The 72089-nt window shown below is 35.2% G+C and overlaps 5 protein-coding genes, 1 long non-coding RNA gene and 1 other non-coding gene across 8 annotated transcripts; 3 read left to right on the top strand and 4 right to left on the bottom strand.

Annotated features, from left to right (window-relative positions):
• Positions 1-245: 245 nt before the first annotated feature.
• LOC114195860 (ferrochelatase-2, chloroplastic-like) lies at positions 246-6472 on the bottom strand. The gene is made up of 10 exons (XM_028086278.2): positions 6026-6472; positions 5048-5375; positions 4774-4917; positions 4106-4207; positions 3409-3512; positions 3188-3314; positions 2084-2236; positions 1658-1758; positions 1377-1578; positions 246-933 (listed from the first exon to the last, which is right to left on the bottom strand). The coding sequence occupies exons 1-10, from the start codon at positions 6142-6144 to the stop codon at positions 709-711; spliced, it is 1605 nt and encodes a 534-aa protein (XP_027942079.1). The 5' UTR covers positions 6145-6472; the 3' UTR covers positions 246-708.
• Positions 6473-23554: 17082 nt separating this feature from the next.
• On the top strand, positions 23555-25740 carry LOC114164768 (putative glycosyltransferase At5g03795). Its single transcript, XM_028049529.2, has 4 exons — positions 23555-23854; positions 24002-24222; positions 24343-24694; positions 24821-25740. Exons 1-4 carry the CDS (start codon positions 23585-23587, stop codon positions 25484-25486), a joined length of 1509 nt encoding a protein of 502 aa, XP_027905330.2. The 5' UTR covers positions 23555-23584; the 3' UTR covers positions 25487-25740.
• Positions 25741-25846: 106 nt separating this feature from the next.
• LOC114164769 (serine/threonine-protein kinase SRK2A-like) lies at positions 25847-29089 on the bottom strand. Its single transcript, XM_028049531.2, has 9 exons — positions 28653-29089; positions 28336-28410; positions 28110-28211; positions 27966-28019; positions 27771-27863; positions 27599-27691; positions 27329-27433; positions 27145-27243; positions 25847-26325 (listed from the first exon to the last, which is right to left on the bottom strand). Exons 1-9 carry the CDS (start codon positions 28770-28772, stop codon positions 26014-26016), a joined length of 1053 nt encoding a protein of 350 aa, XP_027905332.1. The 5' UTR covers positions 28773-29089; the 3' UTR covers positions 25847-26013.
• A 3763-nt stretch (positions 29090-32852) lies between these two features.
• LOC146883850 (uncharacterized) lies at positions 32853-34856 on the top strand. The gene is made up of 4 exons (XM_085666739.1): positions 32853-33267; positions 34057-34319; positions 34431-34546; positions 34610-34856. Exons 1-4 carry the CDS (start codon positions 32853-32855, stop codon positions 34854-34856), a joined length of 1041 nt encoding a protein of 346 aa, XP_085522865.1.
• A 15583-nt stretch (positions 34857-50439) lies between these two features.
• LOC146883849 (small nucleolar RNA R71) lies at positions 50440-50546 on the bottom strand. Its single transcript, XR_014984745.1, has one exon. It is a non-coding gene; the product is annotated as a small nucleolar RNA R71 (small nucleolar RNA).
• A 1083-nt stretch (positions 50547-51629) lies between these two features.
• On the top strand, positions 51630-52313 carry LOC146883848 (uncharacterized). Its single transcript, XM_085666738.1, has one exon. It carries the CDS (start codon positions 51630-51632, stop codon positions 52311-52313), a length of 684 nt encoding a protein of 227 aa, XP_085522864.1.
• A 12347-nt stretch (positions 52314-64660) lies between these two features.
• Positions 64661-70143, bottom strand: LOC146883847 (uncharacterized). Of its 2 annotated transcripts, XR_014984557.1 has the most exons (3): positions 69673-70143; positions 69312-69401; positions 64661-65783 (listed from the first exon to the last, which is right to left on the bottom strand). It is a non-coding gene; the product is annotated as an uncharacterized LOC146883847 (long non-coding RNA). The 2 variants fall into 2 exon arrangements; XR_014984556.1 differs by having other exon boundaries at positions 64661-69401.
• Positions 70144-72089: the final 1946 nt, after the last annotated feature.

Genomic DNA, 72089 nt, shown 5'->3' with positions numbered 1-72089 from the left:
CATGATTTAGTAACATTTTTTTGGTGTTACTGTAAATTATATATCTAGTAGTAAAACTTGCTCAGATGAGGCGATATCCGTTTTTCCTAAACTTTCTTCGTAAGTTTTGCTACATGTCTAGATCAGTGCTTGTGTCTGGTCCAGGTGCAAAGAAATTGAACAAGAGTTTCATCACCTTTTACAGAATCTCTTCTGTGTAGATCTTGGCTAACATAACAGTAAAACTGCTAGTGTTCTCCGATGAGTTCACACTTCACAACAAGAATTTGTTATTGCCTCAACTGCTCATCATCTACAACAGCTTAGTAGTTTTCCAACTCATGAAAGCCAGTTTTCCAGTTTAAATACATACAAAAATATTCTATAGTATACAAATTTTCTCTCCCGTCTCAATCCTCAAATACAGTGCCTAAACTGCATTTGAGAACTCCTGGGTGCATGCCTTGATCTGAGAAGCACATGATGCTTAAATTATGGAAATACAAGCAAAACTGAATGGATATAAACTGATCCACTGTCAAGACCTTTTTACATTACTCTAATCATGCCTTAACACATTGTAAAGTGCAGCTTGACTATGATAAAAACTACTCGAAAACTGTGTTAAGAACATGATTTGACTGTAGTATAAAAAAGCCATGTACTGACAGAATCAAAAACTTAACTCAACTAAATCCTGTCTTTAGAGGGCACATGGTGATTCTTCATTCACCTAAGTGAGGGCCATATTCCGAATTGGTGCAGCAAACCCTTGTCTGTAGTGACTTCAAAAAACAAAAGAAGAAGCACAGCCAACATTGCTACTCTTCCATTCCAGGTTTCAGCACTTTTTGTCCAACCCCATTCCCACACTATAACTGGTGGTGGCAACTCCTTGCGTTGTGTATCATATGCTGCCAATAACTCTTCTACACTGCCCAGTGGAACAAGGGACTGACAAAGACCGCAAACTTTCAATCAGATCATAAGATGCAACTATATAGCTACAAAATATATCATCATCATCAAATCTACGGAAAATTCTGTCAGTTTTCAATAATGCTTAAAAGAACACTGAATGAAATATTTCCACCATGAATATAATAATAAATAAAAATAATAACAACAATCATTTCTTATTTTGATTACATGAATCACAAAAAGCCATGAGGTTCAGTTAAAAACTAAATTCTCAGGGGATACTATTCACCACGATGTCACTTTTAATAATATTTTATAATGTTATTCTTAATCTTCCTTTACCTCCTTTTACAGGACTACAACTTATGTGACTCTCTTCACTGGTGCTTCCTGTGACATCTACCTTTTTTCCAAAAGCCATGCAGATTTGATCTAGAATATGAAACATAAATTTATATGGGTGTTCAAAAGAGTACCTGTCGAGCTTCAAGGTCTGAGGCTGCCAGGGCACCGACATATGGGAGACTCTCAATGACAGCATCTGCCAAATCAGAAATGAAAGTAGGTTCACATCCTAGAGCAGGAACACGTCCCCAATTTTGTATACCGGATTCTAGAGCCAATTCTTTGTATTCAACATCAATTTCTTCTAGTGTTTCAATGTGCTCACTGACAAAGCTGTGAATTAAGCAGGGGTTAACAATGTGCATGGGAAGAAACAAGGAAAAGAGGTGGAGAAGATAGAGACAACATTTACCTAATTGGAACAGCCAGCAGACTTTTCACTCCCTTTTTTCCAAGTTCAATTATTGTCTCGTCTGTATAGGGTCTTAACCATTCCACAGGTCCAACTCTACTCTGTAACAATATTATAGTCAACTGTTAGAAGTCCAGAAACAGAAATTCTAAATCTAGGGTATAAAAAGATGGCATGTTTGAAGACATGCGGAAGGACTAATTGTAAAGAACTTCTCCCAAGGAGCTTTCTTTATGGGAGCGTTGGTGAACATGATGATCTATTTTGAATATTATTGCCTAATGAATCACTCAACTAAGAGAATTTCCAATTATTATTTGGGTGAGGGAAATATACTGGCATTTTAGTAGAAAATCTAACAAAGAATAAGTAATAGAAATCAGAACTTATAGAGAATCAACTGCTGAGAAAACAAAAAGGAGTTACCTGATAAGCAAGGGTATAGGGATTAGTTATCTTTCTAGTCTCGAGTTCTTCCATGATCAAGTCCACACATTCCTCCATTTCAACCTTGTATGGATCACCAGCCTCTTCCACATATGCAAGAGGCACCCCATGTGCACTGAAGAATATCATGACCTGCAACAAGCATGAATTACTTGGACTCATGCCAACACAGAAACTAGAGCAACTCTGCTGGAATGAATAAACAAACACTGGATTCTGATTAAAGTATAGAAATGATCTGGTTTTTAAGCTAAATTTGAGTACATTGTCAACAAACACAGGGTTTCCCCCTAGCGAGTTTCCTTCTTCAAAACACTGAAAATGACAATCTGACACCTTAATTCCTCTTTACAAGTCTATTACACAACTTATATACCACTACATTTGCTAAATCATAACCTATGTCTTCCTAATCCGAAATCAATATTAAAATTATTGCCTCATAACATATTAATGCAGAATTGTAACAGCTTAAATCAGATTTTGACTTATCAATGCCTCCCAGTACAGAAGCAGCCTCATCCTTAAGGCTTAAATAAGGAAACTGTCCTTTGCAGTTAAACATTTTAGTTTGGTTCCATAAGTAGGTTTTTAAGCTAGATTTAAGTACAAACATCATCAGATACAAGGTTGCACACTAACAGGAAGTTTCCTCCTCCAAAACATCAATAATAACAATCTGATGACTTAATTTTTATAGTCTTTTTGAGAGTCTATGTCACTATAACTGTCACATCATAACCTATAACTGCCTAATCTGGAATTAATATAAAAACAACTACCTAATAAATTCCTAATACAGAATTATAATTTCCTAAACCATATTTTTCCCTATCAAACTAAATTTCAGGAAATATACTTCTCAGCAATGCCAAACGAAGACATAGAGTAATGACAAAAATTGTCAACACAGCAATCTCAATAAAACAAAATATAATATATCTTAAAAGTCTGATGAAATCAAGCATAGTTAGTTTGTCAATCTGTTACCAAAAGGACAAGATTTGAATTATAAAAAATGTCAAGGAACCATGCCCTTTTTTAAAAGTCGTTTAAATTTTAAACATTAACAAAATGTTGAACCTCGTCAGGGCTGTCAAAACTCTTCAGCTCCTTTTCAATTAAATTTGCCATGGCCTTTATGTATCCTTCACGCTGATACCATGATGGTATTACCGTGTGCTGCATGTTGACTAGATATTCATCCTCTCTGAGAACAAACAATAATTCACAATATAACAGAACGTTAGATAGTTGATATATTTGAAGTATAATGAATGAGATAATATTTTTTCAGTAATCACCGGAATATATTCTCCAGCAGACGTAGGCTTGATCCACTGGTTGAGATTGAGAATTGTGGATAAAGTGGAAGAACAACAAGCTTTGTAATTCCATCCCTTTTAATCTACACAATATATTTTAAGGGATAAATTAATTATAATCAGGTAGGCCAGAAATCACAAAAAAGATAAATGATAAATATCGTTCCAAAAGTTATCACAATTTTAATAAAATTTCATGATTCCTTAATATTTATTTTCAACACTATTATCATTTATTCTTTCTTTGCTAATCAAGCTTAATGTTTTAAATTTGCTTACAATAAACACAGTGATCTTTCTAAGAATCAGAGCTCAACACTTTTGTTCACACAAGCATGTGAATGTGTGCTCACTTGCATACAGTATAAATAGACAAGAAAATATTTCAAGCTAATTACTGACAATCTTAGAAAAAGGTTAGGAGTCAGATTTAATTGGTATTGGCCAAGGCATAACTCCACAAGGATAGAACGCATTGGCTACATGGAAGCTGCCCAATAATGCAATATCAAAGACAATTGCTTCAAGCAACCCTTTGAAATGTTGCAAGCTTCCTTTTAGAATATGAAGCATACAGCTACATCTTTTAACTCAGATTGAAGGACAATAACAGGGAAGAGAATCCACCAATGGCATGATCTTAAACAAATTCTTTTGAAGTTTACATCATGACTACCTGCTCAATAGCTTCTTCAGTGAAAGGATGCCAGTAACGCATTCCAACATATACTTTAGCTGGGACATTCTTTCCCCAAAGAGATTTTCTCAACTCTTCAGCCTGTGAAAGAGCTCATTAGATGAATAAGGACTACTAGGCAACTAATAGAGTCAAACAAAAGTACCTATTTAAGGGAATGATTATGTAATATATCCCATAGCATTATAAGTTGATTGTAAAATCTAAATGGATCACTGAAATTTGAAAACCTTGATTTAGTTGCTTGGAAAAATATTAAGGATGAGGTGACATTGTCCAAGTTAGTAACTTAAAGTACCTACTGGAAAAAAAATTCTACTCTAATAGTAGCCACATATATTAGTTATAATTTATAAATACAATAGCTAAATGAAATTGAAATGCACATGACATTGATTTTTAGAAATCTTTTCGAAATTCTTTTATATACTTTTGTGCTGTTTTTTTCGCTTTACATAATCTGAAGTTGAGAAAAATTGGAAAGAGACAAATTTCATGTATGGTAAATATACACAGCTCAACTCCATTTCAAATATAATCAGTTCAATTTGTAGAAATTGAAATTGGAAGATCCAATGCCTACTTACAAATTTGACTATAAAATATGTCATATCAGAAAAGAAACAAATTGATGGGAAGAGTCATGCCTGTGCATCAGTCATACGTCTGAGAGGAGAGCCACCACCGATGGAAGCATAGCCTTCTTTGCTCTTTGGGGCCCTTACAACCGATACAAATTGGGCCAATGGCTTTTGAAGAAAACTAAATATCCTTGGCAATCGTATTATATCCTGTGTGATTGTACATAATATCAAATCAAACAATAAAGAAATTATAGTTTCAGGTTACTCTCAACCTAAAGGAACTGAAGGATAAAAAATGACAGCTCAAATGCAAAGTGTGTAAAACCAAGTGTATTACCGGGTCGGCAAAAAGGTTAAACAAAAAAGGCTGCACATCTTCTAGAGTCTCCGGACCTCCAAGGTTTAATAGTAACACTCCAATCTTATCATCACCAATACGAGTTGTATCAGAAACATCTTGAGATGTAGAAGTTGCTAAAGATCCTACTGAGAACAACTGTTTGTTGAGTGATTGGTTAGAAACCAAGGATTGTGTTTCAGACCACCATGGAGAACTTCTGAACGATTTGTAATTTTTCAAGGGATTAGTATTAAAAGAAGCCTCTATATGAGCTCCAAAGCAGCGATACTTCTTCTGAGAGGTACAGATTGTCTGTGGCAACAACCTATGAACATAAAAAAAATTACATAATGTTAATCTTGACATTTTTAGTAACAAAATTTTTGACCCAAAGGCTACACACTTATGTAATAGGTGCCAAATATGATCATATTGAAGTTTAGAAAACCAAGAAAAGCTGGACTTTGATGTGCAACTCAATGCCTCAAAGAAATTATACACATAAAAATGTTCGGATAAAAGTCTAGCAGTTTGCAGCTTCAGGGAAAAAAGGGCAACAAAATTTAAATCTGCAAAATTTTTGTGTTCATGGACAATAAACTTGAAAAGGGAACAAAGAGTGCTTGATTCTAAGGATATTTCCTCAGGTAAACCAATCATGTAAGCAAAGTTAAACTCCACCTTACCATCCAAAAAGCAAATAATAATCTTGCATACCTGCATTATTATCCGAGAAATGCCATTTTCATTATTTATAAAAACATTGTCCGATAATCCTTCTTATAAATGCCACTATCAATAACTTAAAAATTTAGAACGGACACTCTTTACTGTGGTTCTGATTAATTAACTCCAATTCAAGTCACGCTAAGAATCCGTTACAGGGATGAAATGGAAAAAGGTGTGGATTCCGAAAACATAGCTCAGAACAGAAAAATACAAAAGCATCATAATCATGAAAAGTGGAACACTTACAGAGGATACTTGAGGTTACGAGAAGCATGAGTGAGGCATGGAGGAGGATGAAGCACATGGGACGAAGAACAAGAAGAAGAAGATGCTGACGATGAAGGGGCATGAATTGGAGAGTTCATAGCTTCAATTACAGTGATAGATCAGCACAGTCCAATGCTATGAGCAAGAACTACCCAGAAATGAATATAGCGAAAAGATGATAACTTTACTCAATTCCAAATAATCTGGAGGAGAGGGTTGAAAGAACTAGCAAGTGGGTAGTTGGGTGAGAATGAGATTGGAGAGAAAGTTTGTTTTTTCCATTTTTCAATGGGTTTAGGGTAGAGGAAGAAAATGTTATTTGTACTGTTGTAGTGTATTGGTATAGTATTGGTACATTAATGCCTCTGAATGTTGAGGCAGAGAAGGGACCCTCTTGAAGTTATGGCTGATGTTGGGAGTTGTGAGGTAGAGGCAGGTGAGGAAACTGAAATCAATTCCGACCACTTCTTTTTGGTTTATCTTAATCTTCACTTCAAATTATTTACTTTTATTTATAATATATATATATATATATATATATATATATATATATATATATATATATTATGTTTATCTATAAATAAAGGGAAGTTCTTAATTTACTTTCTCAGTTCTCAGGCACACACTATGCTTGTCAATTGCAACAGACACGATTTCTCCGAGAGAGAATGTCTTACTTTCAAACTGAGAAAGATATACTGCGCAAGATGATGTTTGTTCTGTATTTGGCTTCTTACTTATGTCGGACATAAAATCGTGATCGAAGATAAAATGGTTAGAAAGAGACTGTTTATGCCAAAATAAATCTTAACTGCACTTTTAATTTTTGTCGGATTTTAGTTATTAAATTGTAATAAAGTGATTTAAAATCTATAACATTTATACTATTCTACACTATTATCTATAACTATATATAAAGGGGATTCCCTCTTTTGTGTCCACATTTCATAATTCCAACTTTACCCTTTATAATTTAATTATTTATTAAATTTTTAAAAATTAACGGTTACTTTTACAAGTTTTTATAAAATTATTTACTTATCTCCTTTTTCTTTTTTTCTCTTACTATTCATCAACAGTTATTTTTCTCTTATTTTCTCCGTACATTTTATTTTATTTTTTATAAATATACTTTTATTTTGTTTATTAAATTAATAACATTACAATATCATCAATTATTAATATAATTCAAAAAATGCGTACACACAGGCGCGATAGCGCCTGTGTTTACACTAGTATAGAAAAAGTAGATTCTTCATTTAATATACATATTTAATTTCTAATTTTATTCTTCACGTAACAGTTTTTTTAATTAAAATAATTTTTTACTAATTTTCTATTTGGCTTAAATACCTTTTTGGTCCTCATTTTTGTAGTGTTTGTTGCGATTGGTCCTTATTTTCACAGAATGTTTAAAATGATCATCATTTTTACCGAATGTTTAAAATGGTCCTCATTTTCGCAATTTGTGTTTTATTTGATCATTTTCTATAACGCCGTTTAAATCATTAACGGAGCATTGTACATGTGGCACGATTTGTATTAGGGTGTATTGGCTTAATTAGATATTTGGGGATAAATAAGTGAGCTAGGGTTTTGGTAGGGAATGTTTGGGCAGTTGGTGAGTTTTGGCAATCTTGTTCCTCCATTCCCAATTGGTATTGCTGCAATCTTCTTCTTTTTCCTGCAATCCCATTATATAGGTATGTTACGGTCCCAATCTTCTTCTACCTCTGATTGTAATCGTTGGAGGCAACCGTGTTGTATCACTTCGTGCACTATTGGTGGTTCAACGAGAAACGAATTCACCCCGATTTGTAGTTGCAGAGAGATGACTGCTTTGAGAATGGCAAGAACTCCAAAGAATATTGGTAGAAAATTTTGGGTACAATCTATTTTTATTTTTGTGTTAATAATAAATTGGTTTTAATTTTTGGTTTATTGATTTACAGAGTGGTGGTTCTAATAATGTGGGCTGCAACTTTTTCAAATGGTGGTGTTGATGAAAATGATGCCATCATCATGACACAAATGAGGCAGATTAATGATTTGGAAAAGGATGACCACTTCAATTTCACCTTCTACTTCAACATCACTATTCAGACCACTGGCATCCCCAATCTCTACTTCAGCAGCCTCTTCATGGGCCTCTACTTCACCACTGTGGTGGACAATAACATTGAACCTATAATCACTCATTGCCCTAGAGTAAATTAAACAGATAAAAAATATGTATTATTAAGCCTACTTTAACGCAATGGGGGACCACTGCTACAATCAATTACAAATAAAATAATGGGAACCTTACACCAACATCGACAACCGACAAACAAACCAACTAAAACTAATACCCCACTGAACCCCACCTACAGACACAAACTACACAAAATCATGGAAGTAATTTAGAAACCATGCAGAACATCACAACAATCGAAAGACAAACAAACCCAAAAATAGAATTACAAAAACCCTAACCCACGAGCAAACACAACCCAGAAAACCCTGAAAGCACTTACCTCGTTGATGATGATTAACTAGAAAATTGAAATGAAGAGTGCAACTGCAATCCAATGATGAAATGGCAAGTATTAGCTGCTTCCTCTGCAAATCTGAACTCAAGAAAGACGAAGATAAAGAAATTTCCCTAATTGCAAAATTTCCCCTAAATTGAAAAATTAACGTTAAATAGCCACCTGTACAGTACACGTAACACACCCTAATACAAACCGTGCCACCTGTACAATGTTCCGTTAATGATTTAAACGGCGTTACAAAAAAAGACCAAATAAAACACGAATTGAAAAAATGAGGACCATTCTAACATTCGGTAAAAATGAGGACCATTTTAAACATTCTGTGAAAATGAGGACCATCCGCAACAAACACTACGAAAATGAGGACCAAAAAGGTATTTAAGCCTTATTTTTCTATTTTAAGTGATATATTTTTAAAATTTAATTAATTTTTATTTTATTTTTAATTTAATTATCTTTAAAATTAAAATAATTATTTATAATAAAATATAGGTTAAAATATCTTTTGGTCCTAACTTTCATCAAGTTTTGTCAAAGGAGTCATAATTTCTTTTTTGTCCTCTAATATGTTCTAATTTTCGCTAATTTTGTTTAATTTGGTTCTTTTTTGCTAACACCGTTTAAATCGTTAACGATCATGAACAATGACTAGTAGTGTCATTTCGTGGTTTTTTTTTAATTTTTTTCTATTTTTTTAGCTAGAGTTATTTTTGGCACTTTTGGGGTTTTAACTCCCACTAATGATTTTACTTAGGTTCCCTCTTTCCTTGGAAGATCCAACGTAGCTAAGAGATTACTACAAGTTTTCAGCAACTCCTTGAACTAGCGTAACTTATCGGGGGTTTTCAAAACTCTTGTTATTGCCGAAGGTTTTCAAAAATCATGTTACTATCGGGTAAACCCCTGTTACTGCTGGAGTTTTCAAAAACCCCCGTTACTGTTAGGAGTTTTCAAAACCTATGTTAATTTCATCATTTGCTTTTTTTGAATGCATATGAATTATTTTTTTTAGGATTAAATATGTTTTTTGTCCCTTAAGTTTCAGTGAAAATTGGATATAATCCTTCAAAATTTTGGCTTAATTTAGTCCTCAAACTTTAGAAATGTATGGATTTAGTCCTTTTAACCAAATTTTGTTAAGTTTATTCGACGTTTCAAAAACGTTTTATGATAATATTTGATTTAACATTAAAGCGAAAATGTGTCAAACGGTGTAAACAATTCAAATACTATCATAAAATTTGCTTAAAACGTTAGATAAACTTAACAAAATTTGATAAAAAAGGACTAAATTTACACATTTCTAAAAATAAATGGCTAAATTGATCAAAAATTTCAAAGAAAAACTAATTCTAAAATGTATTTAAACTTGACGGACAAAAACATATTTAACTTTTTTTCTAATGCACATAAATACATGAAACAATAAAAAATGAAAAAAAGACAAATATTCTAAAAATGTGGTATTATCGTGAATATAAAATTCATTCCAGGAAAAAAGTACAAAGTTTACGATATGAAGGTAAAATAATATAAAATAACACAGTTTCGGTGAAACTAGAAAAATTACATCTTTATTCACAATCATAAAATTAGACAAAATAAAAATCAAATAATGTTCTTCAATCATGGATCTTCAGGTTGATCAAGTAACATTCTTCTATCACGTCAAACTAAGAATACCTATAAGTTGCTGCTCTGTCAGAGGTTCCCATTGATTTGCCAACAGCTGCAACACAACCAAATTTGCAGGACTAAATCCAAGTGCAAGAAAAGAAAAACTAATTTGTCATGGTTATGAGAAACTTGGACGTATAGGTTAGAACACATGTTAATAATTTTTCTTTTGGCACTTGACTACCACTGTCCAAGCAGATTCTCATTCTTATGTTGATATTTATATATATCTTTGAAATTAGTCGAAGATATAGAGCTAATTGATTACAAAGCACAAAAAAAGTACAAGGTGGAGAGTGTTATACTGTAGTTATTAATATAATTATAAAATAGCATATATATGAATAACAGCAAAAGATTATTATGGCTGAAAACTAACTACACAGAATTGTTGAGAACAATAATAATGCAGGAGCATACCAGTTAGGCATGTTCATTGAACTATAGTGAGAAAAGGCAAAGTCAGATTCTAAGGACAAAAAGAAACTATGCTTGGCAGAGCCAAATTCTAAGGACAAAAAGAAACTATGCTTATTGTATTTCCTACAACTTATTGTTATATAAAAGTAAATCAATATCTAGATCCAGTAGAGTTCTTATTGTTGGTTCTGCTAGAAACCAATTAACAATCAAATTATGGGAACAAGCATATAAAACAATTAGTAAAGAATTTGATAGTTCCGCTCTTATAGCAGAGGAAACTAAAAGCTGTAGATGAGAAAGGATGGGTAATCGAATGAAAGAATAGTCTTTTTCATAATACACTTATATGAGATTTTTCAGAATAATATTTTAGGTATTTCTTAAGGAACCAAACAACTTCCATTCATTTTGTTAATGGAAAGAAATAGTCATTATCACTCCATATTCTAAGACTAGGTCTATAGGAATAGGATTACCAAAGTTAGTTGTTTGCAATAACATTGTAAGGCCAATTTTCATACTAAAAATTAAAACTTCCACGTTATTGCATTGACGTTCATGAAACAAAATCTATATAAATATAAATAGAATTTTACCATCATAAAGAGCTGCCACATGGTTGAATCTTGGACAAGGTGTTGCTCCCTTGTAAGTGAGATAACAACATTACTTATCAAAAGCAAATAGATATTTAAATCAAGTCTTTATCAATAGATTGTCACATAAAATTCGAATCTTTAGTTTTTGAACTTGGCAAAAAACAAAAATCAATTATAACAAAGTATAAACACAATTACGTGTAGTGAGGTGGAAGCCATTTCAAGGACTTGAGATCAAACATATGTAGATCATTCAGTTTCCTTCTCCTCCAAACAATATTAAAACAGAATTAGCCATAACTTCATTTTCTCGAGATACTTTTATAAAAGACAAATTACTCTACACAATTTTTTTTTCTGGAAAATTACTCTACATAGAATAAAGATTAGTTATTCTGGAAAATCTAGAGTAAATTAATGGAATATTATTTTTTACAAGTGTTGGTTTCACTTATATCACTTATATGAAGAAATGTGAATGATAAGTATTTAGGGAGAAATGTTCTTATAGGACTAAGTTGTAGTCCACAAATCTCCTATGGTGCTCCAGTATCCAGCTGCTGACTTGACGTTCTCTTACTCCGGTGAAGCTTCGATGACGGCGCAGGTGTGCCTGTAAAAGATACTCCAATGCTTAAGTTAACACTAGTGATGTTAGGGATTCAGAGAATATTTTAATGCACAGTGAATGCATAGAACATTGTGCTATTTATACCTTTTTACTTGTGGATCCTACCTGAAATGGGCCTTTGGATTCCAAAATACCTCTTCAATTGTTCTGGATCCAATAAAAATGGGTGAAATTACCAAAGTAACCCTTGATAGGCTCTTATAGGCGGCCTGTGGATGGATTGGATTAGGTACCACATATTTTGGGGGTTGTTTTGAGTACTTAGTACCTGGTACCCGGTAGGCAGTCATGTGGGGTTTGAAGGTTAGGTTCTTTGTGTTAGGTGATCAGTTGGGTAAAATAGGGTTGGTCATTGTTTATCATGAAGCTTCATAGTGTTCAGTACGTGGCTTTGTGGGATATTGATGGTCGCATATTGATGGTTGCTTACTGTGTACTAAGGGGTTCCTTAGTATAGAGTAAGCGGCTTATTGAGTGCTAATGGTCGCTTATTGTGTACTAAGGGGTTCCTTAGTATAAAGTAAGCGGCTTGTTGAGTATTGATGGTCGCTTCTTGTGTACTAAGGGGTTTCTTAGTATAGAGTAAGTAGCTTATTGAGTGTTGATGGCCGCTTACTATGTACTAAGGGGTTCCTTAGTATAGAGTAAGCAACTTGTAGAGTGTTGGTGGCTGCTTACTATATACTAAAGGGTTCCTTAGTATAGAGTAAGCAGTTTGCTGAGTATTGATGGCTGCTTACTGTGTACTAAGGGGTTCCTTAGTGTAGAGTAAGCGACATGGTGGGCTTTGTATGGTTGTGTATTGTGTATTGAGGGATTTGCACTTAGTTCATGGTGTGGTTGGGACACGGTTGGGACAAGAAAGAGGTGTGAAGGCATACAATAAAGAAAGCGAATAACCTACCGAGTTACCCCGACAAAAAAAGGAAAAGATGGAAAAGAAAAAATGGCAAAGTGGTGAAACTTAAGAACAAAATCTAAGATGGAGCTCCAAAGAGGAGTACCTGAACAAAAGTAGGGATTACACTGTTACGATGGTTGCGGTGGCTGTGGAATCACACTCTAATTCTGGTAACTGTGGCACGATCAGCTTTACTACTTGATGGTGGAAAAATAATTAGTGACTTAGGGCATGAGTAAAAGAAATGAAAAGAAGGAAACAAAATTGATAGCAACATGGAAACGAAAACAAAAACGAAATTGAAATTGAAATGAGACAAAATTGATAGTAGGGAAATGAAATTGAAAGAACAACAAAAATAAAGAGACGAAATTAGAAGCAAGAAGATCTTGGTTACCTTGAACTTGAAACAAAAACAATGGAGGCTCACAAAGGCTACATTTTTTTCCTCTTGGTTAACTCAGTGAGAAAGGGAGAGAATCTAAATAATCTAATTAAAAATTAGGAAAAAAGGGAGAGAAATAAAAAAATAAAGATACAAATTTTCTAGGGGTTCATAAAAAAATCCCCTAGTACTTAGAGAGGGTTTTCAAAACCTCCACCATATGTATTATTTATTGGAGGTTATTATTGTAACATCTTGGTCGAATATTACTATTTTAATCAAATAAAACAAAAGAAATAATAAGGTTGCATTTATTTAACTATCTTTCCCAAAATGCGGGAAGTTAAAACTTTATAAAAATGCGATAGAATAAGAAAATCATAAATTAACTCCGAGGTTCCAACATCATAAAATATCAATAAACTCTGTAAAAGCTTTCCCACACTAGCCTCTCTCCGGTTCTATGCCTCACCAGCACCACCTGCAACATCATCTGTTCCTGTATAACGAATTACACGATCATCGCCAAACATAAGCAGATAAGGTGAGCTAACATATATATATATATATATATATATATATATATATATATATATATATGATCACAAAATCAATGTACACACACACACTCATCAGAGAACACTATCCTCTGATTCCATAAACCATGGTCACCACCATGTTCATCCACGTTCTACATCTTTAGATGATAACCTTAAGATATCATTTGCTGCCACCACATACAAGCCACAACTTGTAGAACATGTGAGGGAAATCATGCTACAGACCACACTCTGCAACACCATGTGGAGTTTCCAATACGAGCCATAGTTCGTACTCTCGACACAAGATTAGCACATCACTGGCCAAAACCTGCAATTGCTCAATCGAGTGGAGACCCTCAGTATGAGCTACAACTCGCACACTCACACCGGTAACACACATCATTCCAAGACACAACTTAAGGAATGTCCAATGTTCATCCTCCATCCCGAGCCATAACTCAAGGGATGTCTTCCAAACCACAACTCAAGGAATGTCACGTGTTTACCCTCTATCTCGAGCTACAACTCAAGGGATAACATTCTGAGCAACAACTCAAGGAATGCTCCAGCAAAGTCCATCCTTAAGGTATCACCCAAAGCCTTGTAGACTACGCACATCCAAAGCATACAAGCCCTGCCCCTGCATTATCGCCTCATTATACAAATGAAACTACTAACACAAGAACTCAACACAATTATTTAACCATGAACCCAGGATATATCATGCTTTCACGAACCTGCCCGCTCGTGGTCCAACCTCTATGAACTTCTCCACTCGTAGTCCAACTCTACGGACCTCCTCGTCCGTAGTCCAACACATGTGATCCATCCAGCTATGAACCTCCTCACTCGCAACAGCCCTCAAGTGTGAGCACGGAACATACGAACCTCCCCGCTCGTATCCTCACACGAGAGCATCATTAATATGAACCTCCCTGCTCATATTAACCACATGTATATCACCAGTCATGAACCTACTTGCTCATGACACTGTCAAGCATCTCTTGGTCCAAGTCCAAACATCACCAACTCAAAAAACACAAGCCAAAAGAGCCCACTGCCCTCTACGTTATCACTTGACACTGCCTAAGCGCCGCTAGGCGACATCCCAACGTAGACCGCTTGGCGGAACTCTCTTGCCGCCAGGCGCTAGACAGATTCCAGAGCCACTATTTTAAGGCTATCGCTTGGCGGTTCGCACCTCACTACCAGGCGCCACTAGCTCTAGGAACATCCCTGGTACTTCTATCGCCTGACGACCTTCCCCACGCTGCTTGACGCTATATCAGTAACGTGCCAGCTACTGGTTTAGCATCCCAACACAATTTTATATCCTCAAACAGTCCATGCATAAGTGTAGTTTACTATTTTACAGGTCTATATTTAGCAACTTAACTCAAGATTACACTTCAACATATTATATAGTTCAATAATATAAATTTGTAGTATGCACAACCATGTACTCCCATGCCAACACTTAAGTGAAACCAAAATCATCATGCTCTCATACTTGCCCAAAACCCATCATGATCATGCAACACTTGATCATTGTGATATCATCAATAGTGGCCTTTTTCATGCACCTATAACATTATGCATTCAAGCTAACATATATAGATTTATATATTCAACATGGCTCAACAAGTACTACCAAAAAACATGATTAGTGATAATGTAATCCTAAAATTATAGTAATTATCATGAAACATGAATTGGTTGAATTGGTTACGCATTGACTTTGTAATTGAGTGGTTGTGTGTTCAAACCTTGCTAAGAACGAATTTAACTTTCTTTTTGCCAAAATTTCTTTTGGCATGGAGATGAGAAGGCAGAGTAACCCTAGCTACCAAGGAAGGCAGCCTAGTGGGCCGAGAGACAACCAAATAATGGTTATTGATTAGCCATTAACATGGAACTTAAGGACATTTTCGGTTTTAGGGTTAATCACAATTAATTAGGGTAGTAATTGAGAGAGAGAAAGGAATTGGAAAGGAGGATTGCATTTCATGTGGGTCATTGCTGTATGTAGAGAAGAATTGAGGTGGAAGCCATTGTGGGAGTGAAAGAAAAGGCTAAGAGAGTTTTTGGTTCAAGGACACATACCAAATTCGAATATTGAGCAAGGAATCCAGATAAGGGGAGCTATCCTTGCATGTTTTATTCGTATTGAATGGATTATGTTACGTTATTGTCAAAATTCTAGGTTTCTACTCAGAAATCGCCTGGCGACACCTTCATGCCCGCCAGGCGATGCATCAAGTGTTGCATGTGTTTTGGGTTCGCGCATGAACCGCTTGGCGGCGATGAACTACCGCTAGGCGGCGCAATGTGGACTACACTATTTTTGTGTGTTTGGTGCAGGAGTCCTCGCGACTTCTGAAAATTTATTGGTAATGTATTATGTGTTGGTGATTATGTTGTAATCTAAACGGAATTGGGTGCTTGATAACGCTTGGATATCATGGGGGCATGAGTGATCATGAGATTATGAGAAGATTTGAAATGAGGGCAATTAGGAAATTGATTCAATAGTCTAGCTTTTAAATTAATTTTTGCATTTTGGTTTCTGCATTTCATTTCTGGGATTGTGAATGATTTTGACCAAGGGTGTGGTGAGACAAGGCGGCGAAGAAGCAAGAGGTATTCGCACAACGAAGAAACTGGGCTATTTCCCCAGGATCTGATACACCGCCTGGAAATCATGTTTTGGGAGGTTGGTCCGTGGTGTAAAGTTGGAGGAATGAAAATGAGGCTCTTGAATTGTTGGTAGTTTAGAATAAGTAAATGAGAGGACATGAGAGTATCCGCCAGGCGGTAATGTGTGCTCCGCTAGGCGATAAACCCAAAACAATGGGTCTGCCTGAAGCTTGGCACCTGGCAATGGGAAGGTCCCGCCAGGCGGTCAACACGTTCATCTCGTCTGGTGACAGTTAGGTTGCGCCAGGCGATAGTGCTGTAGATGTGAGCTTGTGTGTGTTGTTTGAACGCATTAATGCAGACTTGGATTAGGAGATGTTGTGCCATGAGCGGGTAGGTTCATGGATGGTGGTGAACACGTGATGATATGAGCGAGAAGGTTCATATCCAGTTACTCTCGTATGGGGATACGAGCGGGTAGGTTCGTATGTTTCGCTCTCACACTTGAGGGATGCTGCGTGCGGGGAGGTACGTAGCTGGTGGATCACATGTGTTGAACTACGGACGGGTAGATTCGTAGAGTAGGACTACGGGTAGAGAGGTTCGTAGAGGCAAGACCATGAGCGTGCAGGCTCGTGTGAGCATCATAAATCTTGAGTCAATGGCTAACCATTGCTTGTGTAAATTGAAGGTTGAAAAGCATTAGGGTGTTAAGGTCTTGGCCAAGAACTAAATGGAATAAACCAAGTGGGCGAATTGTTAATTTTATTAAATTGATTGATTTTTTATGCTTTTAAGCTCACCCTTTCTATTTGTGTTTGGTGATGATCGTGTGACTTGTCACGCAGAAGCAGATGATATTACAGGTGATGCTGATGATGCATAGAGACAGAGATAGGGCTAGCTTGGGGACTTTGAGCTAGGAAAATTATTGTGTTTTCTACTATTTTGTCGAATTTTGAGAAATTGTATTAACTTTATTGCTCGAAATCTTTAATTCATGGCTCGTTGATGAATGTTTTAAATTTTCATGCGTTTGGGAATAATAAAATTACGACGTTTTGATTTTCAATTCTTATTTATTTATTTAATTAAGTAACTTCTGGCAGGGACGTTACAAGTGATTTTTTTGAAAAATCTAGAAACGTGAAAAACCAAAAAAAAAAAACGTATAAACAAGCACCCATGCTTTTCATACAACTCGCAATTACACAAGTAAGAATTAAAATCACAATATGCAGCTCCCCTAACCTGGTTTCCTTGCTTTCAATTGCCAAAACTTGTAATCCTTGTTGGTAGCAACGTCCCCCTTCTTGACTTCTTCTAATGTTCTTTTCCAGCCCTCTTATAGGGCTAGGGTTTCTACTTCTTTACATTCATGCTAAAAAGTGTTTTGGCAAAAAAATAACTTATTTTGCTTCAACCAAGGTTTAAGCACACAACCACACAATTACCAAGCCAATGCACAACCAATTAACCAATTCATATTTCATTATAATTCCTATACTTCTTGGATTATATTATCACTCATCATGCTCAAGCATATTATCAAAATAATAACTAATTAAAATAACACACAATTGGCATACACAAGACTCAAACCCAAGTTCCCTCATTATAACTACATGCTCTCAACCATTTGAGCTAATGTTGTTCCATGTCATAAAAACCAGCATTAAATGTCATACAGACTCCCACTACCTGCCTTTATTAAATAATTATTTATTTAATTATTTAAATTTCTCGGGTCTTACAATTATAACCCTAAGTAATAAACCTTATCTAAAATTACATATTCTTGTAGTGGTATATCTTTTATTCTTCACATCATTTCTTTTATGAGTCTAGCTAGCATATCTTTAACTAAATCAATGCATAACACCTTATGATCTTAATTTTTTTTTTTGTATTAATAATCGGTTTGGAAAATCATCTTCTTTGGTCAAAGTTATTTCATAGAGTACTTGGGTTAAAGTTAAAATAAATGCTGCAACGAAGGATTGTCCTAGTTTGACTGCTTGTGATGATATCTTTTGAGGTCACATGAAGAAATATATTGACAACTTTTCTGCTTTGTTAGAAGTTAAAAACTCTCTTTGTGCTTAACTTATAGGAGCCAGTTATGTAATGGAGTATGCTTGGAGTGTTGGACTTACAGTGTGATTATGTTTTGGTGTGCAAAGCCTGCTCTGCACAACAAAATGTTTCTTGGATTTTAAAAGGCAGATGAATGAAATGTTTGACGATTTGTAATGATGCAAAATCTAAAATTCCACATATTTTTAGGAAAGGGAATGATTGTGGTGATAAATTGGCCAATTTGGGTTTGGTAAATAGGGAACAATTTAAATGGTATCCTTTTATGTCTCTTAGCATGAGTATTTTTTTTATGATAGGTATCGACTTCCTATGTATAGGATTGTTTAGCATCTTTTGAAGCTTGTCTCGTATTTTTTATTATGAGTTTCGTGTAGTTTCCTCATTATTCATTATTCTTTATTTTTTCATTTCAATAATATTTTTCATATGATGACTACTTATAGATATTCTTTGGGACGTGAGCATAACTGAGATGTCAAAGTACATAGTAAAGTCTAACATAATTTTTTTATTAAAAAAACATCAATATATTATTGTCAACACCCAATTTCGTCCGGGTAAGAAATAAAAAAATTTTCTTTAAAAATAAATAAGAGAAGGGAAAAATAGAAAAAGTGAACATTGATTTGAGTATAGATTAATTCTTACTTTTACTTTCGTCTCATTTCAACTTTAATTTAATTTAATTTTGTTTTATTTAATCTTGTTTATTTTATTTTATTTTATTTAGTTTTCAATTTTGATTTTAATTTTAATTTTAATCTTGTTTTGTTAATTTTTAATTTTATTTCGTTTTATTCTTTTTTTAAAAAAATTAAAAATTAAAAAATAAAAATAAAAAAGAGGGTGAAGATTGAAGTCAACATGTCCGTTAGCATTTCCTCTCTCATGCAAGGAAATTTTGGCAGCATTCATACTTTGCCACTTTTGCGGGTTTTGACATAAAAATGGAATTACCATGAAACCTGCATCAAGGTGCACCACCGCAGTCTGGCATGGCACACACACAATCATAGCATGGCAATTATAGCACGTAGGGTGGCTGGAAGAAAATCAGCCTCATGCTTTTGATCATTGGCAAAGATACAAACAGAATATACATGGAATGGGAAACTGGCATGTAAGAACATGAGCAGAACCGTTTGAAAAGAAAAAAAAACTTTCAAGCACAAGAGACCAACTCACTCGCAGAAGAGCGGGGGAGAGTTTTCAAAAAGCCAGTTCATAATACACAACAGGGGGAATTCTATCACAGGGAGCAACAAAGCAACAAAAAGGAAGAGAAAGAGATAACGAAGAGAACAAGCAGCGGGGAGAAAAGAAAAAAAAACTTGAGACCACCAGCAAGCTAGGGAGTTCTGAGAGGTAAGCACAACACCAGCAAGCTAAAGGGCTCCGAGAGGTAAGCACAATGCCTCTAATACTTGAATGAGCATGATGTACGTGTGTTAAGATTTGTGCTTCATCTTCTGAATGCCATGACACTGTGTTTGTTGCATTGCACTTATATGTTTAACTGTTAGGCACATCATCTAAATACTTCACGTGCCCTGTTGTTGGTCGTGCTTAACGATCTTCACGCCACAATCGCAAACGATTCTCATTCCCAACCGAGTCTTCACTACCTCCACCTTTCTTCCATTACCAAAGATCCACAAGCTCGCAAGAGCACCCAATCTCCTCCACTATTTTAAATCACACAATCATCATCTTCCTACGCTGAACCTGAACCACCCTCATCCTCGTCTTCATTGCTCACCTTCAAGAAACTGCCAAACCAGAACACAGACACACACAACACCATAAACCGTTTTATTTTGCAGAACACATTCTTCGTCATTAGTAGAAATCACCTATTGTTTCTGTTGCAACCCCATCCCCGCAATCTCCATTCACACCGAACTGGAACAGAATCCATAAAAGCATCAAAGACTCTCCTTTTATCTTCCCCAATCACAGACTTTCAATCGAAACAGAGAGGAAAGAAAAATCGCCAGTCAGAGTCTCGAATGGTGGTGGTCTTGGTCGCGATGGCCATAAGATTTAGTGTTTAAATGAGCCACTTCGACGCAAGAAGAGGAAGTGATGAAGGATTTACCCCAACCAAGGATGGATGCACATGCTTAAGAAGATTAATATTGTTTAGAAAGGAAGTTCACTAATTCTTCATCCCTTTCATTTGTGTTTGTTATTTTTGATTCCCTAAGTTGACTTAGTTGAATCAACTTTAGTTGACTTGTTGACCTTTGACTAGGTTTGACTTGTTGACTATAATTGACTTGACTTAAGCCAACATGCTAATCTATGTTTATTTGCTTTGTAGGTTAATTATGAGTAAGAAAGCAATGCTAGGTGGCGCATGGTCATTGGGGAGCATAAATGATGTGGAGGAAAGAGTAAAGCAAGTGTACCTATGTACCTTTGGTCTTCTTTGTTTTTAGCACACTTTGGCCACTTTTTGGAGACATATGAGACACATTCTTTGTCTCCTTTTGTGTTAGAACGAAATTAGCCTTGCACATACACCATAGTTGACTCTTTTGTCTCTCATTTTTGTAACCTTATTTGACCTAGTTTCTAGAAGCTAGGGTTAGGTTTTTGTAGAGACATCCTTAGGTATCTTTTATTTGCTTAGAGGCCCCTAAACTCTTCTATATGAGGGGTGCTCCTAGACATGTAAAAGGGTTGAAGATTTTGAAGTAAAAACACTCTTGTGTCTCAACCATTTGTGAGAGTTTCCTCCCTAGGGAGTGAATACTTTTAAGCCTTATCTTGCATAGCAAGTGGCGGCACACATCCACTCATCTTCAAGGTTGCCATGGCTTCTAGCCTAGCCTTGTAGTGGCGTGCTTCTCACATTTTTATCATTTCTTTCCTTTCCATTTTATGTTTTCTTCTTCCTTTAATTGTTCTTGGTTTTCTATGGTTTATGTGCTTTCTATTTCCTTTTTGTTTTGAATCAATCCATCATCTTCTTCTCTTGAGCTTTGTGAAAGGAACCTTCACATCTAGATAGCTTGCTATCTTAATGTCCAGTGGAGATTTCACTTAGCTTTCTTAATCAACTCACACCATATTCAATCATCTTAAAAAGGAACAACATAATCCTTCATCATTTGGAGTTGTATTAGTAAATATACGTGATATTGTATTAGTAAGTGATGATAATGTAATGTTATTAAGTTAATATATAAAATAAAATTATATTTATTAAAAATAAGGTGAAATATATCAGAACATATGAGAGAATAACTATTGATAAATAGAGAAAAAGAAAAGAGTAGAGATAGACGATTTTATAAAAAAGTTTGTAAAAGTAACGGTCATTTTTAAAAAATTTGATAAATAATTATATTGTAAAGGATAAAATTGGTATTATGAAATGTGGACACAAAAGAGAAAATCCTCTTTATATATTGTTATAGATGTATCTTATTTCACTAATCTTTATACCTCTTCATTAATATAATATATGTATAAAACAAATAACTTCAAACTTTGAAATTTTAAAAAGAGTTTAAAGAAGATGGAGTTTTAGAAAGATGCACTTCAAGAAAATCATTAAATAACAACTAATTTAAAAAAAATAGTCATTACACTTACTAAGTTAGACACTAAATATGTAAAATAATCTTTATTATTAATAAAAAATATAATTAAATCAGAGTATAAATTATAATTAGAGGCTAACTTAGAAGAATACAATCATACTAAGTAGCTAAAATTTAATTTTGATATCTAATGTTACCAATTTAAACTATTTAATTAATAATAAATACTATTTTAAATGTAACCATTTTTTATTTATCAAATAACATATAATTTAATTGATATAATGACTAATTATCTTTTATTTCTAAATTAGTTATTATTTAATGATGTTTTTTGTAGTGATAAGATTTATAATTAAATAGAAAAAATAGGAATGTGTGATTTATTTATAAACTTTTCATTTTTTTAAATGTATAAATCTAATAGAGGTCTTACATTCTTTAAATACCAAAATGTTTCATTTTAAAAATTCACTTATAAGAAAAAATGGAAAACTGGGAATAAGACTATCTCATTGTATCTTCCAACTCCTAGGTTGAAACACCTAATTTCAAATCCCATAAGATTTTCATAGCAGTAATATATGTCTCTACTTGCAACTTTTTGTTATCTCATGGATCTACAACCTTCGTTAATCTAACCTTATAAGATGAATTTTATCCTTAGCGGAAGATGTTTAATTTGTAAGTTTTATAATTAATGTCATATTATAATTTTTTAATCAATTTATGTAATTCAACTAATAATTAATTCTAGTGTTGCTTTAAACAAATACGTAAACAACTATTAAAGATTATCTAAGTTGAACATTTTTCTTATAATTAATTTTAATATCTTAATTTTAAATTTGTGTAGATTTAATTCTTTTAATCTTATAATAAAAATAATTTTCGATGTCTTATTACTAAAAAAATTTATATTTTTTATCAAATTTGTTTGAATTTTTTTTAGAAAATATTTATAAATTTTGTTACGAAAAAAAATTTGTATAAAATTATTGTCAATTTTTTTGCAAAATATTTTGTATAAAACACTTTTCGTAATATATTTTATAAAAAATACTTACAAATTTTATAATTTTATAAAAAATAATTACCTAAAAAAAATTATGTGTAAATTAAAACTCTTAAAAACTATTGCCAAACATTGTTCCCATTTGTCAAATAGTTCGCACTTCTACGTGAAGAGATACATTTCTTTATACAAACAAATTTTATGAACTTTTATAAAAAGAACACTCTTCAAACAAACACATCTTTTTTAAAAGACAATACAAGCTTTTCATAGATGTAAAAACTGCTCACTAATTTTGAATCTCTCGTGTTATCTGGTGTATATATTAGCCACCAACTTATTCAGAGACGTGAAGCATGCATGAAAACTGCAGCATAGTCACTATATTTTACTTTTCCCCTCATATTACGTTACTCTTGGTACGTAAGAATACTTGAATTCTTCAGTAAAGAATCTATTTTCTCCATGCACCAAGAAATGCATCCCCTCTCCACATATTATCATCATTCTTTCACCATCTCCAACTTCTTCAACTGATCGAGCATGTTTCCTGGTCCCAGAAGAATTAAGATGAGAGCTTATGCTACCAAATGCTTCTCTTCATCCACTTTTTTGTCTTTTCTTCACTTTGTGGTTCTTTTCTTTATAACTTCACTAGTTCTTGTTTCTTGTCGGAGTCTTCTTGCTCCTTTCTATACACCTCATGTTTGTCGGAGGGGACAACCAACTTCATCTTTGGATGCAGAAAAGAGAAGAGTTTCGATATTACATGATGAAAGAGAGACTCCATCTCCAACTGCATTTTTCAATGAAGTATTTTTATCTTCTTGAATCAACTTGTTAAAAGGGACCAAGTCCTGTTTCATATAATTTTTTTATTTTCTTTTAAATATAATGTACTTTCTCATGCTTTCTTTTGTGGGGTTCTTTTCTTTCTCTTATTACATCGTTGGTCTTTAGGGTGATGAAAAGCTTGACACCAAGTTTGTGCAAAAAGGTACGGATAAAGAGTACTTTAAAGGACAAAAGTACAGCGAGTTAAGAAGAATTGAAGAAAAATTGGCCAAAGCAAGGTATTCAATCAGAGAAGCTAGCAAAATTCGAAATTTGACATCAACCCTCCAAGATCCAGACTATGTTCCTCAAGGTCCAATTTACAGAAACGCCAATGCCTTTCATAGGTACATATATACATAAAAATAATGCATGATAACCACCTACGTTCTTTGAACATGGTTGAAAATTTAGCAGATAATCTTACTCTACTTTAGTTTGTGTTAATTATAGTAATTTGTTCACAGGAGTTACTTAGAGATGGAAAAGGTGTTCAAGGTTTTTGTGTATGAAGAAGGGGAGCCACCATTGTTCCATAATGGTCTAAGCAAAGACATATATGCCACTGAGGGGAGATTCATAAATGAAATGGAAAAGGGGAGGCACTATCGTACTTATGATCCAGACGAAGCTTTTGTGTATTATTTGCCCTTCAGTGTGGTTATGTTGGTCGAATATGTGTACGATCGAGGCTCCAATTATAATCGAGATCCCCTTGGCCTTGTTGTAAAAGACTACATACAGACTATAGCTTATAAACATCCCTTCTGGAATCGGTCTCTGGGCCATGATCATTTCATGCTCTCTTGCCATGATTGGGTAAGCAATGACCTCTCTCTGCTAAATGAACTGAATTCCTCAATTACATTATTTTTATTACATATTTAATATCAAGAATGTGACAAAATTTGCTGAGTTAATTAATACTATTTGGATACTGTGCAGGGTCCAATTGTATCTAGTTACGTGGATCTCTTGTATAACAATGCCATAAGGGTTCTTTGCAACGCAAATACATCTGAAGGATTCAAGCCTTCAAAGGATGTGTCATTTCCAGAGATTAAACTTATGGACGGGGAAGTCACTGGTCTAGTGGGAGGGTATCCACCATCTCAAAGGACCATCCTTGCTTTCTTTGCAGGTCACCTGCATGGCTATATAAGATACTTGCTCCTACAGACATGGATAAACAAAGACCAAGATGTGCAAGTTTATGAGGAAATTCCTGAAGGAATGTCTTACTACACAAAGCTTAGAAGCAGCAAGTTTTGCCTTTGCCCAAGTGGTTATGAAGTTGCCAGTCCCAGAATAGTGGAAGCAATATTTGCAGAATGTGTGCCAGTATTAATTTCTGATAGCTATGTTCCACCCTTCAGTGATGTGTTGAATTGGAATTCATTTTCAGTTCAAGTGGCTGTGAAAGAAATTCCCAACATCAAAAAGATACTCATGGGCATTTCAGAAAGCCAGTACTTGAGGATGCAAAGGAGGGTGAAACAAGTGCAAAGACATTTTATGCCTAATGAGCCCCCAAAGAGATATGATATGTTCCATATGACTGTCCATTCCATTTGGCTCAGGAGGTTAAATATCCATATTCAAGATCAGTAATGTAATTTCCACCACATAGATAGCATACATCTAGAGGATTTTCATATGTAAATGATGAGTAATGGAATTAGCAGGTTTTGCAGATCTACAAAATTGTTCTCTCGTGTTTGTTAAAAACTCTGGAAACTGGAATATATTGACTAGTAATGTTTACGTGTAATAGATTCATCGTTTATCAACATGATCCATTGCTTGGTACTAATATTGAGGAAGAGATGATGATAGTAACATTTCAATGTGATTCTAATTCTTAATCTTTGAGTGTAGCCATGTTCATTGAATCCACTGAAAGCATTCTTAATGTACTTGAGTAAATTCTCTTGCAGATAAAAACAGACAATTATTGTAGTGTCAAGTCAATTTCTAATGTAATCAAACAACTATTATTATTATGAATAGCGATCATTGATACACGAACTATATTACACGAACAGAACCATAAATATAATACAGATTAATAGCTGACTTAAGGTACACAAAACAAAAAAGGTGACTTCTAAAACAGTGCACAAGAATTTTGAGAGTTTTTAACTAATTTGAAATTCCCCACTTGCATGAACCTCTTTGACCCTCTTATCATACTCATCTTCTTCATCCTCCTCTTCCTCCACTTCTTCATCCAAATCTTCTTCACCTTCCCAACCAAAACCTTTGACCAGCCTAGACACTGGAGGTGGATTTCTTGCCTCTCCAACAATTTTCATTATCTCGTCCACACTTTGAAGGTGAAAGTTTGGACTGTCCCTCTGGTAATACATAGCTTGAGCTGATTCAGTTAGCTCCCTTGGAAGATTCTTCAAAAACCATGGGTGTTTCTTAATTTCCTTAATAGTAATTCTCTGTAAGAAATAAAGAATATTTTGTAGCAGTTAGCATCCCAAAAGTAGTTAGTTATATATTCTCAAGAGCATGTTGTTTGACAGAAATCACATTTAAACTCGTCTTTTGCTTCAAGGATGTGTAAAGCCACAGCAGACTGAACTAAAGACACAAGTAAAGCATTCAAAGAAGGAATGTAAGGATGCCAAAACCATATGAAGACCTTGATTAAAAAGGATAGAATCAAATTCTGGTAAACTAACAAAGGGGACGTTTACTTTTTTTCTTTTCCTTGAAGTTCAAAACATAAAATAAAAATACAAGCAAATGTCCCTTAAGTGTTTGAATCTGAAAGTGTTACAATTTTATAAAACTTCCCTCAAAATTGTACATCAGCCTCAATTTCATGATATCCAGACACTCATGGAAACCGTCAGAAAAAGAGTATTTGGAAAAAAGTAAAAGGAACATAAAAGAGGTCCTAATTAATGTTGTTGGGGATAAGATACACATAAAAGTCAAAAGAGAAATGGAAACACTCCAATCATACCTATCGAAGAAGATAAAATAAAGGCTGGGTATAAACTTCCTCTATAGGTATAGCTTTGAACCAGCAATACGGTGTATTTTATCAGCAAAGTATCTTCTGAATATGTTCTATTCATTAGCAGAATGGTTCGCAAGGTTGAAAAGTAACTTTAATACTTAAAAATATATATACTTTAGACAATAAAAGAGGCATGGAACACATATGATATGACATGATCTGATCAGTTGCAAGTCTAACCGAATTGCAATGAAAGTGTAAGTCGAGTTCCTAAAGCAATATTATAACATACCCTCAATGGATTTGCAACAAATATACGAGAGAGGAGTTGTCTACAATCTTGAGATATGTGAACATAGTCAGGGATTTTGTATTGAACAGCCATTATACGCTGTAGAATAGAACAGGAAATCAGGGTAAAAAATAACATAAGAAACATTATGCAAATCAGTAGTATTGAAAAGGAGTAAGCATACCTGAATTGTTTTCCTAAAATTCCTAGGGTCATCCTGATCCTCAAAGGGGTATGCTCCAACCAGCATGACATAAAGTGTCACTCCACACGACCATACATCAGCCAACTAACACAAATTTTGAAACAGAAAGTACATCATAGAATCATTAGCATCGGTTCAAAAGTGAGCATGTAAAATACTAAAAATATACTTGGTAGCATATCAGAAGAACAAAGCAACAGAACTAGGAAAGATGAAAGGAACTCTAGAGAACCATATGATGCTAAGTACCTTTCCATCGTACTCTCGCCTAGAAAGAACTTCCGGTGCTATATAAGCAGGTGTTCCAACTGTTGATTTAGGTCGTGAATGCAGCAAAGATGACTACATCACAGACATGAAACATTAAAAAATGTTTTAACGGTAACTGAAATTTTAAGCTGGATGATGCTAATTCCAATACCTTGGAGTAACCGAAGTCACAAATTTTTAACCGAGGAGCAGGGCTTCCATCTAAAAGGGTGTTTTCTAGCTTCAAATCTCGGTGGCATATTTGCTGCAAAAGAACAGTAAACGAGCACAAGTGAGAGACATAAAATGATTTTCAGTAAGAACCTGGACCTGCCATGATTTCCCACAAACTTGATCATGAGCATACCATGGTATGACAGAAATGGACACCAGAGATCAGCTGCTGAAAGAAATATCTAGCCTGAACATTACAACCAAAGGAAAGTGAGACATAACATTATTGAAACAAAAAGAAAGGGAGAAAATTACCAGAGCTTGTGAAGTTATTAACCTCATCTTCACTGAACCTGCCAGCACTGCATATCCTCTCAAAGAGCTCTCCTCCTGCTGCATACTCCATCACAATTGCCAAATGTGTGGGAGTCAAAACCACCTGCCAAAGCAACATCTCATTATAGAAGAAAAGAGACAGCAAATAATTCATTAACGTGCAGTGCTAGTGCTCAACACAAAGTGATCCGGCATGTTAAATAAAAGGAGTAAGTTAAATTCCTTGCCTCCTTGTAACGAATTATATTGGGATGCCGAAGGGACCTGTGGTTCATAATCTCCCTTGCCACGTTCTCATCAATCTGAGAATTGAAGTAGAAGAAAAAGAAAAAACAGGTTAAAGTTTAAGCCTTTCATCTATTAAAAAGTAAAGACAAGAAATCATAGCGGAGTTTATTAACAAATAGTCAATACAAACAAGTCTCATCTATTTTCAGTTATGCTTCAATTCAAGTGGTGCCATCTCCTTAACAATAAAAACACAAAAGGGTTGTGGGAAAAAAAAAACCATAAATTGATGGAATTATTGTATTAAAGAAGAAACCTTTGGGCCACGCTCGATGTATTTCATGGCTACGAGCTCCTTGGTGACCCTGTTCCTCATAAGCCTGGCGACCCCAAAATTGCCAGCTCCCAATTCCTTAACAGCCTCGTACTTATCCATGAACTAGAAAACAGAGAATCACACCACCATTCTATGTTGTTCTCACTTTGATCAAAAGGGTATGCAAAAAGTGGTGGCTTGATGGGAACGATGAAGAAGAGAAGAAAGGGTAGGTGAATGAATAATGATGGGTATTGAAGCAAAGCAAGAGTTGGGGGTAAAAGGAATTGTGAGTGGGTGCAGGGTGGACTTGGTTATCGGTTATGTTTGTCAGTTGCTTGTGTCACTTTATCCATTAATAATCGCCGAATGATTCACTCAGAGGTTTAGAATGTGCAGTGAGCGTGTGTTTGTGCTTTGGTTGGAATTGGATGTTCACTTTAAGAAGAGGTTTCTATAAGTGACTTACCTTCCATGTTCCAACATCTTCTTCAGAGTGGGTCCCTTCGAAACTAGTCCTTAATTAATTCCACTATTCATTAATTAATGGATATATCTTTTAAAATACAAATGTTAGGATTTTTTTAACATCTCAACATTACTTTTATCTTTATATCTATATTTGTTTGAATTTTTCTTTTTAGGATTTTAGTTAATTCTTTTAAATGTTTTTCCTAACTTTTTTAGAATATTTAAATTTTACTTTTATCTTGTTTTAATTAAGTATTTCCTTTATGTTATCAAAAATTTTGTTTCAGGGTTCTCAAAAATATTTCATTTTATGCTTTTTTACAAAAATATTGAGAAAGAGTATTTACATGTACTATAAATTTCTTTTCTTATCTATATATTTAAATAAATATATATGTATATATATTTATGCATTTTTTTTTTTCGAATCTAACTTGATTTATGTTTATGGTATGAAATGTAGGCTCATAAACTTCATCATCTTTACAATTTATCCACAATTCTTAATTTTTCTTATATCCTATTATACAGCATTAATTTTAAATTAAATAATAAATGCTTACCATATATTTCAATAATTTTATATAATTATTTTCAAATGTTCAATTATTTATTATATGAAAATGTTTGCTTATTTATTACAGATAATGTATAATATATTTTCTAACATAAATTATTTATTTTATTTAAAATATTTAATATTTGAGATAATTTTGTACAAATATTCAATAATAATTTATTTTAATGCTTTAATATGTGTTAACGTTATTTTTTATTAGGCTTAAATACCTTTATCGTCCTCATTTTCGTAGTGTTTGTTGCGAATGATCCTCATTTTGACAGAATATTTAAAATAGTCCTCATTTTTACCAAATATTTATAATGGTCCTCATTTTTGCAATTCGTGTTTTATTTGGTCCTTTTCTGTGACGCCGTTTAAATCAGTAATGGAGCACTGTACAGGTGGCACTGCTTGTATTAAGGTGTGTTACGTGTACTGTACATGTGTGGTAATTATATATTTGGGGATAAATAGGTGAGTTAGGATTTTGGTAAGGAATGTTTGGGCACAAACAAACCCCAAAATAGAATTACGAAAACCCTAATCCACGAGCAAACACAACCCAGAAAACCCTAAACCCACTTACCTCGTTGATGATGATTAACTAGAAAATTGAAATGAAGAGCGTGACTGCAATCCAATGATGAAATGACAAGTATTAGTTGTTTCCTCTGCAAATCCGAGCTTAAGAAAGACAAGATGAAGAAATCGCCTCCAACGATGAAGAGCGCGACTGCAATCCAACTCAAGCCCTAATTGCAAAATTTCCCCAAAATTGAAAAGTTAACGTTAATTAGCCATCTGTACACTACACGTAACACACTCCAATGCAACGTAATACAAACAATGCCACATGTACAATGTTACTGATTTAAACGGCGTCACAGAAAAAGACCAAATAAAACACGAATTGCGAAAATGAGAACCATTTGAAACATTCAGTAAAAATGATGACCATTTTAAACATTCTATCAAAATGAAGACCATCCGCAACAAACACTACGAAAATGAGGACGAAAAAGGTATTTAAACCTTTTTATTATTATTACTTCATTTGTTATTATTGTATGCATATTTTAATTTAAATATAATTAATCAAAGTTTTAAACATAAAAATTTAAATTTAAAATTAAATATTAATATCCATCACACGGGTATAAAATATAGTTCCACTGTATACCAATATTTATTCTCATTATTGTTTCTTCTAATTTAATTTAATTTCATTTCTTCATATAAAAATGTGTGTAGATTAAATTAATTAAGATGCAAGACTTGTGAAATGCTTCCAAACTAAACAAAATCAATCAATAAATTGTATTCATCGAAACCTGATATTAAAAAAAAATGGAATTATTGAGAAAATACCTCAATTATTTAAAATATTTTGTTTTATATAATATCATTAATCATGGTAAATTATTTAGAATTTATTTGACTTCATCAATAATATTTTTAGTCAAATTAATATTCTTATTAATTATTAATCACAGTGCAGAATGTAAAGCCCACTTTTCATTATGCCCTTTTATTTAAAGGATGCCACAAACTATTGGGCCTAAGGGCTGGCCCAAAGGGAAAACAAACATAAGTTTGCCCTAACACACTCTTCACTCCTCACTTTCAGAAACAGTCGCCTTACTCTCCTCTCCTCACCAAAACAGTGCTCTGCTAGGTTTGATCTCCAGCCTCCGTCGAGTTCGCTCAAGCTCTTTTTGCTCAATGTAAGTTACCCTTCATCTCAGATCATCCCTTCCTTGGCATGATTTTTGTGTTTTCCTAACTAGGGTGCTGTAGTGAGCTCATCTTAAGTTCTGTTCCGCTATTTTTCCAGCTCCTAAGTCTCTTCTCAGAGCTGTTGTGCTCTATGTTTGCTTGCCAAAGTCCCGTATTAACCCCTTTCCAGGTAAGGGAAGCTAGAACCCTCTTGTTTGGTGCGAGTGTTGTTGTCTTGCTTTTGTTTCGTGATTATTGAGCTTGTATGCTGCTGTGGATGTATGAGATGGTTGGCAATATTGTTTGGGTGTGAAAATATGTCTGTGGCAGGGAGAAATAGTGGCGAGGTCTGATACACTCGCCCAAGGTAGCTTGTCTTGCCTAGGCGAGACTTACAGAAATAGATCAGGGCTGCACTCGAACTCTAGCTCAGGCGAATGCTCTAGTTTTGAGTGAGGCACTGTCTTGCTCAGGCGAGAGACACTCGCCTAAGCGATAACGCGTGAGAGCCTTGAAATGTTTCTCCTGTTTTAGCCTAGGCGAGGAACCTCACCTTTTGGCGAGGGGTTGTCTCGCTCAGGCGAGAGGGCTCGCCTAAGCGAGCCTGCGAAGGTTTCCTAGCGCCCTTGTCGCGATCCCGCCTAAGCAAGAGTTTACCGCCTAAGCGAGGGCACTCCTCTCGTCTGAGCGAGGGCTCCTAGCTTGACCGAAATCTGCTGCAGGTTACGTTGTTTTCTGCACTTGGTTAATTGGATTGTTTGATTTATGATATATTCTATATACTGCATGAGGTATGTGAAATGAAATGCATGGTATGATCTTTGGTTATAAATTGGATGGATGTGATTGTGTGATCTTGACATGTGAAACAAATGAGATGGTTGGTAATTAAAGTGGCATGGTATTAGCATGAGATGAAATTCCATATTATGGTTTGAGAATAATGGGTTGGTATGGATTCACTAGGAATAGGAAAGAGGTGGATTCTTGTCTTATCAAGTCTAACCAAGTGATTTCCTGTGTGTTAGTGAATCATAGCACCTCCTCGCAGGAACTCTCCATCCTCCCAAGGCGATGCACCAGATATCGCAAGAGCTATAGAAGCCATGGTAGCTGCTATGACGCAACAGAGCACGACCATGATGAAACAACATGAGGCATCGATGCAGCGACAAGCAGCGTCACTAGAACAACAACAGTTGGTAATGCAGCAGATGGAGGCTACAAGAATAGCTGTTGAGGATGCTCACTGGCAGCATATAGAGGCCCTCTGCTAGTTGGAGGAGAATAGGACGGCTGCACCCGCCTTTGGTCTTGAGTCACGACCAACAGTCAGGGAGTGGAGCCTAGAAGACTTCCTGAAACATCATCCGGTGAAATTTGACGGTAGAGTCAGCCAATATGTTGCAGACTAGTGGCTGAAGGATATAGAGAGGATCTTCAATGTGAAGATGTGCTCGACAGAGAATCAGTTGTCGTTTGCTGTATACATGCTCACCAGTGAGACAGAGCATTGGTGGATTTGCATGAAGTCCTTCATGGAGGAGAGGGACGAGCTGGTTACGTGGGAGGCCTTCCGGGGAAAATTTCTCTCTGAATATTTTCTCGGCAGTGTTAGATATGTCAAGGAGGTGGAGTTCCTCCAGTTGAAGCAAGGAGGGAAGTTAGTGATTGAGTATGCAGAAAAGTTCAAGCATCTCAGCCGCTTCTACACTCTACCACTCGATGATAAATGGAGATGCCGTAAGTTCGAGAATGGTTTCCGCGGTGATATCCGCTTGATGGTGGCTCCCTTGTCCATCAAGGACTTTGCTGCTCTGGTGGAGAAGGCCAAAGTGATAGAAAAGATGAAACGAGAGGTAGAAGGTCTGCGACCGTAGAAGATCGGTAGACCATCTGGGTCCAAGCCGAGGCATGAAGAGCGAAGGAGACCGTATGATAGACCCCACCATCAGTCCCAAGGTTCTAGGAGTTTTCCTCCCCAGCAAGGTCGAGTATAGTGTTATATATGTGGAGGCCCTCATCTGAGGAGCGCTTGCCCGTGCATAGAGGGCTATCGCAGGTGCAACAACTGTGGCAAGGAAGGCCACTTTGGGAAAGACTGTCGCACCCTTGCTAGAGTAGTGACACGACCTCCGATTCAGACTCCTGCGCAGAACCAGTAGAGGAACAGAGGCAACAAGCCTCAAGCGACGGGCAGAGTCGATGTTATGACAAGAGCAGAGGCTACAAGCTCAGGTAATCTTGTTATGGGTCAATGCATGATTGTTGGTGAATCTTTGTGTGTGTTGTATGATTCTGGAGCGACACACTCTTTTGTGTCAGATGCATGTGTGAAAAGATTGAGTCTACTGGTGTGTGAACTTGTGGTATCTACTCTGGCGTTGGGTTTGGTCAGGACGTCATCCTTATGTGCTAGGTGTCCAGTGGAGGTAGAGGGGCACAGGTACAAAGTGAACTTGATATGCCTACCCCTGCAAGAGTTGGAAGTAATCTTAGGGATGGATTGACTCTCTACCAATCACATTCTTATAGATTGCCGAGAGAAGAAATTGTTATTCCCCGACTCAGTGGAACCTGAGTTGTTATCATCTCATGGGGTTATGAATGAGCTATAAGGCGGTGCGCAATGTTTCATGATCTTCACACATCTAGAGGTGGAGAGAGGAGAGGCGACGTCAGTGATACCAGTTGTACAGGAATTTGAATATGTATTCCCGGAGGAAGTGCCAGGATTGCCTCCCAATAGAATGGTGGAGTTCTCTATTGACCTAGTACCTGGAATGGGTCCGGTATTGATGACTCCATATCGCATGGCTCCAACAGAACTGGTAGAGCGAAAGAGTCAGATTGAGGAGCTACTGGGGAAACAATTTATCCGACCCAATACTTCACCTTGGGGAGCACCAGTGTTGTTGGTAAAGAAGAAGGATGGAAGTTCACGTCTGTGTGTAGACTACAGGTAGTTGAACAAGATGACAATCAAGAATAAGTACCCTCTCCTGAGAATTGATGACTTGATGGATCAGCTGCATGGGTCATTAGTGTTCTCGAAGATTGATCTACGGTCGGGATACCATCAGATATTGGTGAAGGTTGATGATGTGCAGAAGACGACCTTCAGGTCCAGATATGGCCACTATGAGTATGTGGTTATGCCTTTTGGTGTGACCAATGCTCTAATGGTGTTTATGGACTACATGAACAGAATTTTTAGGCCCTTCTTAGATAAGTTTGTTGTGGTCTTCATAGACGACATTCTCATCTATTCCAAGACTCAAGAGGAGCATGCCGAGCACCTAAGGTTAGTGCTTGGTGTTTTGAGGGAGAAGGAGTTGTATGCCAAGTTATCCAAGTGTGAATTCTGGATGGACGAGGTACAATTTTTGGGCCATGTGATATCTGCGCAAGACATTGCAATAGATCCGGCGAAGGTCGAGGCAGTGGTTAAGTGAGAAAGTCCCAAGTCAGCAACAGAGATAAGGAGCTTCATGGGTTTGGCTGGCTATTATAGGAGGTTCATAGAGGGATTCTCCAAGATAGTAGCGCCTCTGAAACAATTCAAACGAAAGGACCAACCTTTCACTTGGACAAATAAGTGTGAGGAAAGCTTCCAAGAGCTTAAGCGAAGGTTGACTAGTGCTCCGATACTAGTGATCCTCGATGCCAGGAAACCATTTGAGGTTTACTATGACGCATCTCATCTTGGGCTGGGCTGTGTGTTGATGCAAGAGAAGAAGGCAGTGACGTACGCTTCGAGACAACTTAAGGTGCATGAGCGTAACTATCCCACTTATGAGCTAGAGTTGGCAGCCATAGTGTTCGCTTTGAAGATTTGGAGGCACTATCTTTATGGTGCTCAGTTTCGCGTGTTCATTGACCACAAAAGTCTCAAGTACCTATTTGATCAGAAGGAGCTGAACATGAGGTAGAGGAGGTGGATGGAGTTCCTGAAGGACTATAATTTTGAACTACTATATCATCCGGGGAAGACGAATATAGTGGCTGATGCCCTGAGTAGGAAGACTGTACATACAGCACATCTCATGATAAAGGAGGTGGAACTGCTAGAAAAGTTCAGAGACATGAAGCTATAGGTGGAGTTGGGATCTGAGTTCATTAGGTGTAGTACGTTGACTATATCTAGTGACTTCTTGGGCTCAATCAAGGAGAGGCAGTTATTGGACGCGAGTTTGAACAGAGTGTGAGAACAGCTTGGGTCAAACAAGGTGAGGGAATTTGCTCTGGGTAGTGATGGTGTACTGAGGCTCCAAGACAGAGTATGTGTGCCTGACGATGTGGAGGTGAAAAGGTTGATCCTTGAGGAAGGACACAAGAGTCGTCTTAGTTTGCATCCCGTCATGACTAAGATGTACCAGGATCTCAAGGAGAACTTATGGTGGTAGGGTATGAAGAAAGACGTGGCACAATTTGTATCAGCTTGTTTGACATGTCAGAAGGCGAAGGTTGTGCATCAGCGACCCGGTGGGATTCTACAGCCCTTGGAGATACCAGTGTGGAAATGGGACAACATCTCGATGGACTTTGTGACCCATTTGCCACGAACTTTTAGGGGGCATGACACCATCTGGGTTATAGTGGATCGACTGACCAAGAGTGCTCACTTCCTAGTGATGAACTTGAGGATGTCCATGGCCAAGTTGGCCTAGTTGTACATTAAGGAGATAGTGAGGTTGCATGGAGTATCTTCGAGCATAGTTTTAGACAGAGATCCACGGTTTACATCACGGTTTTGGCAAACCTTACAGGATGCTTTAGGAAGCAAATTGACTATGAGCTCAGCCTACCACCCCCAGAACGATGGTCAGTCTAAGAGGACAATTCAGTCACTCGAGGATTTATTGTGGATGTGCATATTGGATCATCTGGAGGCTTGGGATGAAGTGTTGCCTCTGATAGAGTTCACTTACAACAACAACTTTCATACGAGTATTGGCATGACGCCATATGAGGCTCTATACGGTAGGAAGTGTATAACTCCCCTATGTTGGTATCAGGATGGGGAAGCCGTGCTTGTCGGACCAGAGTTGTTAGAGCAGACTATTGAGAAGGTAAGGATGGTGAGGGACAAAATGCAAGCTTCTCAGATTAGGCAGAAGGCCTATGTGGACTGCAAGAGAAGACCCTTGAAGTTCGTCGTAGGAGATCATGTGTTCTTGAGGGTGACCCGAACCACTGATGTGGGAAGGGCTCTCCGCTCAAGGAAGCTCTCTCCTAAGTTCCTTGGCCCCTATTAGATCACGAGGAGGATTAGGCTGGTGGCTTATGAGATAGCTTTATCCCCTCAGATGGCAAATCTTCATCTGGTGTTCCATGTGTCGCAGCTGAGGAGTATGTGCTTGATCCGGCTCATGTGTTGGAAGCTAAGGATATATAGATCAGAGAGGACCTCACTGTGGAAGTGCCACCCATTGCTCTTGCGGATAACAAAGTTGAGGAACGCAAAGGAAAAATAGTCAACCTTGTCAAAGTCATCTGGGATCGGAGGACTGGTGACTCTACTTAAAAGTTAGACGAGGACATAAGAAAATTACATTCGTATCTGTTTATTTGGTGAGTCTTTATTTTCGAGGTCAAAAATTTTGTTGTTGGGGAGAATGTAAAGCCCATTTTTCATTCTCCCTTTTTATTTAAAGGATGCCCCAAACTATTAGGCCTAAGGGCTGGCCCGAAGGGAAAATAGACCTAAGTCTGCCTTAACATACTCTTCACTCTTCACTTTCAGAAACAACTGCCTTACTCTCCTCTCCTTACCAAAGCAGTGCTCTGCTAGGTTTGATCTCCAGCCTCCGTCGAGTTCGCTCAGCTCTTTTTGCTCAACGTAAGTTACCCTTCATCTCAGATCATCCCTTCCTTGGCATGATTTTTGTGTTTTCCTAACTAAGGTGCTGTAGTGAGCTCATCTTAAGTTCTGTTCCGCTATTTTTCCAGCTCCTAAGTCTCTTCTCGGAGCTACTGTGCTTTATGTTTGCTTGCCAAAGTCCCGTATTAACCCCTTTCCAAGTAAGGAAAGCTAAAACCCTCTTGTTTGGTGTGAGTGTTGTTGTCTTGCTTTTGTTTCGTGATTATTGAGCTTGTATGCTACTGTGGATGTATGGGATGGTTGGCAATATTGTTTGGGTGTGAAAATATGTCTGTGGTAGGGAGAAACAGTGGCAAGGTCTGATACACTCGCCCAAGCGAGCCTGTCTCGCCTAGGCGAGACTTGCAGAAATAGGTCAGGGCTGCACTCAAACTCTGGCTCAGGCAAATGCTCTAGTTTTGAGTGAGGCACTGTCTTGCTCAGGCGAGAGACACTCGCCTAAGCGATAACGTGTGAGAGCCTTGAAATGTTTCTCCTGTTTTAGCCTAGGCGAGGAACCTCACCTTTGGGCGAGGGGTTGTCTCGCTCCAGCAAGGAGGGCTCGCCTAAGCGAGCCTGCGAAGGTTTCCCAGCGCCCTTGTCGCAATCTCGCCTAAGCAAGAGTTTACCGCCTAAGCGAAGGCACTCCTCTCGCCTGAGCGAGGGCTCCTAGCTTGATCGAAATCTGCTGCAGGTTACGCTGTTTTCTGCACGTGGTTAATTGGATTGTTTGATTTATGATATATTCTATATACTGCATGAGGTATGTGAAATGAAATGCATGGTATGATCTGTGGTTATAAATTGGATGGATGTGATTATGTGATCATGGCATGTGAAACAAATAAGATGGTTGGTAATTAAAGTGGCATGGTATTGGCATGAAATGAAATTCCACATTATGGTTTGAGAATAATGGGTTGGTATGGATTCACTGGGAACAGGAAAGAGGTGGATTATGAAGAGCTGGTATGTGATATATATATATATATATATATATATATATATATATATATATATATATATATATATATATATATATGCATGGTAAATCTTTCTTGATTGATTGAGTATGATTGGTCTGTATCAGTGTGAATTCCTTGAAGTCTCTAGGTGAGATTTCAGTGGTCGGGACGTAATTCCATGACCCCTGTTAGTGGGAATTCATGGTGGTGCCCCATCTATATAATTGAGTAAGGATTCAAGGTAAGGTTGCATCCTGACACTCTAAGGAGTCAGTTAGTCTCACTTAGAGCGGACTGACTTTTGTGGTGAGAGTAGTAGGAGGCCTGAAACTCATTAAGGGCTAACCTTGTGTGTGGGGGATTAGAAATATTGTAACACTTGTAACACGTAGCTCGGGGGTGAGCAGAGATATCCCCCACAAGTGCAAGCATCCGCTGAGTCTGACCTAATTATACATATCCGGATGAGTCGAGTCGAGTCTTAGTGTATTGATTTTAAAGTCATAACATGCTGGGATGGTGTGTGTATATTTGACTGTGAAAGTATATATGATTGCATGATAAAATCTTTTTGGCTCTAGCTTACCCTTTTGTTTGTTGTATGTTTTATGGTGTAGATCTCTCCCTTTACGATGATCATCAATTTATTGATGTGAGCAGATGTGAGGAATACTCGTGGTCAAAAGGGCGATGGTGGCTCCGCTGCATAGCCGTCTGGGCTGGTTCCCGCTTTTTGGGCTTTTCTGTTAGGGCTATGGCCCATGTATTGTCTGGCCATTGGGCTTTATTTTAGAATACTATCGCACTTTATTATGTTTTGTTATTGGTACTGTGATGTGCCCAGTTTCCCCCTTGTTTTCTTTTGAACGACTGTAGGGAGTAATGTTTACACTCCTGAACCACGCTATTATATTATTTTTTGTGACGCCTCTTTTAATTATGTTTATTGATTAAATGGGACATTACACAGAAAATGCTTTTGAAATGCCTAATAAGCTTTAATTATAGGAAAAACAAAATCTTTGAAAGCGATGGCATTTTTTAATTTATTTGTACAATTATAGGTTTCAGTTATACGAAAAACTAAAGTCTATTCTTCTGTCTAAGGTTAAATTTTCAATAACTCAAATTGTTCATTGTGTAGATTCTCAATGACGCATTTCCATTAGAGCAAGAAGTCTTAAAGGAAGTTTGTGAGCGGTAAGCTTTGTTTTTTTTTAATGTTTATAGAAGATAATGTTAATTATTTTATGAGTTTTCATAAAAATATTATATGTATATTATTTGATGAGGTTGGAATGTATAGTCATTATTAGATGTATAGTTATTATTTGATGAAATTAGGATGTATATTCATTATTAGATATATAGTCATTTTATGAGGTTAGGCTTTTTATTATATTTGATGTAAATATTAGACATTGAATGAAAATATATGTCAATCGGATGTTTTGGATTGATAAATATAACTTGTCTAGCATATATGGAATATATATATATATATATATATATATATATATATATATATATATATATATATATATATATATATATATATATATATATGCATGTTTTGTATGTGGTATGAGCATAAAAAAAATTGCTATTTAGAAGAAAAAAAACACACCACATTTCTATAGTAGGGGCAAAAAAATATGTAAGTTTGATTTGTTTTGGTTCGGTTATCAGTGACCCGTCAAAAACGGGTTGAACTAGGCTAACCTATCAAACAGAAATAGACCAATAATGGTAATCCACCCCGTATAGGACAGGCTAATTGGTCGGATCTGGCTGGGTTGGCTTGATACCTTATTTTATTTCTTTTTAGTTTTTCAAATTTGTTTTCAAATTTTTTATTTTAAAATTTTTTTACATATACATATAAATTAACATTAAAAGCATATTTAATCATATAAACTATTTTTTAAACTTTTAATTGATTATTTAATGTTTTAAGTAGATAAATTAAAATAATTATTACATTTACATGTTATATTACTCTATTATAACCTATGATGCACCGATACTTCAACTTGGGTCACGTATCCGTATCCGACACGTATCGTGTCTAATACTTTAGGATACTTTAACTATACTTTAACTATACTTATCAATGAAGTATCTAATTTATAAAGTAGTAGTACACTATAATAAAATCTTTGAATAGTGACCAATTTTAGTGACAACAAATAATTAGTCACTATATAGTGACCAAATTTACAACTAAAATAGTTCCAAAAAATTATAATCGGTCTCTAAATTGATAATTAAAATAGTTTCAATGATGAATTGATTTTTAAATTGGTCACTAATATTAGCTACAAGGTTTTGACTACCAAAATAATTGGTCTCTAATTAGAAAATTTGGATTCACACATTAACAATCATATATTTATTATGTTTGTAAGAATTATTGTACATTTTTCATTATTCATATATCACGTATCTATCACGTATCGTATCCTATTATTTTAAAAATAAACGTATCGACATATCAGATACCTGTCGTATTTGATACACGTATCGTAGTTGTGCATCATAGATTATAACTAATAATTGGAACTTAATTGGTAAGTGTTAATAATTTAAATTATAATACTATTATATATTTATACCTTTTAAAAAAATATAATATAAAGAAATTAATGTTTTTAAATTATTTTTATTTTAATTAAATTTAAAAAAAATTGGCTAACAAGTCGAGACAGGTTGGCCCGTAAATTGACGGACTAGATGGGTCAGGTCAAAACGGGCTAACAGGTTGGAATCTTCAATCGACTCGTTCCTTTTATCATGGGCTAACGGACTAACTCGTCGGGCCCAATCCGTTTTACCACCCCTATTCTATAGTGGTTAAGGTCAAAATTGCTACAGATTATGCCACATTCTATACTGTTCTGGCCTTAACTAGTATAGAATGTGGTGTTTTTTTTTTTTTAAATATGCAACACTTTCTATACCCATCGGCACTATAACCAATATAAAAATATACTTTTATATGCATAATTTTACCTTTCCAACTAGACCTTTTATCTTTTTATTTCAGAACTTATATAGAAAATGGTCTTTCTATATCCTCTATTTTTATACCGATTTTTGTTTGTTTGTATACCAATTCCACAACTGGTATAGAAAACTGTTTTAACCTGTATAAAAAAAAGTTTATGCACTAATAACATGACTATAGGATACGATTATACATCTTTTTTTTCTTAAAATATTTGTTGGTTTTGGTTTTTATCTACATAACTAAACCTGGACAGAAGCAGATCCAGAAAACATCCAAATATACGATCATAAACCAAAAATAGAACAAATAACAATTTTATATTAGACAAAAGTATTTACATATTAAAAGTACAAGTAGACTAGCTAGTTAAACTAATATACATTTTTACTATATATTTGACACGAACATTTGAGGATTGTTGATATATTCGACAGAAAACAATAATTTTAATTAGTACATAAAAATATGAAATTTTTAATATGAAATTTTAAATTACATTGAATAAAGTAAATTATTACCTATTCGGTAATTTTGGATAGTTACCTTAGAAAAGTACTTTTAAAAATTTTGAATTTATCTTTTAGAGATATAAATTAAACTTATATAATATTTAATTTTTTTCCATGCAAGCTCTAAATATAATTTGCATGCATTCTACTTAACAATATCTTTCTTTATTGTTGACCATGAATGAACTTGACTTCCAAATTCACGTTTTCGACATAATCATGTGGCACACCTCCTCTCACCACGTGATTATGGGCGTTTGACATAACTGAAAGGGAGTTTTGTTTTGTTTTGGACCAACGTTGAAGACACGGTTTCATGGTGCCCCATTATTCACATTAATTAATTAAAAAAATTATAATAGAAGAGTTTCACTTGGAACATATTTAAAAATTATTGATGCATGGGGTGTTTTTCAGTTCAAAATTAACTTTCTAAAGCAACAAACTACTACTTCGCACATACGGCTAATCTCATTATTTCTTTACTTTGTCATCATTTGTTATATGAATTGAGTGCATATATAATTAATAAGTTTGTGTAGTTAACACTATGTTTGACCATTTGATTAAATGATTAATAGTGTATGTTACACCTTTGAGTACGATACTTGGAGCCAATTAATCATGATACACCTAATAATAGGTTATAATTATACATACATGCATGAAGAGGGAATTTAAAATCTTCACGGATTATTTTTTAATTAATTTTATGAAAGTTTCTTTTATCTTTTGGTATATATATAGTCCAAAATTTAGGGGAAGGCAAGATGTCAAGAGAGAAAATATTTTAACTTAAATATATTGTTTATTAAAGTACTTATATTATACCTTATCCTAAAAAATGAGGGAGAGTTTGAATATGCAATTTTCCATATGCTAGACTCTATTATACTCCATGGAATCATACTTTTATGATTATCTACTTTGAAAACATATTTTCATAATGGAATGGAGCATAATAGAGTGTTGGTTGTTAATTGGTTTTGATTAAACGCTAAAATTTTGATGTGATAGAGGTTTATGGCACTTTGGTTGTGGCCGACATGCATGGTAGCACTGTTGTTCTATTGGGGTTGTCTTATTTGACAGTGTTCCTATTTTTGGTCAAAGATGCATGTTATGTATATAATATGTATATTTATCTGAGTTACACAATTATTTGCATTGAATGTGCATAGAATTATTGGCTATGAAAACTAAAAATGTCAAAGGTATGTGAGTCACGTGCCACTGCTCATGCCCATTTCCCTTTCCTTTCTCATTCATGAATATCTTCAGAAGGCACACGATTTTGCCATATGTGTAGAATATGCAATTATATTTGCTTTGCATATAAGATCAAGAGAAACATTATTGGGAAACAAAACAATAACTGAAAATATCAAAGTATGTCGTGAAATAATTCTTCAAAACTTGCAAGAATACGAGGAGCAACAACAATAGGAAAAAAAATAGTGAATAATAATTACAAAAGAAAACACTATTATTTTTATTATGGAAAAATCTCTTAACGTGCGAAGTAAAAATTCAAGGACGCACCAATTAGTAAATCAAACTCCAAATATATGTACAAGAGAGTCAAGTAAAAAACACAAACAAATGCCTATAACCAACTAATACATGAAAACAATAATGTCGTCAAATATAAAAAAACAAAGAAAGAGAAACATAAAATAGAGCAACAGTGCAATATTGATTTCTTTAACCACATACTTCCAATTGACAATCTCAACAATCGAAATGAAGAACCCTATGTTGCGAACCTTTTGTCAAAGTTTCAACCAGATCTAATGGTTAACAAAGTGAGAATCATAATTTTATTGAGATGACTCAATGAATATGCCAAAAAATTTTCACTCTTCCAAAGGCTGCGTAAATAATCCCCTCTTTGAACATAAAAGACTCCTCTCTATTTAGGTTAAATAGTGAGAAAAAATGAGCTTGATTAGGTTGGACTTTTTAAACATATAGTTGGGAGTCTAACCCAACACATCGCTCCCTCACAACTATGTAGAGGTGACAACCAATCCGATGATCTTAAGACTTAACACATTTTTATGGATGACATTTTTCATCATATATGAGAAAATCTCAATGAAATCAATGCTTTTTATCTGTCTAAAGCCTTTCACCACTAATCTGACCTTGTACCTCGGGATGTAGAATAAGCCTCTTGCTTCACCCTGAAAATCCACATATTCTCTAAAGCATAGGTGTGATTATCATGCAAAGATTTAATCTCATATTTTATTGCATCCAACCACTTTTGTTTTTCTTCATTGTCCAAAGCTTTTTCAGAACACTCAGGTTCTCTCCCATCCGTCAAGGTTACATACTAATCTCGAGGATACTTGAAAGATGGTTTTATCAACTTGTTGGACCTCCTCGTTGGGGCTTGTGGTAATTCAGGTAAATCCCCAAGATCATCATCATGTAGCATATCATGTTCCTCTTGAGCATCATCAGTCAGAACCTCTACTTCATCTCTAACCTATTGATCATCAACATCACATGTTGCTTGTCATCTTAAGCATCAGTTTCAACATTATCCAGATTGTGAACATACAACCACATTGGATTACTACCAATAAGGTTACTATCTTTCATGGGTGTATTTTTCTCCATCTTGTTAGCGTCTTGAATGATTTGGTGCATAGACCCATAACTTCTTCAAACAATCATCAATAAAAGTAACAAAGTAAAGTGCACCACTAAAATACTTCACTTTTAATGGGCCACAAACATCATAATGCACCAATTCAAGCAACTCTGACTTCCCTAAGGGAGGATAATTCTTAAAGGATACTCTGGTTTATTTACCACTCATGTAATGGGAACATTTCTCCAACTTAACACTCTTCAATCCCAAAAGTACTTCATTTTTGGCTAAGCAATTAAGCTCTTTCTCACTTATATGACCAAGCCTTTTGCGCCATAAAGATGTCTCCATATACTTAGCATTCACATTGTATTTAGCAACCAAAGCTTTTGTCCAATAGAATTTAGACTTTTCTCCCCTTTGACCATAACCAAGTTACCTTTAGTGGGCTTCGACTTACCAGAATCAAAGTGATTGTCATAATCACTATCATAAAACAAATGCATTGAGATCAGATTAAAGCAGACATTTGGAGCATGTTTCACTCCTCTAAGTAATAACTACCCTCCCATGTTGCTTTGCAAGCATACATCACTAACAACTTTTAACACACCATCATTACCCATATTCAACACTCCAAAATTACAAGAAATATAAGATGTGAAGAACCCATTCCTTGGAGTAATGTGCAGTTTAGCACCACTATCAATAAACCACATACTCTCATTAGATACAAGATTAACAGACTCATAATCATGAAGAAGAACAAGATCACCACCTATAGTAGTAGTAATGATGTATGTCATTCTACTATTTATTTCTTAGTCTAAGAACATTTTCTAAGCTAATTATTATCTTTATAAATCATCCATTTAGAATCTTTTAATAAAAACATAGCATAATTCAATTTTACTGAATTTGTTGCATTTTGCATAATTTTGGCATTATATATATATATATATATATATATATATATATATATATATATATATATATATATATATATGAGAAAGGTATTATGAGATTATTTAAATGAGCCAAAATGATGGAAATTAAGGTCCAATCTTATGCAACCTATTGGAAATATGGATGACCAATGATTCAAGGAGCCAACCGATGAAGATTGTGAATTAATCAAATTAATTACTATAAGCCAATTTAGCTTAATTAAAGGCCAACATATTTTTTCAAGAATTAAATGCAATATATCCTGTGGATCATTCAAATTAGGAAAAAGCTAAATGACTCCAATCAATTTTATTTTCAAAGATTTGATTTTAAGAATTAAATACAATATATTTCGTGGCTCATTCAAATTAGGAAAAAAATTGAGTTGTTCCAATCACTTTTATTTCATTGTAATTAATTCTAATATTTTTTTAGTAGTAATGCTCTTGGTTAGTCCTCAATAAATACATACTAGGACAAAAAGCACAAGACACCCTGGGTTATAGCAAAAATCCTCCCTTCTTTCTCCCTTATTTTCTTAGAATTTTGAGTTGTATTGTTACTTTGAGTCAAATAATAAGGAGCTTATGCAACTTTTCAATTAGTTCTCTTATTAAAATATTTTACATTTTCTATTTAATCTTCTAGCTTTATATGATCCAAATTGTTTTATTTGTTCATGTTCTCGCTCTAATCTCTTTTAGCTACATGTTTAGTCATTTTATTTAAATCCAGTACTTGACTTTATTTTTATTTTTATTTTTTTTTCTATTTTACCTTTTATTTCACAATTGCATCCATAATTTTATTTATATTCACTCCCAATTTTCCAAATTCACTTAGATACACATCACTCACCACCACACTTAGTTTAATTCATAATAAAATTTGGAATCTAATTTATTTTTAGCCTATTCAATTCCTCCAATCTAATTTGTTTTAATTAAATTGCATCTATATTTTTAGTTTCTTATTATTTTTTAACTCCGCATGCATTAAGTTTTATTTTTTATTTGGTTCCAATCAAATTAAGGTTATATCTATTTCAGCACTTTAATTTAATTGATACTAAATTTATGTTTAATTTTTTCATTATTTTTTTGTTTAAATTCAATTGAACATTTTAAAAATTAGTTTATTCATTCACTTTTGTTATTGTAAGACCCCGTTTTCTATGTTAAAGAGTTGAGTCAACTTTGGTAAAAAGGCCCAAGGGCAACCCATCTTGTTTTCCATGATCCCTTTAGCTACCCACATACTTCCCATTCTGTCTCACCCCCCAAAACAATTCCCTCACCTTCTCCCTTTTCTAAATCAGGAGCTCTGCTAGGGCATTGCGAAGCTCCACTTCGAGCTAGTCGAAAGCTCCCTCCACGTAAGTTGAACACTCAAACTTGGTGTTTTCTTGTCCTTTTCAGTTTGGTTGCCAGTTTGGTTGCGTTGGTTCTGTATAAGGTTCATCCTTATAATCCTATTGTTGTTCTTATATGCATCTTTCAACACATTAGTTTGTTCTTAGAGTTGTTGTGTTGTTCTCGTTATAACTTTCCTTCCGTAGTTTGCTTTCAGTTTTAAGGTAAGGGAAACAAGGGTTTTGCATGTTTTTAAAATATTTTGCTTGTTTTGGTTTTATTTTCGTATTGAAGTGCTTGGGTGATGATTGTAATGGTGTGATTATATGATGTATGTATTTTCTGGATGGGTTTTGATATTACATGCACGAGCATGAGAGAAACTGCTATTCTTGCCCATGCGAGAATCCTCTAGCCTAAGCGAGAATAGCAGACAATTCTCCTTTGCCTTTACGTGAGTTATCGCTCAGAAAAAAAATAGCACATCAATATGTGATACTGATATGCTTGGTATGAAATGAATTATGAATTGGCGGGTTGATTGAGTATTGGCATGAGATTATGATGTTTTGAGATAACATGTGGATTTAGATTGAGAAACATGGATATGGTATGAGTTAGACGTAATTCCATGAGATTCTTGGCGAGATTTCATGGTGGTGTTGTAGTGTATATAATAAGATAAGGATTCAAGCAAGGTTACATCCTGAAACTCTAAAGAATCAGTTAGACTCACATAGAGCAGATTGATTCAAGTGGTGAGAGTAGTAGGAGGTCCTAATCTTTGACAGGATAATGGCCCTATATGATCATGGACTAACCTTGTGCGTAGTAGGGTGAAACCCATTGGCATTAGCTTTGTAGAGTAGTAGAGGCCACCACTAGTGCAAGCATCTAATGAATCCGATCCTATTATATTTATCCGAATAATTGAGTTTCAGTGTCTTGCATTGTTTGACTTTACATGCCTTGTGTTCTTACTGATTTATTTATTTATAACCTGCTTAAGAAATGGCCTACTCCTTTGTATGATACAAATATCTTTTTATCTTTAGCTTACCATTTCTCTCTATGTTTCTATTTTGTTTGATTTTCTTTTTGCAATGATCATTGAACCCTTGGTGTGAGCAGATGAGGAGACTATCAGTGATCGTGATGTTGGTAGTGTTTAGTTAGGCTTCCTGGATCCTTTATTGCTCTGAGCCTTTTTTCCTTGTGAACTGTTATTTTAATTTCATTGCTCTATGAGCAACCTTTTGTTAACTATTTCATGTTTAGTCTATGTTCAAGGCATTGTGTTGTGCCTTTGGGTATTCCTTTCAGTATATTATGGGTAACTGTAATGGTTGATCCTTATATACTTTCTGTTAGTGTTCTATTTTATACTATAAACATGCGACGTTCTATTTATTAGAATTATTATTCTAAACTGGGACATTACAGTTATTTCATTCAATTTCTTGAAATTGTTCCAATTTGATGTCTTCTTATTTTAATTTGTTTAAACCATTCATTTTCTTTCTCTTTATTAAAAAAATCTGGTTGTTTAAAAATTTTCATTGTTTTGTTTCAATTTATTTTTATCACACTTTTATTTTATAAATATTAATCAATTGTCAAACAAATTCCCATTTCTTTACCTTTTTTTTAAAGAGAATGATATTTATTAATGAGTACATTCCTACAATTGCGTCATTATGAGATTCGACATATGTTAGCTATACTTGATAAGTGCCAAAAATGAGTAATTTTCATATGAAATGTTGGCAACTTCTGTTTGTAATTTGTCTTTATATCATGATTGATTCTCCCTAAATTTAGAAAAGAATGAGCTTCCAAGTTTTTGTTGAAAAGAAGTCACTTGATCCCTATTTTGTGTAAATTTCAGGTACAATAGAGTAGAGAGAGGAAAGAACTTAAGAGGAGCAAAGGAGAAAGGAAGAAACAAAGAAAATAGGGAAGAAATGTTGTCAAGGTCGCTCAAACCAAAACAAGCTCGCTCAAGCTAAAGCCATTGCCGCCAATCTCACCTAAGCGAAGAAGGACCTCGCCTAAGCGAGAGCTTGTGTAGTGGAGACCATCTCTTACCTCCATTCTCGCCCAAGCGAGATCTGATGCTGCCAATCTCGCCTAAGCGAGACCCTTTCTTCAGCTCGAAGTACTCTTGCTCGCCTAAGTGAGATCTTTGCTTCAGCACTTCTCGCCCAAGCGAGAGCCTTTCTTTAGCTTGAAGTATTCTGTCTCGCTCAAGCGAGACTCAAGTAGCTTGAGCGAGACCTTCGTGGAGTATAAATACTCCGTGAATCAAAAAGTGAAAATTAGCTGGGATTTTGGAGAAGAATACAGACTTGTTGCAGAGCTGCAACCACGATCAAACATCGTTCATATTTTCTTCTTCTTCTTCTTAGGATTTGATAGCTACCATGAGTGACTAATCTTTTCCTTTGGGATTGAATGTAATCTACTCAAACTTGGATGTAATCTGGTGATATTTATATATAACATTTCTGTTTTACTCAATATTGGTATTATATTCTGTTCATAATGCTTGATTCTATCTGATCAATAGATGTTTTGATATTGATTTTTAGATCTGACTGGAAAGTATTTCTGAAAATCTGATTTGAACAATAATACTTGATATATTTTGATGCTAGGAATAGATCTCAATATATCAATTGCTTTTAACACTTGACCGTAATGCTTGATAGTTTGCTGAATATGTGAGGAATCAATATTCAAGGAACTAATCTTATGAATTTTATACGCGAGAAATCGGTATAAATGATTTTTTAGTGTGCATCAATATTGGTATTTTCAGATGTTATGTATTATATTCATCCAGATTACAGATAAGGGAGATAGATGAAATTCAATCTCAGTTTTTCTTATTAGTCTTTTATCTAATTTTCTGCTTTTACTGTATTCTGTTTATACAAATTAGTTTAACTACCAATGATCTATCAAATTAAAATTTCTGTATATATATGTTGATCGAGATAAATTATTTATTTTAACTGAATCCGTTCCTCGTGGGTTCGACACTCCTACTTTAAATCATTATACTAAAGTTGACTTTTGGTACGCTTGCCAAGGGACCAACAAGTATTTTTGGAGTCGTTGCTGGGGAACGGTGTTCTTTTGAACTTTTTAGTTATCTCATCCAGCTTTGGGTATATTTTTCTTAATTAGATAGTTTATTCAATTTTCCCTTTGTATTAATCCTTGCTTGAGTTGTTTTGATTTATGCTCTTAAGAAGTCATGTTTCTGAAGATCGATTAGCATTTGACCCGGAGATAGAAAAGACGGCTAGAAAGAACAGAGGCAAAAACAAAAAGAAGCAAGGAAAGACAAGGGAAGAATCTTCCAGTACTTCCATCACACCTCAATCAGAAAACATGGAGAATCAAAGACCAGCTCCAACCAGAAAGACACTTGGAGACTATGTTATGCAACAAGGGCCACGATATTTTTCTAGCATAGCAATACCACCCACCACCAAAACTTTGGAGATGAAACCAGCTTTCCTTAGCTTAATCAGTTCTCATCAATTCACTGGAATGGATAATGAAGATCCATATACTCATCTCTCTACATTCTATGAATTGATAGGAACCATGGGCTTTCAAGAAGGAGATCTTGAGCCTGTATACATGCATTTGTTTCCTTTTTCTTTGGTAGGTAAAGTAAAGGAATGACTTAAGTCACATCCAAACCAGAGTTTGAACAACTGGAAGGATGTTGAGGAGAAATTATTGAACAGATTCTTTCCACCATCTCGCTACATCAAAGCCAAAGCTGATATTTCAACATTTAGGCAAGGACCAGATGAGCTATTTTGTGAAGCTTGGGAGCGGTTCAATTCGTTATTGAGGAAATGCCCAAATCACGGAGTTGAAGATATTGCTCAGCTGAACATATTCTGTAATGGTCTGAGGCCTGATACCAAGATGATATTAGATGCAGCAGGTGGAACATTGATGAATGTAGATGCGGAGCAAGCAACAAGAATTATTGAGGCATTAACATCCACAGATAATCAAACTCAGCATAATAGGCAAACTATTCAGAGGAAAGGAATGTTTGATCTTAGTACTACAAATGTAATCTTAGCTTAGAATAAAATTCTGACTCAACAGATTGAAGCACTGACGAAGCAGATGTCTAAATTACCAGAGCAATTGCAAGTTGTGCAATCTTCTCCCAGTCAACAACCCATGAGATGTGATTTTTGTGGAGGCGATCATCCAAATGGTCATTGTTCTTATCAGAGTAGCTCACAAGGAGAAGTTCAATATGTGAGTAACCAAGGAAGACCAGGAAATTTCTCCAACAATAATAACTTTTCACAGGGGTGGAGAAACAATCAAAATCAGAATTTTGGATGGAAGCAAGATGCTGGTCCTTCAAACAGACAACCTCCTTATCAACAACAACAACAACATTATCCTTTGGTGCATGACAGAACAACTAAACTGAAGGATACTTTAGAAAAGTTTATGCAAGCTTCTTTGACCAATCAGAAAAATACAGAAGCTTCAATCAGAAATCTTGAAATACAAGTTGGACAGTTGGCTAAACAATTATCAGATCAGCAAGCAGGTCAATTTTCAGCCAACACTCAGACTAATACGAGAGAGCATTGTAATTCAATTACTACCAGGAATGGTAAAATTGTGGGAAAAGGAATTAGAGACAACCTGGTTGTAGAGGAGGAGGTGTTGGAGAAAAACGAGATAGAGAAAGAAGAAAATGAGTGTAGGGAAAGGAAGAACAAAATAAATGAGAGTTTCTAAATAAAAGAGAAGAAAAAAATAAAAATAAGGAGAAAAAGAGGGAGAAGGGTGAGAAACAGGTACCTCAGTTGAAGAGCATACCATACCCTCAAACTCCTTCCAAAAAAGACAAGGAAAGGCAGTTTGCAAGATTCATGGACATTTTCAAGTGACTGCAGATTAATATTCCTTTTTTGGATGCTATGGAGCAGATGCCAACTTATGCAAAATTCATGAAAGAGCTCCTAACAAAGAAAAGAAAATTTTCTGAAGAAACAATGGAGCTTGAAGCGGGGTGTTGTGCCATCATTCAAAAATATTTACCTCAGAAGTCAAAGGACCCTGGAAGCTTCACTATCCCAGTCACAATTGGAACATTGCCAGTAGATAAAGCATTGCTCGACTTGGGTGCAAGTATAAATTTGATGCCTCTGTCTATGTTACGAAGAATAGGAGATCTGGAAGTAAAGCCTGCAAGCATGACATTACAATTAGCTGATAGATCTTTGAAGTATCCATATGGAGTGGTAGAGGATGTCTTAGTTAAAGTTGACAAATTCATATTCCCAGTCGATTTTGTTGTGATGGATATTGAGGAAGACATTGAGGTCCCTTTGATACTGGGAAGACCTTTCATGAAAATAGCCAAGGTCATTATTGATGTTGATGATGGCAAACTGAAGGTCAGAGTGCAGGATGATGAAGTTAACTTTAATGTATTCGAGGCAATGCAAGACACTAAAGACAAACAACAATGTTTCAAAGTGGATGTGATAGATGAAACTTTTTTATCAGCTAGGAAGCAAGTGACAAAAGCAAACCCTTTAAAAAAAGCTTTAACTGGTGTTCATGATGATAAGGCAGCAGGAGAGAAAAGAAAATTATAGCTATAAGAATTGGAGGAAATGAGACTCAGCGCTTATGAGTCCTCTAAACTCTACAAGAGAAAGATGAAAGCTTATCATGACAAGAAAATTCTCAAAAGAGAATTTTATCCTGAACAATCAGTGCTATTGTTCAACTCCAGGTTGAGATTATTCCCTGGAAAGCTAAAATCAAAGTGGTCAAGACCATTTCTTATAAAAAATGTGAAACCTTATGGAGCCATTGAGTTGAGGATCCTGAATCACAAAGAAGCTGGGTTATAGACGGGCAAAGGTTGAAGCCCTACTTTGATGGTGAGATTGATAGGCTCGCCACAATCATTCAACTGGACGAACCTTAAATGAAACAGGCGTAAGGCTTGTGATGTTAAACAAGTGCTTCCTGGAAGGAAACCCGGTGTTTTGATTATGTTCTTGCACTTCAATTTCATCTTGTGTGATTAAATGTGTTTGTGTATGTAATTATGTGTTTGTGTTATAGTTCTATGTTTGTGTGTAAAAATGTGAGTTTTTAGCATCCAATCATCTAAATATGGCAAACCATGCATTTTTTGTGTTTTCAAACAAAACTGGTGTTTTAAGCATGGGGATGAGTTTTGGTACCAGAATTGAGTTCATTGAATGCTAAAAATTGCCTTGTTTTGGTCAAATTGTGAAATTTGAGTTTAAAAGCTTGATTTTGAGTTTGTTGATATGAAACCTTTTGGAATGATGGAGGATTGATTGAAGTATGGTTTGGTGTGTGTTTATAAGTTAATTGGACTGAAAGGATCATGGAATGGTTGAGTGAAACTGAACAAAATTTTGAAAAGTGAAAATTTTGAGAATTCTCAAAACTGCACAAAAATCTCGCCCAAGCTAAACAGTCTCGCCTGGGCGAGATATGCAGAACCTGAGCCAACAATTTTTACTGATATACTCACTTAAGCGAGTAGTGGCTCGCTTGGGCAACAATGCCCTGTACCAAGACAGGTTTGGGCGAAACAGTCCCGCCTACGCGAGACTCTTTAATGTTTCTGCACGCGCTCATCTCACTTAAGCGAGACTCTGTTGCTTGAGCGAGAAATCGCGCTTAAGGCAGGGACATTGGCAGAAATCACTCATTTTCTTTTCTCCCAAACTCTCACCCACGTCTCGCTTACATTCTCCCTTCTTCAGTTTTGAGCGCGCCTTCACTCACTCTTTTCTCTGCATTTTAGATCACAAATCTCTTCCTCTCTTTGCTAGTTTCACTTCAAGATTAATGGCTAGAACCAAAACAACATCTCGACTTTCCCCCACTGAACCTAAAGGGAAGAAGAGAAGATCCACAAGAAGTTGCTCTCCTGAAAGGCCAAATAGCAATTTGTTTAGAGACCCCCAAAGACAATAACGGTATGAGAAGATAAAGAACTGGGTCTTTATCAAAGAAAGAAAGGTGGTACTAATCCCGGACGAATATGATCCATTCTTGAATGGCCTTATCAGGAGGAACTGGATGAAGTTGGCTGACCCGCTTCCTAAATTTGATCCAGAGATTGTTAGAGAGTTCTACGCCAATGCATATTCTGAGGACAATCCTAGAGAGAAGAGATCTAAAGTTAGGGGGAGGTGGGTCAATTATGATCAAGCAGCCATCAGTGAATTCCTTGGTAATCCACTACCACTAGAACCAGGGCAACACTGTGATTTCACAAGAAAAAGGAGGAGTCATGAACCTTATGATGAAAATGAAGTGGCACTCCTTATATGCACTACCAACCGATCTTATCAAGTCGGGCCCACTGGAAATCCTCTCAGAATTCTAAGAGGGGATATGAAAACCTTAGCCCAAGTTTGGACCACATTCTTACTTGCAAACATAGTGCCTATTGGCCACGTGTCAGACTTGAATGTGCCTAGATGTCATCTCCTTTATTGCATATCTGAAGAAATCCACAAATTTGTGAGATATGAAGTCAACACAAGGAATGAAAAGGAAAAAGGTGTTTTGGGTTTTTCGGCTTTAATCACATCTCTTTGCCAAGATCAAGGGGTGGAGGTGGAGTTAACTGAAAAGATACGACTGTAAATCACCAAGAGATTCATTGAACATTTTTGTACCCACCCAGAGGACTTGGAGCAGCTATAAGAGCCCCAGTTGGACCAACAAGCTGAAGACCAACCCGTAATGAAAGAACAATAAACAGGGCCCACACGGCAACCTTAGCTCAACATGAATAATGAATTGCTTGAGCAGATGAGATATCTAAGGTTGCAGATGGAGCACACCCACCAGCAAAATGCTTCCATTCATAGAGGAAAACTCCACCTTCAAGTGTACCTCTATCAGAATGTCCGCGGACCATACCTAAGCATGACTCCACCAGATTTCTTGACTTATTTACAGTGGCCTGGGGACAGTCCTATTTTGTCGAGGGGAAGTGGACCTACTGCAGGTGAGGGACCATTAGGAGCTGCGGATAGAGATAACTTTGCTGCTGACACAAATGAAGTGGACATTGAGGAGGAGATTGATTTTGGAGGAGATTGATTCACATCACCATTCCACTCTTCAAAACTCTATAAATACGGTTTCATTGTTCTTTTTCTTTTAGTATTTTGCAGTATTTATGTAATTAGTACTATTTTGATTTAGTTGTTTTAACTAGAATGCTATATTATTTAGTTAATTAACTATTTAACTTTACTTTTTGGCTTAGTATTTTGTGCATAATACTTAGAGACAGCTAAAATTTTTTGGGAATCATTTTGAAAATCTTTCTTGAGGAAATTGGTTAAAGAGAAATCTGATTTCAGTGAGTATCCTGAGTCTAGAACAACTGAGTGAACTAAACACAGAGGAGAAAGAGGAAAATTTTGGTTGAGTTCATAATTAAATAGGATTAGGATATTAGTGCTAGATAGTTAGTCAAGATAACTAGTTGTAACAACAAGTGGGATACCAAGAAAATAAACCAGAAAACCCAGTGAGTGTGTGAATCCTTAAACAGCTTGAGTGTTTCCATTGTTTGTTGACAAGTTGATATTGCTTGAGTTTTCATTTGATAACATCACATTTGAAGCATCGAAAAGATTAAGGCAATTTTGTTGAATTTATAACTCAGTGCCAAATAGCCAACCTGTAAATAATCATCCTTTGTTGATAGCCCATTTGAGCCTAATTGTTTGAATTATGCACCTTAACCTTAACTTGAATTACTATCCTTTCCCTTTGCACACTCAGGGATAGAGAGCATAGGTGCATTTTATTCAATTGTAAGGGTAATTGGTTGGTAGAATTGCACTCAAGGAAGAAAAGGGATGAGTATCATAATTCACTCTTTAGTATTGAGTAGGAATGTATATATTTACTAAAAAAAAAAGAGGAAAGAAAAGAAAAGAACAAAAAGAGATAAGAGTGAATTATGAATGAAAAAGAAACTTGGTGTATTGAGGTCTGAATTGTGAGGAATGGAGAGTAGAATTAAAATTGGGTTTGAATTGTAGTTATGCTCTCTTTTCTAAGTTTTGCTTTTGTGATCTTGAAAACCCATTATTCTTGAAAGCCTAGCCTCATTACAACCTTGAAAAGACCTTAAGATCCATGTTGATTGTGTGTTTGTGGTTGGATTGAAAATGACTAGCAATTTTGGTTTGTTCAAATTCAGTGGAAAATGAGAGAGACACATGCCTGTGAGATTTAAGAGAGAATTTCCTTGGTTAGAATCACTTGTTCTTACAATTAGTTTTCCTGAAAAATTGGTTGCACTCTTATCCTACTGTTGTTTGATAATTGGATTCACCATTTGCTTCTGATTTTGAATCTGTGGTTTGGAAAGCAAAAGTTGTCTGGTAAGAAACTGTGAAAATGATTTCTCAATAACCAATTTCAGAATTTGAGTTTTAATGAATTGTTACATAATATTACTTTGCTTGAGGACAAGCAAGATGCTAGGTTGGGGGAGTTGATAAGTGCCAAAAAATGAGTAATTTTCATATGAAATGTTGGCACTTCTGTTTGTAATTTGTGTTTATATCATGATTGATTCTCCCTAAATCTAGAAAAGAATGAGCTTCCAAGTTTTTGTTGAAAAGAAGTCACTTGATCCCTGTTTTGTGTAAATTTCAGGTACAATACAGTAGAGAGAGGAAAGAACTTAAGAGGAGCAAAGGAGAAAGCAAGAAATAGAGAAAATAGGGAAGAAATGTTGTCAAGGTCGCTCAAACCAAAACAAGCTCGCTCAAGCTAAAGCCACTGCTGCCAATCTCGCCTAAGCGAAGAAGGACCTCGCCTAAGCGAGAGCTTCTGTAGTGGAAACCATCTCTTACCACCATTCTCGCCTAAGCGAGATCTGATGATGCCAATCTCGCCTAAGCGAGATCTGATGCTGCCAATCTCGCCTAAGCGAGACCCTTTTTTCAGCTCGAAGTACTCTTGCTCGCCTAAGCGAGATCTTTGCTTCAGCACTTCTCGCCCAAGCGAGAGGCTTTCTTTAGCTTGAAGTATTCTGTCCCGCTCAAGCGAGACTCAGTTAGCTTGAGCGAGATCTTCGTGGAGTATAAATACATCGTGAATCAGAAAGTGAAAATTAGCTGGGATTTTGGAGAATACAGACTTGCTGCAGAGCTGTAACCACGAGCAAACACCGTTCATATTTTCTTCTTCTTCTTCTTAGTTCTTAGGATTTGATAGCTACCATGAGTGGCTAATCTTCTCCTTTGGGATTGAATGTAATCTACTCAAACTTTGATGTAATCTGGTGATATTTATATATAACATTTCTATTTTACTCAATATTGGTATTATTGTTCTATTCTTAATGCTTGATTCTATCTGATCAATAGATGTTTTGATATTGATTTTTAGATCTGACTGGAAAGTATTTCTGAAAATCTGATTTGAACAATAATACTTGATATATTTTGATGCTAGGAATAGATCTCAATATATCAATTGCTTTTAACACTCGACTGTAATGCTGGATAGTTTGCTGAATATGTGAGGAATCAATATTCAGGGAACTAATCTTATGAATTTTATACGCGAGGGATCGATATAAATGATTTTTGAGTGTGCATTGGTATTTTAATATGTTATGTATTATATTCATCCAGATTACAGACAAGGGAGATAGATGAAATTCAATCCCAGTTTTTCTTATTAGTCTTTTATCTAATTTTCTGCTTTTATTGTATTCTGTTTATGCAAATTAGTTTAACTACCAATGATTTATCAAATTAAAATTTTTGTATATATATGCTGATCGAGATAATTATTTATTTTAACTGAATCCTTTTCTCATGGGTTCGACACTCCTACTTTAAATCATTATACTACACTTGACTTTTGGTACGCTTGCCAAGAGACCAACAATACTGCATTAAGTTTAGTTAATTTGTTAAATTTTGATCAATATTTTGTGTAACCAAAATGTTGTGATCAAGTAACATGATCATCATCATCATGATCATTCTCTGTTTGCTTACCCTTCTTGTCTTTATTCTCCTTTTCCTCTTAAAATAATATTTTTGAATGTGCTCAATTTTATACAATAATAACACTCCACATTCTTATATCTTGACTTGGACTTGCTCTTGCTTTTTTCTTTACCACCTTTGGTTTCTTTTTCTAACTTCTCTCCCCATTTTTTTTTAACAAGCACCTCAGACTGAGATGAAAAACCTTATGCCTTCCTTATCACATCTCTTCATTAAGAGAACCACTCTTTGTTATCTAGAAAGAAATAATGCCATTATAGGGGTTGAGTTGGTAATTGAACCCAAAATATCTTCCAAGACTCTAGTAGAGTAATTCAGTAGACATAATCCCAAAACTTCATCATCAAAATTGATACACATTCTTGACAATTGATCTAGGAGCCCTTGAAACTCATTTAAATAATCTAAAATGGAAGAACTCTCCCTGTACCACAAATTCATCAAGCAATTCAACAAATATAATTTATTATTAGAAGCATACAAAGACTCAATCTTGTTCACTAAGTTGTAGCATGTTTCTCCCTAACAATATGATTATTAGAGCTGTCAAAATGGGTTGGAACTCGCGAGCCAACCCGGCTCACCACGGGTTTGGGTTGGGTTGGGTTGAAATTTTTTTACAAATTTCAATACGGGTTAATTTTTGACCCGGCTCATTTAAAACCCGGCTCATCCGGGTTGAACTCGTAGTGAGCCGGGTTGGCTCACCAACCCGTACATAAAAGGGTCACACAAGTGTTTTTAATTTATTTTTATTAAGTTGGGCTTTACATTTGGGTCATGTTAGGTTGTTTTTTATCCAAAACATAAATAATTTGTATTTTTTTATTTTGGTTTGTATTTGGATTGTATTAAAGTTTATTTAGATTTGAATTACAATTACAATTTAGTTTTGACTGAAAAAATAAATAATTTTTTTTAATTAAGTGAACCCATGAGCCAACCCGTTTAACCCGCCAACCTGTGGTGGGTCGGGCAGGTTCAAATTTTTTTGGCTCGCTAAAAAGTGAACCGGGTTGGGTTGGCTCACTAAATCATCAACCCGTGGTAGGTCGAGCCGGGTTACCCGTTTTGACAGCTCTAATGATTATAAACATTGTCTTTTACATATTGCTAACTAAAATCACACACATGTTGGTGCTCAAAGTCCCATTCTTCATTAGGCATAGAATCCAAATTTTGTGTAGCAAAGACAAGAAGATGTGATTTCTTCACAAACAACATCACTAGTGTAAAATATATATTTTAGATCAGTTCTGGAACGCATATTAAATCGGTTCCGTAACCGATCTAATATACAACGATGTAATATGTATAACAGATATTAGATCGATTCTAAAACAACCAATCTAATACTTTAAACTGGGAAGAAAAATCAGACGTGCACTCACACTCCTCGTCTCAACTTAAATGACTGAAATTCAATATGAATACACAACAATTAAAGACAAATAATCGATACAAATTACACCAGAAAAGAAAACATCTCCACAAAATTTCAGATTTCCATTCCCAAATCAAAATGAACACTAAAAAGTAAATCATTCAAAAAAATTAAACATTCATCTGAGCATCTCTATATAGTCTCAACAGGCCCTTAACCTACCCCTAATCATCCTTGGAATAAACCCAAATCAAGAAAAAAAAAAGATAAATAAGGCAGAGGCGCGAGCAGTGGAGGCGAGCGAGCAGCAAGCGGAGGCGAGTGAGCAGCGGCGGAGGCACGATGCGAGCAGCGACGGAGGTGCGATGCGAGCAGCGACGGAGGCGCGACGCGAGCAGCGGTGGAGGCGAGACGTATCAGCTGAGGTGAGCGAGCAGCAAGCGGAGGCGAGCGAGAAGCATGCAGAGGCGAGCAAGCAACAGTGAGACGTGAGCAGTGGCGGAGGCGAGCGAGCAGCGGCGGAGGCGCGAGCAGCGGAGCGGAGCAGTGGCAATGAGGTCTGGTGGTGAGCAACGAGGAAGAAAAGAAAGCGGAGAAGTTATTGTGACAATGAATAGGGTTTTCACGTTTTTGTTAAATCTGCGAAGAGTATTAGATCGGTTATACACATAACCGATTTAAAATTTATATATTAGATCGATTAAAAATTCAACCGATCTTATATGCTTTCTAGTATTTACAAGTTTGCCACCACATTTTTTTTATATGGTTTTCGCATAATCGATTTAATATCCTGTTTTAGAATGTCCTTTTTGCACATGTCTTTCATCTGGCCTTCCACAAATGATAATTTGTACCATTTAAAGTAATCATCTTTGTATCTTCCTTCATCATTCAAGCAAGTAAATATAGCATCAAACCTAATGCCAATATGTTTGGGGAAATAACAAAATAGCAACTAAAAATACCAAAGTATCAGCGAAAATAATTCCCCCAAACTTGAAAGAATCTATGAAGAGCAAAAATAATAGATAAAAAAGGCAATAATAATCACAAAGAGAGAATACCAATAATTTTAATGTGGGAAAACTCTCTTAGTGACTCAGTGAGAAATAAAAACCCATGGGTACACACCAGTAAATTAAGATCCAGTAAGATCAAATATAAGTACAAAAGAGTCAAATAAAAAAGCATAAACGAGTGCTTATAACCAACTGATACATGAAAACAATAATGCTCTCAAATAAGAATAAAAAAAGAAAGAGAAACATAAAAAAGAGCAACAGAGCGAGACTAATCTATCTTACCACAAATTTGCCATTGACAATCTCAATGATCAAAATGAAGAATTCTATTTTGTAAACCTTCTGTCAAAGTTTATGCCAGATCCAACGGTGATAAAAATGAAAATCATAATTTTATTGATGCGGCTCGATGGATAGGCCAACAACTTTTCTCTCTTCCAAAGTTGCAAAAATAAACATCTTTCTTAACCTAAAAAAACACATCTTCACTTATGTTAAATAGTATGTTAAATAGTGAGACAAAATAAGCTTAACTATGTTAAATATTTGTAGTAAAATGATTGGGAACCCAACCCAAAGTATCAAAATTCACGCTTGAATAGCTTTATCTTATTCAATTATGTCAAATAATGTTTTATGATAAATTTAGGACCAAGTAACGTACAACAGCTTTAAAAAAACATCTAAATAACAACTTAAGCTAAAAGGGATTTTGGTAGAAAATTGAATGATAATTAGTTCATAAGAAAAATAAGTTAACTACTACTTTTGTCCTAAACCAATTTCTTAACGAGGTTGTAGGTCTACCCTACAACTTTAAATACATTAAGTGTTAATGAAACAAATATAAAAGGAATCTCTACTTTGACCCGAGTTGATTATTATGACTCAACTATTTACCTTTTCCATATTTTCAATGTGATTATTCTCTTCAATATTAACAAAGTTGAAAAAAAATTAAGCGTTTGTATATAATACTCTTAAAAGTGTTGACATTATTATAATTATTTTATAAAAAAGTTGATAGTGCCACTCTTGAAGAGTATACTAAGAAAGGTGATACGAAAATTTTCAAGTTCCATTGTCTTTTTTCTTACTTATTGTTGGATTGTTTGGATTAAAAATTTCGTAATTTTCAAGTTATTTAAATATATTAAATTTACTTTAACATTATTTTAATTTTTTTATGTTTAAATGATTTTTTTTTTCAATAAATTAATTTGAATTTAGGGAATTATAATTTTTTGGTTTAGATAAAATATTTCAATTATTATTAAATGTAAAAAATCATTTAAATATTAAATAATTATTAGTGATAACAAAATATCTTGATTTTTTTAATGGATATTGGTTGATTGTAAAACCCTTTTTTTCTCCCCTAAAATTTAAAGGGCCTAATCCCATCTGTTGGGTCTAAGAGCTAACCCATAGGGTGTCCACCCTAAACTGCCCTAACCATCTCATTCCACTCATTTTTTCAGAAAAGTAACTTCTTCCCCCTCTCTTAGAACTGCAACCACCTTCTGTTAGGGTTTGGCCCCGTTCTTCATCAAGCTAGTTGAACTCCACTTCGGTTCCACCTCACCAAGCTGTTCTTGGAGCTGTGGTGCTCTTTCGTAGTGTGCTCGTGGTATTTGCTATCCTCTGTCCAGGTAAGGGAAGCTAGAACTCCTTTTCTTTGAAACACAGTGTACTTATTTTCGTTCTGGTATGAGTGTGCTTGATTGATGTGGCGCTACTTTTTTTTCTACACTGCACACTTTTCATAAAAGGAAGGTTCCTACTTTGTTAATCGTTGGATCGAGCTGATATTTTAACAACTGATTCTTAACACATAGTTCTTGACTTTGACCGATCAGATCTTGAATCGGAGCTCTATAGTGAGAGAAGTTTTTATCGCAAGGTCATTGTAGTTTGGTTGTTCACAACACTGCATACTTTTCGTAAAATGAAGGTTGCTACTTTGTTAACCGTTGGAGCAAGCTGATATTTTGACAGCTGATTTGTAACACATAGTTCTTGACTTTGACTGGTCGGATCTTGAATCAAAGCTCTGTAGTGAGAGAAGTTTTTATCGCAAAATCACTGTAATTTGGTTGTTGACAGGATTGACCTTTGTTGCTTGTTTGGTGCATAACTTTCTTTATAGTTATTCAATTAAGTTGGTTCTTGATTCAATCATATTTAATTTGAATATAAATACAAAATTTTGGAGCTTTACACAAGCTGCAATTTTATTTATAAAATCCCAAATTGTTTGCATAATGTGTTGTTAAGTTGGATTAGATAAAAAATATAAGAATTAGTTATTTTCCAAGAGAGAAATATGTTGTATGATTTTAATATGTGTCTTCAAATGCTTGTGTGAGAATATAGGAGATTCCATGGGGGATCCTATTTGATTTAATTGGTAGTGTCTTCATTGGTCAGGACGTAATTCCATGAATCTCTAGGTGAGATCTCATGGTGGTGCCTCATTGATCAGGACGTAATTCCATGATGGTTTCGTGGTGGTGCCTCATTGGTCAGGGCGTAATTCCATGAATCTCTAGGTGAGATCTCAAGATGGTGCCTCATTGGTCAGGGCATAATTCCACGTTGGTTGCATGGTGGTGCCTTATGGTCAGGACATAATTCTATGACCCTTGTTAGTGGGAGTTTCGTGGTGGTGCCTCATTATATAATTTAGTAAGGATTCAAGGTAAGGATTGCATTGTGACACTCTAAAGAGTCAGTTAGTCTCACGTAGAACGTACTGACTCAAGTGGTGAGAGTAGCAAGAGGCCTGGGACACTTTAAGGCTAACCTTGTGAGCGGTAGAATGAGACCCTTTGACAATTAGCTCGGTAGAGCAGTAGAGGCCACCACAAGTGCAAGCATCCGATGAATCCGACTAATTATATGTATCCGAATAAGTCGTGTCTTGAGTCGTAGAGGCTTATTTGCGAGTCATAACATGATTGGTTGATATATGTACCTTAGGCTATGAAAGTGTATGCGATTGTATGATAAAAATGTTTTTCTACTCTAGCTTACCCTTTCTGCTTGTTTGTATGTTCTATGTGTGGTTTTCTGTTTTTGTGATGATCATCAATTTATTGATGTGAGCAGATGCGAGAACTCCTCGTGGTCAACAGGGTAATAGAGATTCTGCTGCTTAACTCGTCGTGGGTCGGATCCCGCTTCTTCGAGTTCCCTGTTAGGGTCGTAGCCCATGTTTTACTTTGCTCCTTGAGAACTCATTTAATGTATTGTTCGACTTTTATCTTGTTTAATCTATGGCATCGTGGTGTGCATTAGACTTCTCTCTAAGTATTTGGAACTTTGTTGTAAGAGTGATATTTATACTTACCTTGTGTGATGTTTTAATTAATTATGTTATTATTTAAATGGGACGTTACATTGATATTTTTTTTAAAAAAATTTGTCAAAAAAAACAAAAATAATTGACATATGAGAAACTATTTTTTTTTTTCAAATTAATGTTAGTCAATATTGTTTTTAATTGATGTTAAATACAATTATTTAGGTTAATATTTGTCAAATTTTTTATTGACGTGGAGTGAAAAGTTTCACCAATTGACATCAATAAAAAAATCCTAATTAACACTTGTTGAAAATTTTCCCAATTAAGATTGAAAAAAGAAATCCTAACAAGCTATTAATGAAAACTAACATCAATATCGATGATTAAAAAAATACAAAATCATGACACATTAGTTGAAAAATCTAAAACACATACAATCTCCAACATGGGCGGAAAACTTTTAAGTAACATCAAACAATAAAGAAGAGTGGTCTACAATGACGATAACACAAACATGACGCTTACAATTTAAATTACAAAATAACTCCTATCAACATAAAACAAAAAAAAAAAAAAGTCTTAATTGACATCAATAAAAAATAATTATCTTAACCATGTCTCCGTCTTAATCAAGTTGATTACGGTTAAACAAAAATTGGCCTAAGGAAAAATATGAAAAGAAAAAAAATAAAAATTTGATAATATGAAGAATTTAAATTTTTACCTTTTAAATGTTACTTGAAATCCTCTAATTTCAAGAACCTAAATACTCTAATAAAATTATAAAATTTATTTATTTTTCTTTTAAATTCTTTTATCTAAACAATATATTTTGTCATAAACCATTTCAAATTTTTTATATAAATAAATTATCATTTTAAATTTTCTTTTTTAAAGAAAATATTATCTTGACTTTTGTAGTTTTTATCTTCCATTAAGATCGCTTCAAATTAGGGATGACAAAGTAGATTTAGGTCTCTAGACCAAGTTGATTTTTTCAACTTCCTAGACCACTTTGGGTCGTACCACTTATCTTGCTGCCTGCACTTTAAAAAATTTAAAAATAAAAATAAAAAATTATTTAAAAGATTAACTTTTATGTAATGTATTACTTGAATGGTTCATGTAACATATCATTTAATAGTCTAAAACCATTAAACAAAAAATTTCATAGTTGATAAAAATTAAAGCATAGAATACTAAAATGTAAATATCATATTACAGTCATCCCAAAATAAGATAAGCTGAAATACAACTTTTGTACATGACAATCTAAGAGTTTGGAGTTTTTCAAAATATAAGCATAGGAGTCCTAAAGAATCTATCTAAACAATTGCATCATCCCCTCCTTGCATTGGTCTAGCTACAAGATCCTCATTTGCTCACTCCAATCATGTGATCATTGCAACAGAAAACAAAACCAGACAAACAAGACACAAGAGAAATGCGTAAGCTAATGTCATAAAAGATAATCATTCAAGAATCCAATTACTTAAGTCATACATAATTGAACATCCTATTTCATACAAAGACATAAAGTTATGAATCAATTATTCAGATACATGCATTAATATTGGACTCTGATAAGTTATTGTTACAGGATTGACAAGTGTACCAAATTGTACAAGTAATAAAGTGGAAAGTCCAAGTATCGTTTTCCAAGAGACTTGTGAAAACACTTGACAACTCTTGCAATTCATAATTCAATTAGATAACAAATTTCACAAAAAACAAAAACAAAACTCTTTTTGTATTTTTATCAAACATATGGTGTGCAACAATATATGATAAAGGCTTCATTGGATTGGGTTTCATGGTCCAACTCAAAGCAAAAACATCAAACAATATTATTCTAATTCCTACTTTAGCATTCACATCTTATGTAACAAACCTTAATGTCTTAGCAACAAGTCTAAACTTGATAATAAAAACCCTAGTGTCTTAGCAATTTTTATTATAAGTTCGCATCAATGATCAAAATTCTGATGTTATGAATGACCAATGATCTACTCTATGTCTAGATGCACAATCCATTAGTTGTCTCTAGTTTAAATTCTAATATCATGTTCAATAATTAGAGACCCACAAATATGCAATCAATATGAAAATGATCTTTTTATTTCTGCTTTAAAGCCTTGCCAAAAATTCTTCATTTATGTATGCTTCACACGATCCTTTATATTGAAAACTACAAAATAGAAACTATGAGATCTTTGAAAATGAGGAAGAAATTGAAAAAAAAAAAACTTCATACCTTACTAACTCATTCGCAAAATGGATCTTGATCAGAACAATCCCTTATCCGAACAAATAGTACACAACAACAAACCAAAGTAAATCAATATAAATGTGGTTTTATAAACAATAATAAAGCTACTAACTAAGTTCTGCAGGAAACTTCTGTAAGACCCGAGGAATTTAAATAATTAATTAAATAATTATTTAAGAAATGCGGGTAGTAGGAGCCTTTAAGGCATTTAATGCGGATAATTATGACGTGGAAAAGTGCTAGCTCAAATGGTTGAGAGTATTTTATTGTGTGAGAGGACTTGGGTTTAAGTCCTATGTATGTTGTTTGTGTTTTATTTAATTATTATTGTTTTAATAATATGCTAGAGCATGTTGAGTGATAATATAATCATAAAATTATATTAATCATCATGAAACATGAATTGGTTAAATGGTGGAACATTGATTTGGCTTTGGCATGGTGAGGGGTTCAAACCTTGGTGAACCCAAATTAAACTTTGTTTTTTTTTGCCAAAATGTTCTTTGGCATGAAGGTGAAAGGGCAAGGAAACCCAAGCAGTCAAGGGAGGGCTGGAAAACCATCATAAGACAACAAATTGAATGGCATTAACCTTAGTTTAATTGTAATTTCGTTTTGCATCATTAATCCCACATTAAGACACCAATTATTGGCCAATTAAGGGAGAAAAAGAGAGGTTTTGTGGTTGGTTTTGTTGGATGGGTAGAGAAATACGAAAATCAGAGTAAGGTGAGTGTATTGAGTGAGACATTGAAGCTAAATTGAGGAGAACTAAGGAAGGCTATTGGAAGTAAGGGAGAACCAAGGGCTACTCAAGTTTTAAGCAAAAGAAACCAGGTTAGGGGAATTGAACTCGTAATTTATGTTGTTTTGTTAATGGTATGATGTATGATGTGCAATTACATGCTTCCTGTTGAATTAATTCGCAAATTCTGGGTTTCTGGAAAATTTCCAGAAACCGCCTGGCGAACGATGAACTGCCGCCAGGCGACTCATCCTATTTTGCTTGTTTTCTGGGTTCTCGAAAGGAACCGCCTGGCGGTGAGCTTTGTGCCGTCATGCGACGCGTGACAAATTAACCCAGTTTCTGGGTTTTGCTTGAACTGCCTGGCGGTGATGAAGACCCGCTAGGTGACGCGAACCAATTTTGGTTCGATTTTGATGTTCTAGATGTTTTGAATCGGAGGGAAAGCAAATTTTAATGGTTAAGGGGTGATTGGATGTCAAACATCATTGAAATTCATTTAATTGATGGCTAAATTGGATGAAAAAGTAGGAATATTATCTTAGGGTTGATGAATTGGAAATTTCTATAGTGGCAGAAATCTAAGGGGAAAATGTGAATGAATTCGTGAATGGGAAGTGTTAGGGATGAACCGTTATTCCAATAACTGGGTTCGTATCCTATGGAGTCAGAAATTGATGGAAATCAGAGTTGTTGTGAAGGGGGTAAGGTTCGCAGGTGCAGGAACCGCCTGGTAGCACCCATTTGGCTGCCAGCTACCAGGCGCCATAACAGAGATGTGAGTGGTGCTCTGGTTCACGAAAAACGTTGTTTTTTACTTTTCGCGCAACAGGAACCGCCCGGCGGTAGTACAGTCCCGCCAGGCGCCACCTTCCACTTCTGGGCGCTAGGCGCCACCACTTTTTTCTAGTTTGCGCAGTTTTCGTAAAAATGCATTTCCCGGTTCGTTAACCGTCCGATGTAGGTGAAATTTTGACAGGTGGTCCATAACATGTGGTTCTTCACTTTGAACGGTGAAGATTTGATTTGGAGGTCAGTAGATAGAGATATACGTTACTCAATATTCCTGATTTTGGAGTCTTTAAAATGCATGAATAACCTCTTGATAATTACTAATACCTTCTAATGAAGCATGATTGGGTTATGTGCTAAGTCTTTATCAATTTGAATGTTCATTTCGATTAGTCACATGTGGAGAATTGGTTTGGTGAAGGGATGGGTGTCAATATTAAATTGCATTGGTGCATAAGATCATGTGCTTAAAATTGTTAGAGTGTTGCTGCTTATATTGTGTTTGAGCATGCTTGGGATGGTCTATATGACTAGGGGATGAATGCACATGTGAGGTGCTATAAGGCCTGGAACATTATAGATGGCAATGCTTTTCATTAGGGGTACTCTAGAATGAGAGCAAATGAGAGCAATTGAGAGTAATCTGTGTGAAGTGTGCTTGAACCTGAACTAAAATCAATACTGCGCAAGTACTGGTGTAGCGCCTAGCGGTAAGGAGGGGTGTGCCAGGCGAAGTCTACAGTTCAGTGAATCCTAAGGCGCGTGGCGCCTGGCGGCAAGGGAAGTCCCGCCAGGCGATAGTTGCAGTGCTAGTGAAGACTAAGGCGCTTAGCGCTTGGCGGTACATGTCCCCCGCCAGGCGGTCTGGAAGCGGCAGCGCCTGGCGGTACGTGTACCCACCAGGCGATTTTGCTGCAGCAGATTGGTGTTATGCTTGCTATGATGTGCGTGATCTAAAAGGCTTCTAGGATATCTTAAAGGTCGGCTTGCTGGTGTTCCTTGAGTTGAGCTCGGAACGTATCCTTTGAGTTGAGCTCGGGATAGGGGTTAAGCACGTGGCATTCCTTGAGTTGAGCTCGGAATGGCATCCCTCAAGTTGAGCTCGGGATGGCAGATGAACACGAGGAACCCTTGAGTTGAGCTCGGATTGGTGAGTGTTACCGGTGTGAGTGTGCTGGTTGTGGCCAGTACGGATGGGTCAAGATAGATTGCCCTCCTCAGTAGTTGATTGACGAGTTTGGTAGTCTTGGGACGTTACGAATTATGTTCGTATATGGGAACTTCACCTGACGTTACGGTATATGATTCGTAGCATGGTTTCCGGCACGTGCTCTATCGGTTGTGGCCGATAGGTATGGCAGCAAGACATCTTGAGGTACTCACTAGAGGACGTAGAACATGAATAACATGGTTGTGGCCATGTGGTATGGATTCAAAGGAAGGAATTCCTTTGGTGTGTTTTTGAGATATATATATATACTTGTGCTATATATTTACATGTTTATTTTGTTAGCTCACCCTACCTGCTTGTGTTTGGCGAAGATCGTGTACGCAGTACATGGGAGCAGATGATGTTGTAGGTGGATCTGGTGAGGTTTAGCAGCGGAGCGGGGAAAACTCATGGGAACAGTTTTATAGACTTTTATCATTTATGGTTTTGGAATAAAGGTGTAATCTATTATGAGATTGTTTTGATATTTTATTGAATTTTGAGAAGATTTGAACTTAGAGTTATTTTCATTATGAAATAAATTATTTGAAATTTACCACATTTTTGGGAAATGAATTTATAATAAATGTGATTTTATTTTCTTATTTTATTTTATTATTTAAACCCGTAATATCCGGTCGGGATATTACAACTTCAAGAGGGTAACAACTACCAAGACAACCATTTTGAAAGAGTGGAGGCTCATACTTAAACTAATGAGTGTAAGCCTATTACATTTTTTAAAAAGAAAAAAAAAGGGCTAAAATTCATCTTTACATATAAAAAATGCCAAAAGGGAAGAGCCTTACCATGGTTGTCTTCTATACATTCGACGTAGTGACACCCAAGTTTTGAAGTTTATGTAATCTCAGCCATAAAGTGGTTTCTTTCCTGCAACACTATAAACAACTACTTCAACTTAAGAGGAATAAAATCCTCACCAAAAAGTGATATAACAACATAAAACACAAACACACGCATGTGCACACGTACCCATACACACCCACCCACACACACACCCACACACGCACCCCCCCTCGCCACACACACACATACACACACTCTAATGGAAACCCTAAACCCCAAATTAGTGAAGAAAATAAACCCTATAATTAGTCAAAATATCTGGAAATCAAAAACTACTAATCGAAGTAAAGAGGATGTTTATACTTTCAAATGGTTGATCCTAACAAACCTGCAACCAAAAAAATACAAGAGAGTGAAAGATCAGAGGTAAAAACATAAGGTAAGACTTCTTTTTTTTTATAAATCTGCAAGGAAGATGTTTTCATTTTTTCTGTCATCACACTTCTTAGAGGCAAACCTGCCTCATGAAAAATTCTTGATCAAAAGAATCAAAAGATAACATGCAGAAAAGGGTAATAGATTTGGAATAAACAAAAGAAGAAACACCTCAGTAGAAATGATAACAGGAAAAATAGAGATTGAAAATCTTTCCATCTTCGTGTAAGTCTAAGTAAGAGTAAATGAGAGAAAGGAAGAGATACTACAACGATAACATCATGCTTTCTTTCGTTTTTGAGAGATGAGAAAGGAAGAAAACTGAAGAGAGAGGCTTGTTTATTTTTAAATTTGAAAACTTAGATGGAGAAACTGCTTTTTCTTATGTATGCAGGAAAACCACCTGTAAGCAGAATGAGGAAACTATGTGTAAGAACCACACTTTACCACTTGTCAAACAAATAGAGTGAGTAAAATTTCCACTTTTAGTTAATTTTGAGTATGATGTTTTTTGTGTTTGGTAAGAACTTTTGGCACTTTGTAAAAGGAGCTTTCTAAAATGATTATTTTAAAAGGAGCTTTCTAAAATGATTTTTTTTCCCGTTATCTCTCTTTCTTTTCCTCTGCAATATTGTTCCTCTCTTATTCTTGTTGTGGTGCAGTGTTGAAAGGTAGTTTAGTATCTTGTTGTGGTGCAGTGTTGAAAGGTAATTTAGTATGCTTTTATTAACATAGGGTGCAGTTAGTAATTGTGTAGTTGCAATTAGGAATTATTAGGGTGCAGGAAGCGATAGCCCAAACTCTTCCTTTTTTAAGGCCATTGAGTTAAAGGGGTTTTCTTCCTGCACCCCCAATATTTCTTCTGCACCTCCAAACTTTTCATAAATTCCAAAACTACCCTTTTAGTATTTTTAAATTTTAAATCAATTAATCTCTATTTCTCTCTTCTATTTAATGCTTCACTTGTTTTCACTCAACCCTAACCGCCGCACACCCCCCAATCTCTCATCTGCCCCACTCACCTCTCTAACGTGTCTCACTGTCGTGCCCCACTCCTTCTATTTTTTTGTCCACTCTTCCTCTTCCCTTCACCATTCCTCTCCAACAGGTAAGTAAAGCTATCCTGTTGTATATTTTAATATTTTAATTTTTTAATTTTTTGATTGTTTATGCTATGTTTGCTGTATGTAGTTATTATTTTTTATTTGAATATAGATCTGTAAAAACACAAACCTGGAAGTCGTGGACTTCCATAGAACCAGGTTGGGAAGCAAAAAAAAATGGCACTTACAGAAGTCGACTTCCGTAGTTAAAATTGAGTTCCGTGAAAGTAAATATTATTGATTTTCGTAAGAGCATATGACTTCCGTAGAGTATGGCGTGACTTCCATACGCGACTTCCGTAGGCGAGTTCCACTTCCGTAAGGCGAGTTCCACTTCGTAATAACGTGTTCCGTAATTTTTTTTACTTAATTTTAATTTTAATGTAAATAATTTTGATATTAATTAATTTTAATTATTATTAATTTTAATTAATTATAATTTTAAAAAAGTAAAATTTAGAATAATTAAAATTTTAGTTATTTACGATTTTGAATAATTTTAATTTTATTTAATTTTATTATTGAGTAAATATAATTTTAAAAAATTATAATTTAAAATAATTAGAATTTTAAAAAATTATAATTTAAAATAATTAGAATTTAAAATAATTAGAATTTAAAATAATTAAAATTATAGTTATTTACGATTTTGAATAAATTAAATTTTAATTAATTTTATTATTGAGTAAATATAATTTTAAATAATTATAATTGGTGTATGATATCCACAGCAAATGGGTGACCAACTAGTGTATGAGACACATCATGGTTATGATATCCACACATACCTTCAACATCCAACCATCTCCATTACTAATTGGTTTGCCTCTGAGTTTAAATGGACAATCACATTTTCTTGTGCCAGAGACACTAGGCTGAACATCAGATTTATACTTCCTATACTTACCACCCCTTTCACAGCCTAACAATACATACGTTTTTGTCCCAGGTTGACTAGTAGCTTTGTCAGATCTGATAGTGACAACAACAAAACCAAGATGAAATGCTATTCCTCGAACCCACTGAATCAACTCATCTCGTGTTGAAAATATCTGATCAGTCGTAAAATTATTTGTATAGTCTCCATCACTCATCTCATTTATAAAAGAAGAGAAATCTGAGATGAAACTCGAATTTACTTGTGAATCCATGAAATTTAAAGGGAGATCGTCCATCTTAGATAACTTTACCCACCTATAATCTAACATTAGTAATCAATACCACTTTTTACAAAATAAAATA

This window comes from Vigna unguiculata, chromosome 9 (genome assembly GCF_037176805.1).
Source record: "Vigna unguiculata cultivar grain cowpea cultivar isolate G323 ecotype 2 chromosome 9, ASM3717680v1, whole genome shotgun sequence".
Taxonomy (NCBI): Eukaryota; Viridiplantae; Streptophyta; class Magnoliopsida; order Fabales; family Fabaceae; genus Vigna; species Vigna unguiculata.
The sequence above is the reverse complement of the archived record's forward strand: the minus strand, read 5'-3'. Positions and strand labels throughout refer to the sequence as shown.

What these genes read in the sequence shown, in the direction of transcription:
- LOC114195860 (XM_028086278.2), bottom strand. Translation starts at nt 6,144, where the DNA reads ATGAACTCTCCAATTCATGCCCCTTCATCGTCAGCATCTTCTTCTTCT. An exon ending in CGTAACCTCAAGTATCCTCT is followed by an intron (nt 5,376 to 6,025) that starts GTAAGTGTTCCA and finishes TTATGTTCATAG; the next exon opens with GTTGTTGCCACAGACAATCT. An exon ending in GTTTTGACAGCCCTGACGAG is followed by an intron (nt 2,237 to 3,187) that starts GTTCAACATTTT and finishes TGCTTGTTGCAG; the next exon opens with GTCATGATATTCTTCAGTGC.
- LOC114164768 (XM_028049529.2), top strand. Translation starts at nt 23,585, where the DNA reads ATGTTTCCTGGTCCCAGAAGAATTAAGATGAGAGCTTATGCTACCAAA. An exon ending in CAACTGCATTTTTCAATGAA is followed by an intron (nt 23,855 to 24,001) that starts GTATTTTTATCT and finishes GTTGGTCTTTAG; the next exon opens with GGTGATGAAAAGCTTGACAC. An exon ending in TGCTCTCTTGCCATGATTGG is followed by an intron (nt 24,695 to 24,820) that starts GTAAGCAATGAC and finishes GATACTGTGCAG; the next exon opens with GGTCCAATTGTATCTAGTTA.
- LOC114164769 (XM_028049531.2), bottom strand. Translation starts at nt 28,772, where the DNA reads ATGGATAAGTACGAGGCTGTTAAGGAATTGGGAGCTGGCAATTTTGGG. An exon ending in ACATCGAGCGTGGCCCAAAG is followed by an intron (nt 28,411 to 28,652) that starts GTTTCTTCTTTA and finishes TTCAATTCTCAG; the next exon opens with ATTGATGAGAACGTGGCAAG. An exon ending in GTGACTTCGGTTACTCCAAG is followed by an intron (nt 27,692 to 27,770) that starts GTATTGGAATTA and finishes TCTGTGATGTAG; the next exon opens with TCATCTTTGCTGCATTCACG.
- LOC146883850 (XM_085666739.1), top strand. Translation starts at nt 32,853, where the DNA reads ATGTGCTCGACAGAGAATCAGTTGTCGTTTGCTGTATACATGCTCACC. An exon ending in GGGGAGCACCAGTGTTGTTG is followed by an intron (nt 34,320 to 34,430) that starts GTAAAGAAGAAG and finishes TTGATGGATCAG; the next exon opens with CTGCATGGGTCATTAGTGTT. An exon ending in TCCAGATATGGCCACTATGA is followed by an intron (nt 34,547 to 34,609) that starts GTATGTGGTTAT and finishes CTACATGAACAG; the next exon opens with AATTTTTAGGCCCTTCTTAG.
- LOC146883848 (XM_085666738.1), top strand. Translation starts at nt 51,630, where the DNA reads ATGGAGCAGATGCCAACTTATGCAAAATTCATGAAAGAGCTCCTAACA.